This window comes from Meleagris gallopavo, chromosome 1 (genome assembly GCF_905368555.1).
Source record: "Meleagris gallopavo chromosome 1, MGAL_WU_HG_1.1, whole genome shotgun sequence".
Lineage (NCBI taxonomy): Eukaryota > Metazoa > Chordata > Aves > Galliformes > Phasianidae > Meleagris > Meleagris gallopavo.
Window position 1 is genome coordinate 66,645,840 of NC_139404.1, and position 72,089 is coordinate 66,717,928.

The following is a 72,089-nucleotide window of genomic DNA, read 5'->3' on the forward strand; positions in this document are numbered from 1 at the left end:
GTCCTCTTGTCCTCTTCCAGCGTGACACCTGCTGCTGCAGCGCCAGTGCTGGGGAGCGCGTTGCCATCTCCCGCTCCCCCCAGCCCACCGCACCTGGTGGAAGCATGGAGGCAGCATTAGACACCCGCTGCCCCGTGTGCCTGGACAACTGGGACAGCGCGGCGTACGCCATGCCGTGCTGCCACCAGTTCTGCTTTCCCTGCATCCAGCGGTGGACGAGCACCAGGCCCCAGTGTCCGCTTTGCAAACAGGGTGTGCGGTCCATCATCCACACCACGCGAGCGGACGGCAAGTACGAGGAGCTGGTCCTCAGACCGGCTGCAGTGGCATCCATTGCCACTCGGCGCCCCGCAGGCCCCCGGGCAGCCCAACCATGGCCTGCAGTGCCCAGGCGTCCTGCGGGCGGCCTCTCCCGTGACTCCTGGGCTTCCATCTTCCGGGAGAACCCGGCCCTGCTGCGGCCCCTGCGCTCCTGGCTGCAACGGAAGCTGCGCCGCATCCTGGGCACCGAGGAGCCACAGGCAGATACGCTGGCCAACAGCGTCATCTCGGCCCTGCTCCTCGTCGGCTTGGAGCAGGAGATCCTGGTAGAGAGGCTGGATCTCCACCTGCACGGCCAAACTGGGAACTTTGTAAGGCAGTTCATCGCCTTCACCGTGCAGAAGTACGGCAGGGAGGCTCAGCGCTTGCTGGGCCTCAACGTCACCCCTGCTGCTGGGGCACGGGAGGCCAACCCGGTACCAGAGCCCACAGCTGCCCCACAGCAGGAGGCTCCTGTCTCTGGCTCAGCACTCTCCAGCAGCCGTGCCAGCTCTACCAGGGACAAAATCCTGGGCAGGACAGCAGGAGACCGCGCTGGGCATCCCAGCTGCCCACATGACAACCCTGTGGAGGTCAGCATGGAGCAGACAGTGCTCTGTGAGCAGCCAGGGCAGCCTGTGGCAGGGCCCTCTGGCCACAGCCTTCCTCAGCAGTCCCGGCGAGCCCCGAAGAGGAAGGCCAGCAACTGCCAGGCCTCAGCATCGCCAAAGAAGAGGCCACCCAGCCGGCAGCAATAGAACAGCGGCTGAGCAGATGAGACTGGGGCCGGGCAGCAGCTGGGACACACGCCAGCCCCAATGGACCCTTGCCTTCAGTGTCCAATTCCACCATGCCAATAAACTAGAAAGAAAAACTGCAAAAATATGTGTTGGCATTGCTAACGGCATAGTCGTTGTTGCTTCCCCATCCTTGATGCTTTCTCCTTTTTCCTTCTGCCAAGCCATTGCTGGCTCCGTTGCAACCCAGACAGGGACCCCACAGGCTTCAGAGAGGAGAAGGGCAAATTTCTGCTGGGTGCTTCACCCGAGGCCGGGTGCTGCCAGTGAGGTTATCCCGCCCCTCTGCTCAGCTCTGAGGAAGCCACAGCTGGAGCGCTGGGCCCAGAGCTGGGTTCCCCAGCACAAGAGAGACCGGGTGTTGCTCATTTTGCATATCCATAGCCCTGGCAAACTGTCCCTGTCCCACCTGCCTGGGGCTTGCTGGGCTTGGTGGGATATGGTGTGTTTGGAGGACTGGAGGGCTCAGTATGAGGAGCTGGGCTTGTCCGCAGCCTTGGAGAGGAACCCGTCCTCCACCCATATGTGATGTGCCCTCCAGCATCTGCATGACAAACTGTATACGGCTTCTACATTATTGTGGGGGGTGTTTTTAAATTAAAATTGTACACTTCCCCTGTGACATGCGTTGTACAGGCCTTCCTGGCTGCGTGGGGTTTCAGGACTGTGCTGCGGTCGGGGCATTCCCAGATCCTGGGCAGGGTGAGGATTTGTGGGTCAGTTTCTGGGAGTCGTGCAGGGCTGGAGGTGTTTCCTCAGCCCCTCCTGCTGCCAAATCCCCTGAATTTCATGGCATTGTGGCTCTCGCCATTGTACCTTATCACCCTGCACCATGCCCTGTTCTGGCTTTGCATAGGTTGTGCTCCATCCCTGCTGGGTGCTAAGAACCATCTCCAAGGGCTGACTTCACCAGGGAGCAGTGCAGAGTCCCTCCCCTTCTCCTCCATTTCGGAGGAGGAACTCTAGCACCAGTACAGCCTGGGGGTATCCAGCCAGGTAACCACTATGCAGAAATGGAACTGTGGTTCTGTTGGACATAGGTATGCTAGGGCCATGCTTAAGGCCATCTCCTGGTTGCCAGCTCAGTGTGGGTTTTGCACAGTTTCCACTGGTGCAAAGGCCACATCTGGCCCAGCATGCCTCTGCTTTGCAGCACGCCCATGGCTGCAGGTGACAGATTTTGAATTTCTGCCTCCCTTATGTTTTTCACCTGTGCCGGGGGGTGCCATTTCTTGCCCCAGCTCCTCCTTACCCCAACATCCTGTTCAGACCTTTTGGCCTGAACCTTGGTCATCCCCAGAAACTGGACTTAGGAAACCCTTGGCAGAGCCTCATGAGAGCAGTTGGCAGGACATACCATTGAGAAGCAGGCTTTGTCTTCACTCGGCTGGTCCAAGCCTTGATGCCGCCAGCAGTGCTTCTCCATAAGCAAAAGGATCCACTTCTGTCCTGTTTCTGCTCCCCTCCCATCACTGCAGCGTACTGCTGCTTTTTAGGGATTCAGGAAATGTGATGAGCATTTGCCTAATATTTAATGTTCTTGATTCCTTTTACAGTCATTGACAAACAGGGCTGAAATGCTGGGATCAGCAAAAAATCTAAGGGCAAAGCAAGTAATGCCTCCTGGCCAGAGGAGACCAAAGTCTTGTGAACCTCCATCATCTAAGGGAAGTATAAGGGCTCAACTCTTTGGAGAAAGAATATGGAACACCATGACTACAAGTAATTGCAGAGGGAATTTTAATTTAAGTGATGATTTAAAATGTTAATATCATTTAAATTTTAAACTTTCCGTAAAATGAAAGCAATTTTCTGTTTCAGTATGAAATGGGACAGATCCTCTGCAGCTGTAAGTCATTGGCTCTCTGCACTGGAATTGCGGTATCTTAATTGATTTGTACCAGCTGATGATCTGCCAGTTCCAGCTCTCTCCTGGAAATACACTCCTCCAATCTGACTAGTAGTGCAGATTTGATGTTTCATTAGTTTGCAAGAAGGCTGCTGCCGGGATAGGTACACGCTGCGGTAATGTGGCTGAACAAAAAAGAAAATTTCTCTAAAACTCGTCATGTTATTGATGCTAATTTAAAACATTTCCCTGGCTCCCAATCTAGAAGGATTACTTAGGGATGTTGATTTACTTTCTGTGTGTGCATTAGGAACTACTAGCATTGTGTATTTCAGGCTCTGTTTCTTTTAGAAGAGTGAAGGCGAGGAATCAGCATGGAGGAATGGGAAAGACCCTTCATGCCCTGCCAACACATGACTATTCCCTACACTCACAGCTTTGTCCTTCACAGTTGGAAATGACTCATTGATAAAGGTTCCCACTACTTCCTTTGGGAGATCATTAAACAGCCTTTCAGACTTCAGCATTAGGATGTTTTTCTTGATAGTCAGCCTAGACATTTCTCTGCTCTGTTTCCTCCCATTGCCCCTAGCTACACTTTGTCCCGCCCTAAACAATTCCTTTTCCCTCCTTGCACTGATATGCATACCCTAGAAAAGGGGAGGGGGTGACACAAAAAGAACATGTAAACATGTTTTTAGTCAAGTCTGCGGGAAAAAAAATTGCACTAGAGGTCCTGCCTGTGAGAGGAGAAAGAGGGGAATATTTGCTGCTGTGTTGGCTCTGCCTAACCCACTGTGATGCCTACTCAATCAGTTCAGGGGACCTCAGGAACTTCACAAAGCTCTCTGATAGATGACTGGTCCTTACAAAAAGGTGCACTTGTATCCTGTTCCCCTTCACCAAACACTGATGACAAGCTAACACGATATCCACGATCCTTTGGATAAGGAATGAGCACAGGGCTGTAAAATGGCATCAAGGATTGTTTTGAGGGAGGCAAATGGATCATCTCCCACTACTGCTATTTCCCGCTGGCCACTGGAGCCTCATGGTTCTTGCTCCTCTTAGTAAGCACGTTGCTGCAAAATATCCCTCTAGATGAACTGCTACTGTGAAAAAAATAAATAATGGCAATGTCATGTTCACAAAAACAAAAACAAAAACAAACAAACTTGAAAATCGTGTTTATTGACTTCTATGCAGCAGTAACAGTGTGGAAAAACAAAAGGGAAGAAAAACTAAGAAATGTGAGGCTACAAATGCAGTGTAAAGCAAAGCACAGCACAGAGCAAAGGGGCAGGGCACGGCTTTAGTGGTGAGAGACTTTGTCTCCCTGGCTTACATGGAATTGCACAGCTCCCTCTGCACTATTAAAGTGCAACAGTTTTTTGTTGGCTTAAAGCTGCTTCCAAAACAGTGCCTTATATGTCTATGGAGATTTGGGGGAAAACTTCACTGCTGCCAGGTCTTTTCCCAGCTGCACATATATACTACACCCATGATTTAAAGGCCCTTCTTGATGTCCATATAAAAACTTTTACTTTTGTTTTTGCAAATAAACAGCACAGAGAAGTTGAGCTCATTGGCTCAGAACTGCTGCACTATAATGTTAACTGTAGGAAATACTGCTTCCGCAGAGCAGGAATGAATAGGCTGTCAGGTAATGAGGAGAGTGCTTAAGTGGTGCCTTGGTGCAATCCACACAAGCAGATTCTGGAGGAAAAACTCCAAAATTGTCTATTCCCACTTGTTTCTCCACATTATGCCTTAAAAGATCAGAGCAGGTTACCTGAACAGCACTGCAAGGGTTAATGTTGGGGAAAGATTCAAATGTAAGTGGCCAAAAAAGCCTCTTGACTTCAGGGACGGGAAATGGGAATTGTTTTGCCTCCTCCTCTATGACTTCAGTTGACTTCTTCCTCAACTTTTTGGGATCATCAGTTGAAAGCTTTGAGCTTCTCTGGCTTTACTGCTGTTATATGGGTCATTCACTCGAATGTAAAAATCAGTAAGGTCAAAAAAGTGCCTCTGGGGATGCAGACTGCAAGTACATGAAAACTGTCCTCGTCCCTCCCCAGAAGCACATGCATTTCTGCTGCGGGCAGCAAACACGCACCTCTGAAATCTCCTGTGGTGAGATCTGTTGCTGATCTCTGTCATTCATATAAAGCCATGATTTCAAAATGCAGAGAAGATGCTCAAAGCTCATAGGTTCCTTTATTAAAGCCCACAAAAAAAGGCTTCCGTAAAAGTCTGCAGAAAGAACTGGAGGGCAATGAAAGGCATGTTTTTCTTGCTGACAGCTGGATTGAACTGCAGTTGTCCATGTCTGGATGACAATTAGGCATTTAGTTGGGACTGAGATTTCATAACCTTCTCATAATGAAAAAAATCAGAAGGACCTTTGTGATATCAGCGCTCCCAAGTTGACAGAAAGCTGGGACATAGGGAAACAGCTCCAGACAAGACAGATGCATTCCCCGGGACCAGCCTCATTAGGAGAGTTCCTCTGCAGGGCAGCTGTGATAGATAGTTGTGCTTCGCTGTTATGACTCAGCTAATCTGATCATCATCTCCTACTTGCCTCTGGGATGCTCCATCTGACCAGCTCTCTGCCCACTCATTCCAACATGAGCAGTTTCCACTGCATGTGAAGGATTGTCAGTAACTTCTTGTAAGGCTTACAGGGCAGAAAACAAACAATGACTGCATGAGAATTGCACAAACTCTTAAACATCCCTTTCTTCTACAGGCAAAATAGATGCTGCTTCTACACTGATTGTTTATATCACAAAATCTTCTTTTAAACACTACATACATGCATGTACATGTATAAAGTTTGTAAACTGTACGCATCTCACTGTGCATCAGTACCAATATGGAATTACTGCAAAATGCTAACAACCATTGAAGTGAACTTCTGTACTGATAAAATTAATGTTATCTAGTGTCACCACAGAGCCAGATCTCCTCATTTCTTATAGTTAAATAAAAATCCTGAACAACTATTTTGCAAACCATTAAAAAATAAAGAAGGAAAGCTCTTCCTTTTGATGGAATTGGTGCTGGAAACTACAGCAGGTGATGTGTTTTTAGCATGAAGCTGTAGGATGGAATGATGAAGTACTTCTAGAGAGTAGAGCCAGCCGTGGAGAGAGACCCTATGTGCAACACTACAACAAAATTAGGCTGCAAAACAAACAAGAGCTCTCACAAGTACTGGCAGTGCAAGTAGCGTTCAATCAGTGCTTTTAATGATATTGCTAGTTTAGTTTAGGTTTTCTTGATTTAGATTTCTAGGCTTAGGTTTAGGATTAGGTTTAGATTTAGATTCACCACCAAGAGAGTGGTGAAGTTCTGGAACAGGCTGCCCAGGGAGGTTATGGATGCCCTGTCCTTGGAGGTCTTCAAGGCCAGGTTGGATGGGACCCTGGGCAGCCTGGTCTAATATTAAATGTGGAGTTTGGCAGTCCTGCCTGTGACAGGGAGGTTGGAGATTCATGATTCTTGAGGTCCCTTCCAACCCAAGCCATTCTGTGATTTTATGATTCTATCATTCCTTCCTCTTAGTAATCTAAAAACTCATAAGTGCTTATGACTATTTATTCAGTATTTAGCAGGTCGAGTGACAACAGAAACATCTCCTGTGACACACCCCTGATGCCTCAGCCCTGATACCAGGTGTCCTACAAATGCCCTCCCTGTGCTGGGGTCCTCTTCCTGAGTCTCCTATGAGGAGACTAATTGGTGTTAGTGAAAATCATGGTGTTACTTCCATTTTCATTCCTTCACTATGAATTGGACAGAACGTTTTGATATTTAACCCTCCCCTCCCCCAGCTGTAAACTGACTATCACAATTAAAAATTGACTGTCAAAATAAAAGTCAAGCTAACAACCTGATAGTATAAAATCCCAGTCTTTTCCAGCTTTCCATCCCTTTCTTTTGGAGGGGCAGAATCCAGAAGAAAACCGGAATTTTAGCAAAGAATATCAAGCAAAAAGATAAATAAAATTTTTCCAAAAATAACTACTGACTGATACAGGTGGTATTATTTTAACAAGGACCATTTTGCAGTGAATGATGAGCTTTCACTTTTGGAAAAATCAATGGTTACGCAAGATGGTCACCTAACTATTCAAGTATTGCAGGTCATTAATCCATTTCCAAACAAAAAGGATCTGAACTGTTGGAAATGATGACATTTGGGCAAGGTTATAAACCTCATTAGTCTACACTTTCACTCTGCAGCAGGAAAAAGTGTGTCCAAAATAAAGCCCCTGCACCCCAAACTCGTGTCAGCAAGTCGATAATTTCATAGCTTTATGTTCCTGAGTTCTGGTCAGTCTAGAAACTGCTGAGGAGAACAACTGACATTTTTAGATGGTTTGCATTAAGAAGTACCATGAAAATGAAAAACATAATTCTTGAGCCACTGAAATGGGTATGAAGTCATTTCAGTGATGCTATTACTCTTAGAGCACCCACAAAGTGAAGAACCAAAATATGGTGTTCATCAAGGTCAGTAGGAATCTTCCACTGTCTTCTATAGGCTTTGGTAACTCAGAAATAGCTTGCTGAACTATAGAATGCTTCTGGCAACTGAAAATGCTGTATTCTCTTCCTAAGTCAGGGGGGTTTCAGAGTGACAGAGCACTGGAGCAGGCTGCCCAAGAGATGGTGGAGTCTCCTCCTCTGGTGATACTCAAGACCAATCTGGATGCTTTCCTGTGTAGGAAACCTGCTTTAGTGGGGTTGTTGGCCTCTATCTCTAGAGGTCCCTTCCAAACACAAAGATTCTTTGATCTGTAAGGTTCTAGGATGCAAAGTCAGTACCACTCTCAGATCTTTCTTACATGCTACGTTTAGACAAATGGAATGTTCCATTCACTTAGAAGCTGAAGTGTAAGACATAGGTGAGTTGACACACTTACCAAAAAACTCTGGTCAGAAGTTGGTGGCATGCAGAGCCTGCGCGATGATTTTTGATGATTGTAATGACTGCAGTGCCATGATTGGAAGTTCAAAGAGGAGTAAGCAAGATTATTGTGGAAGGATGGGGGCTAGTGGCTAAAGAAGCAGTGTAGTTCTCAAGAGAAACCTGGAGATTTGTCACTGGCAAAACTACCTACACGGTGACCTTGGAAAAGTTATTCTAGGTATCATTCTAATAGCACGTAAGATGTAAGGATTGTTCAGAGGCTTAATTAATCACAGTCTTCAAGCTTCAAATTCACTTAAGGGTGAAAAACTGCACCATAATAATTTGAGCCCTGTAGCTGGTTATGTTCAGGATCAGCTACCTGGAGTGATTTAGGAATAATATGTTGGCAGGTGCCACCCCTGCAGTTAGTCTGCTGCAATTCCCTGCAGAGTACCAGTATTTCTAGCTGTAAATGAACCTGCAGTATAAAAAAACACATTGCAAGTCCTTACATTCCACCAGTGTAAGGAATAGGGAGTTCATGCTGAACGCAAGAATACTGCAGCAGTGACTTGCTTACTTCCATGGCAGCCTCCGAGAGTGGGCCCTGCCAAAAGTTTACAAAGAAGGGGAAACAAAGACAGAAGTGGGAATTTAGAGAGGAGCCTTCCCACAGGATGAGTCCGGGGCTCACTTACCCCTTGTAGGCAGAAGACCTTGTCATTAACCATATGCCATGGAGGATAGTTCTCTTTGATCTGCTTTAAATGCTCAATTTAATTAAATTTCTTTTAATCTTTTCAAAAAGGAAAAATAAGCTGAAGCAAAGCAATTACCCTCACTCTACTGTTTTTCCTTTTATTCATCTCTAAGCAATAGTTCCCAGCTTTACAGTTTTTCTTCCTGAGAGCACTTTTATTCAGTCATTTCAGTGTCCCAGTTCTGGACCTTCCTATTTCTAAAAAATACTTTTGAGAAAAACATAGCCAAGAATGAATACAGTATTTCAGCCACGCCAATTGGCTTGGTTTATAAAGGAGCGTTACATTTTGCAGGGTCTGTTTTCCATCCTGAGCTGTACAGTACTCACACAAAATTGTGTTTATGATACCTCTGCATTTTAAGAGGAGATTTTCACTGTACCAATGATGATTCCTTTTTTAACTCAGTAAGGTTAACTTTTCGGAATAGCTGACAGTGATGTTTGTTGTTTTCTTTTTTTCCAAAATCTGATTATTTTCTATTTATCCAAACCAGAAGCTTTTGCTTCCTCTCCTATTTCTGTTTCACCCTGCATTCCTAGACTCTTCTGAAGGTTTTTACACTTTTCCCTCATGCTCAGTGTCCTTCCACCATTTTGCGTCATCTGCAAAATTTCTCACCTCTCACACAGTTTTCCTGATCGCTAACAAAAATAGTAGAAAAACCACCCAACTGTATGGATCACAACACCTGCTGCTAATCTTTTGTCAATGTGAAAATGTGTAATCTCTTTCATATTTTACCTTCTCTGAGCTAACCAATTTCTAATGCTGAGCAGTAACTCATCCAGTGTTTAAGATGTTTACAACAAACCTAATAACTAATGCTCAGATATTGGCAGTGGGTGATTAACTAAAAAGCTGTTCTGAATAAGAACTGGTACACAAAAAGTTGTCTCCATTTGATGATTCTTACGTTAATGTTGTCTATTCCACTTATGCTCCGAATGTCAAGGTGCACTACTCCTTTAAACAATAATATCAAGAGGGAATACAGAGTCAGCCTACTGATAATTTAGGACTGCTATACTGCAATGTAATGTGGCTAGTAAAACTGTTCGGATCTTTTGTCTTTGTTAGATCAGCAGTTGTAAATTCTTATCTAGGAAGAAAAAGTGTTGTCTGATGGAAAGCAAACTCCATTATGTACAACGGGGTAAAACAACGTCATATTTACCAGATAAGTCAGCAGACCTGCTCCAGGAATGGCAATGCTTGGACAAATATTCTCAACAGATCATTTCAATATTTACATGAAAACATAATTAAAAATTGTGTGAAGAATAAATAAATCAGCTATAGACAGAGATTTAGCGAGGCTACAGATTCAAGATGTTTAGATAACTCTGAATCTCTCCCAAATAATCTGAGCATAAATATATTAACACATTTCAAGGTTTCACAGAACTCCCTACCTCCAGACACCTTTGCTACTCTGCTAGCGAATAAATAAAGTCAAATAACTCTTGCTAAGGAAATGCCAACTGTTGCAAGCCCTTGTATGAATGGAGGGCCAAGGCTTGCAGCTGGAGGCAGCCCTATGGTGTGATTGCTCTGAAAGGGGGAGAAAATCCACCGGACAGTGCTCTGGGTTTTGACATCCCTCAGGAGGAACCTGGAGGTCCCAGAGAGCTGGCCAGCAGAGCTGGAGTGTGGGGAGAGCCTGCAGGACTTCCTCCTGCAGCCTAAGAACGATGGCGTCATGGAATCATTAAGGTTGGAAAAGACCTCTGAGATCATCAAGACCAACTGTCAGAGAGAAACATGAACTTTTATTGAATGAACCTTCCAGTACCTTGCCCAGGGCTGTGTGACATGGCCAGAGCGACCTGATGGAGCCCATGGGAAAGATGTGGCCAAGGCCCCGCTGATTGCTGTGAAACACTGATGCCAAGCACACGAGGTGTGGGGAATGGAGTGGGCAGTAGCACTGGGAAAAGCCCAGAAACTTGTGAAACTTGTGCTGGTGCTGGAGCACGTGCTGCAGGGGAGGACGGCTCATTGTGATGACCCAGCAATGCACTGTGGCATCACTGTGCGATGGGCAATGATGTCCCCAAGTGAAGGTGGAGCGAAGGAGACACCCAGAAGCTTGGCCAAGCCATGCTTTGAGACATCTCCAGGCAATGGATTGTGACTCCATAGTCCACAGATCTTTGAACGTAGGCGCAGCGGCTCAGCCCAGCAGTTCGTGCCTGGCCTCCGACCGAGCGTGTGTGCGAGGACTGGAGTGTGGACAGGGCGAGTTTTGGTGCTGGAACGTGCTCTGGGTGCTGCTAGCGCAGCTCTCAGCGGCCGTCTCAGAGCCACTTTTCTTTACCCCGATCCTGCTGGGAGCAGGCAGACGGGACATCCCAGAGAGGCGCGTGCAGCAGCATAGGTAGGCGGCACGGGGGCTGGCGGCGCAGGGCAGGGGGGCACCTTGAGGGAGCCTTCCCAGGCCAGTGTGTGATTAACGTCTCTTGTCCTCTTGTCCTCTTCCAGCGTGACACCTGCTGCTGCAGCGCCAGTGCTGGGGAGCGCGTTGCCATCTCCCGCTCCCCCCAGCCCACCGCACCTGGTGGAAGCATGGAGGCAGCATTAGACACCCGCTGCCCCGTGTGCCTGGACAACTGGGACAGCGCGGCGTACGCCATGCCGTGCTGCCACCAGTTCTGCTTTCCCTGCATCCAGCGGTGGACGAGCACCAGGCCCCAGTGTCCGCTTTGCAAACAGGGTGTGCGGTCCATCATCCACACCACGCGAGCGGACAGCAAGTACAAGGAGCTGGTCCTCAGACCAGCTGCAGTGGCATCCGTTGCCACTCGGCGCCCCGCAGGCCCCCGGGCAGCCCAGCCATGGCCTGCAGTGCCCAGGCGTCCTGCGGGCGGCCTCTCCCGTGACTCCTGGGCTTCCATCTTCCGGGAGAACCCGGCCCTGCTGCGGCCCCTGCGCTCCTGGCTGCAACGGAAGCTGCGCCGCATCCTGGGCACCGAGGAGCCACAGGCAGATACACTGGCCAACAGCGTCATCTCGGCCCTGCTCCTCGTTGGCTTGGAGCAGGAGATCCTGGTAGAGAGGCTGGATCTCCACCTGCACGGCCAAACTGGGAACTTTGTAAGGCAGTTCATCGCCTTCACTGTGCAGAAGTATGGCAGGGAGGCTCAGCGCTTGCTGGGCCTCAACGTCACCCCTGCTGCTGGGGCACAGGAGGCCAACCTGGTACCAGAGCCCACAGCTGCCCCACAGCAGGAGGCTCCTGTCTCTGGCCCAGCACTCTCCAGCAGCCCTGCCAGCTCTACCAGGGATGAAATCCTGGGCAGGACAGCAGGAGAACGCGCTGGGCATCCCAGCTGCCCACATGACAACCCTGTGGAGGTCAGCATGGAGCAGACAGTGCTCTGTGAGCAGCCAGGGCAGCCTGTGGCAGGGCCCTCTGGCCACAGCCTTCCTCAGCAGTCCCGGCGAGCCCCGAAGAGGAAGGCCAGCAACTGCCAGGCCTCAGCATCGCCAAAGAAGAGGCCACCCAGCCGGCAGCAATAGAACAGCGGCTGAGTAGATGAGACTGGGGCTGGGCAGCAGCTGGGACACACGTCAGCCCCAATGGACCCTTGCCATTGGTGTCCAATTCCACCATGCAAATAAACTAGAAAGAAAAACTGCAAAAATATGTGTTGGCATTGCTAACGGCATAGTCGTTGTTGCTTCCCCATCCTTGATGCTTTCTCCTTTTTCCTTCTGCCAAGCCATTGCTGGCTGCGTTGCAACCCAGACAGGGACCCCACAGGCTTCAGAGAGGAGAAGGGCAAATTTCTGCTGGGTGCTTCACCCGAGGCCGGGTGCTGCCAATGAGGTTATCCTGCCCCTCTGCTCAGCTCTGAGGAAGCCACAGCTGGAGTGCTGGGCCCAGAGCTGGGTTCCCCAGCACAAGAGAGATCGGGTGTTGCTCATTTTGTATATCCATAGCCCTGGCAAACTGTCCCTGTCCCACCTGCCTGGGGCTTGCTGGGCTTGGTGGGATATGGTGTGTTTGGAGGGCTGGAGGGCTCAGTATGAGGAGCAGGGCTTGTCCGCAGCCTTGGAGAGGAACCCGTCCTCCACCCACATGTGATGTGCCCTCCAGCATCTGCATGACAAACTGTATACGGCTTCTACATTATTGTGGGGGGTGTTTTTAAATTAAAATGGTACACTTCCCCTGTGACATGCATTGTACAGGCCTTCCTGGCTGCGTGGGGTTTCAGGACTGTGCTGCGGTCGGGGCATTCCCAGATCCTGGGCAGGGTGAGGATTTGTGGGTCAGTTTCTGGGAGTCGTGCAGGGCTGGAGGTGTTTCCTCAGCCCCTCCTGCTGCCAAATCCCCTGAATTTCATGGCACTGTGGCTCTCGCCATTGTACCTTATCACCCTGCACCATGCCCTGTTCCAGCTTTGCATAGGTTGTGCGCCATCCCTGCTGGGTGCTAAGAACCATCTCCAAGGGCTGACTTCACCAGGGAGCAGTGCAGAGTCCCTCCCCTTCTCCTCCATTTCGGAGGAGGAACTCTAGCACCAGTATAGCCTGGGGGTATCCAGCCAGGTAACCACTATGCAGAAATGGAACTGTGGTTCTGTTGGACATAGGTATGCTAGGGCCATGCTTAAGGCCATCTCCTGGTTGCCAGCTCAGTGTGGGTTTTGCACAGTTTCCACTGGTGCAAAGGCCACATCTGGCCCAGCATGCCTCTGCTTTGCAGCACGCCCATGGCTGCAGGTGACAGATTTTGAATTTCTGCCTCCCTTATGTTTCTCACCTGTGCCGGGGGGTGCCATTTCTTGCCCCAGCTCCTCCTTACCCCATTACATTTGCCTAATATTTAATGTTCTTGATTCCTTTTACAGTCAATGACAAACAGGGCTGAAATGCTGGGATCAACAAAAAATCTGAGGGTAAAGCAAGTAATGCCTCCTGGCCAAAGAAGACCAAAGTCTTGTGAACCTCCATGATCTGAGGGAAGTATATGGCCTCAACTCTTTGGAGAAAGAATATGGAACACCATGACTACAAGCAACTGCCGAGGAAATTTTAAATTAAATAATGATTTAAAATGTTAATATCATTTAAATTTTAAACATTTTAAAATATTTGAATAGACTGGGATCTAGTAAGAGGAGAGATTCAAGATGTTTTGATTACTCTGATTCTTTCCCAAATAATCTGAGTATAAACTTGCCACCTCATTTCCAAGCATCAACTTCTGTTGGTCAAAGAGGAAGTCACTAAACTACTGCATGCAGGCGATATGCTTGCAAGTTGAAGAAAGAGGGCAGCAAAAGGATAGCTCATTTCCATCCACAGGATTGAGGGAGTTTCAGCTCAGGGCTTTCTGTAATCAGTATAGACCTACATAGTGCAAAGCTTTTCTGTATGGGTTGCTGACCAAAATAAATCTGTGCCGACACAGTATTCTGGACAAGAGACTGCTTTTACTTTGGAATAAATGGTGCATACCTTAAGCCAGAGGGCTTTTTTCTGGGATGAAGTTACCATTCTCCTAAAACTGAATTTTCTTGGGGTGGAAGTCTGACATGGTTAATGATGGAAAGTGTAGAAGTTCTGACACCACCTTGCACACCAACTCTGGAAAACACAGCAAACAGTCTATGTGCTGAGTTCTGCCAGTGTGACCTCTGACTGTGGGGCTGAGTATCTCCTGAGTACTGCTTTACTCCAGCAAAAGCCACTGTTGTCTCACAGAGCTTTTGAAAACATACTTTATAAAAATTTTGTTTTTCTTTCACATGTTCATTCAGGAAGGACAATGAACATTACATTTTAAGGGATTCCGACATGCATGCTTTATTTCCTTACTGTCCATTTCTCTGTTACGTACTCCGTTCTTGGGCCTGGTATAATCAGAGGGATTGCGTGGAGGCCCACATATTATCTGAACACGGAAGAGAGGGTTAGGGCACACAGATGGATGCCACACTGTAGATAGAAGTGAATGGGCACAGATTCCTTACATAAACTGCATCTATTTGTACCGACTGGGGAACAGGGATGTGAATGGTGCACAACTAGGTTTTATCCTTATCTTTTTTTGCTTATTTTGACAGCTTACAATGCAGCTGTCTCCACATAGTCTCAGTTCTGTAACTTATAATGTTTTTTTGAAGTTTTTCAGAAGTCATATAGTTCAGTTTTGTTTTTGTCTAACACACTCACATTTGTCAATAGAAACTATGCTGTAGTGCATACAGATACCACATTCTTTTGTATTTCTTTTTCCCCTCGAGAAATAAATTATCTCATCTATTGTTGTCATTTATACTACAATCTTATTGTAGGTTTAGGTTGGTCCAAAGCATTGAAGAAGCTACAAGGATGTAACCAAATGTTCAAAATGTTTCTCAAAGATATGTAGGCACCTAAAGACAGGTATCCTGTCCAAATTATTTATATAGGTTCCCCCTCTAGTCCGTGGATACAGAAAAATACCTCTGGTGGGAAAACAATCCAGTCAGTCTCAGACATCTAATTTTGGACAGGATTAATCATTTTCTAGAAGCACGTTTCCCTTTGCTGACTATAGATAGAGCCCAGACCAAGACTAGACATCCAGTTTTTGGATGTCTGAGGTTACGTTAAGGAATCGTAGAATCATTAAGGTTGGAAAAGATCATCTGGTCCAACCAACAAGGAAGTCCTACTCAAAATTGCACTATCATTATGTTTCAATCCAAACAATTTGTTGCTGTATCTTCATGATATAAAACTGACACTTTGTCATATAAAAGTAATCAGAGATAATGATAATGATTCTAGGAAGCACTATTTATTCTAGAAATGCCAGTTTTAAAATAGGACTTATCAAGCCTAGAGCAATCTCATGAAAACTAGGTGGCAATCTTAAGCTTGGCAATGCAAGTCATGCTGTGCTTTCAATTTCCCCTTGGAAATATGACAAAAGCTCTCGGTATACTCCATACATTTCTTTGCCATGCCTCCTCCTTAGTGCCAAGTGTAGTCAACAAAAATTATCTTTAAATATAAGATTTAAAGCTCTTCACATGCTACATTTATACAATTTCTTGGTGCTTCTTTGGTATGTAAAGTAAAACCAATCAGTCTTGTAAACAGAGTCCCTTCTGAATTGCCTTCTTATGCAAAAAAACAGAAACAATGTTGAATTTGAGTGCATCCCAAATAGGTGTACACAGTGTGATTGATGCATACTGCTTTTGTAACAGCCCATGCCACTGGGCAGGAGGCTCTGCTCCATGGATATGATGGCCAGGACAAATACAATCTATGTCTATGGACACAAAAGGGTAGAAAAAAGAAACAGCAAATCACGGCTTAGCAAAGGGACTGTGCAAAGCCAAATGTTAGAAGCACCCAAAGCTGCTGCATGCCGCGTGACAGGAGCCTGACTATGTGCAGCAGCTCTGCACCGCCCGCTCTGTGGCTGGACCCTGGCTTTCTGTCTGTGGCTTCTGCAGGCTCCCTCCAGCTCCGTGGCAAAGGGGCTGCTTCAGCTGCCTTACTGAGACTCTGTATCACTAACAATAGTGGTGCCAACGATTAAAAAAACCCACAAAAATGAAACAAAACACCTTGGCTCCAGTCACTCACTTGACAGACTCCTTCCATTCTTTCTGCCAGCTGAAGGCAACCTCAGAGCTGAAGCGTTTTCCTTTCCTCTCAGTACTGTCTTTTCTTGCCAGCTCTGCTGATTTTTTTCCTGTCTACCTGATCTCAAACTAAATGAAAAAACAGTCTTTGCAAATGCTCTCTGGAGGAACACTGAACTTGATGTGAGTTTTCAGGAGAAGGAATACAGTCCCCAAATGTTTGACTTATATTCCAGTAGCAAATTCCCATTACTTTAGGTCAGGTCCTTTGATGGAGTAGTCTGGCAAGGTTCATTTCTGACAGCAGAGGTGCACTGGTTTATAGCAGCTCAAGGTTTCCTCCTGCCTTTGTTTACCAAATGACTGCTGAACTTCCAAAAAGATGGTTAAGAGGCCATGCAGCTGCAGCCTGCTTTTGCTGACAGAGAGGCAGAAGGGATGTCAACCTCACCTTCTTCCTTTCCCAACAGAGTCCTGTCCCACTGATGGTGCAGAGATGGCGTTCATTAGTTTTTCTACAGCTGGGGAATCATTAAATTTAAAACAAAAAATGGGTAGATCTTGGTTTTTTGGTAATAATTACACAAAAACGGGTACTGGTAAATTCCTGGAAGGTAAGTGCTGACGGTAAGAATTCAGTGTTCAGTAATGCCTTTCATGAGAATCAACAGGGCTGAAGAGAGATGATTTTTCTTTGAAATTAGAAAGTCCACATATTTCTTCTTGAGTAGTCTGCTAAATTCTGGGGAAAAAATGGAGAAGAAGACTACACAGTGATTTTTCTGCTTCTTTTAAATAAAACTTGCAAACAGAGGAAGGTCAAATAAGCATCTGGCCTGTGCATTATTTATCTACTTGAAACACAAAGTCTGTTGCCTAGAAAACCACTCTATACAAGTTTGTTTCTAGGTAAGAATTTCTTTATATTAGGACATTCTTGGAATAAGAAGATCTATGTGCCTCACATCTCTTTGTACAGCCTCACAGAGAAGGAGCAAATCAAGAGTGTGCGCATGTGCATCTGTGCATATGCAATATCTCAGAGGATGCCCATTCAGAACAGCCAAATATATGACCCAGCATTAGCATACAGCATATCTTGTTATGTTGGTCACAAATTATAATGGAGGCACAGAGCTACTGCAGCTGAGTGCAGATATTCATAGCCTTTGTTTACTGCCTCCTTGGCAGGAGATATATGTGGAACTATCTGTACGGCATGAGTGGACTATGCACCACAGTGCTCAACTCGGCCATGAAAGTGCTTTAATGTATTGAAATAGAGCAGTTGGATAACATGAAAACTAATGAAGCGAGTGATCCCACTGCTGCCTGGAACAAATCACCCCCCTGATTCACCATATCTCCACTTAGCCCATTCCTCCACCATTTAGAAACCATCTCAGTGCGATCTAAATGTAATAGATAAATGGCACTTGAAACTGAAGTTTGCTGTTCTTCCATGGAACAGATCTGACTAAAAAGCGTCAATGTATTTTCAACCCTGCAATGAGATTTTTTGTTATTCCTGCCAACAGAAGCAACATTCAAATTTCCCTTTCCTCCAGACAGGCTGTGCCATGAAGGGAATCCAGGCAAGTTTCAGCTTCACTGCAGAGCACAGCCCTCATGAACGAATCACACTGAACCGAGGCTGTTCTGCTTCCTCTAGCAGAAGCAGCTCTGCCAAGAGCTGATCTGCTAAATCCCCACAAACCTAAGCTGGTTTCAGTCAGTGCCAATGTTAGTGGCTGTGCACCATGTGCCTAATGAAGGGGACGGGCAGCAGGTATTGGGATGGCTCAGGGAAAAGCACTCCTGAGACCAGCAGAGCTCATGTGTCAATGCCCAGCATTGCTCTAAGACAACTCAGGCTGGTTCCCTGCTCACAACTTGGCCGTCTGCCCAACATCATTCACATCAGGACCTGGCATCCAATGGGGCAGGATGAAGCTGCTTAAGCTGCATTCACCACGAGAAGGAGGTTTAAACTAAACAGAAGTGCTATAGGCCTGTGCATTTAAAGGAGCTGGAAAAAAAGAGTTTGTAGAAGTGCTCCATGATGTTCCAGCTTAGCATTTCCAATGGTGAAAGTGGCAGAAGTGCCAAAGGATATGGTTAAGACAAAACCAGTGAAATCATGGAATCAATGTCAGTTCACTGCGGTTTGTGGTTATAGTGAGTGATGCCATCATACAATCACAGCAAACCACAGAGCATGTAATTTGGTGGAATGTGGCATAGTTATAAGATGAACATATTTGTCATGCAGTAGCAATGGTTGAAATAATATGATATTTTTCTGTGTGCTGAGGTTTCTCTGCAGCCCAGCACCCTGCTCATTGGATCAATGAACTCTGCACCCACAGGTTCCTAGCACAACATCCTTACAGGGTGAATAGGACTAGGTGCACCCCAGCTACCCAGTGGTTTTCCATCTGCAGTATTTTTTATGGGCCCAGACTTCGCTGAGGACACAGTGCTTTCGCCCCTAAGGATGTTTCCTCACAATACATTTCAAGTGAAATTGCATCTGCTCTTTGGGAGAGACACAAGTCTAATTTATGTACATGAGGCATGATTAGAGTATGGATAAGATTCTCATTCATTACCTACTTCTTTGAAATGATGATCCTGGTATGTTTGTTATGAAATCCCAAACCAAGAGTAAAAGCACATTTTCAAGTTTTGCTTTAAGCCTGTATTTAGCAAATCCTTTTTTGTTTTTGTTCACCAGGCCTATGAGAATGCTGTAGAATTTTTCTTTTCTTCCTCAACAACTCGTGTTTTTTTCCCCCCACATTACATAATCTCTTTTGTTTCAAGCATTCCAAAAACATGCATCATTTAAACTTCACAAAGACACTATGTCCTGGATTCAAATGGGTAAACTGAGGTAAATGGCAATCTGAGCAATTTCCTTGAGATGCTGAGCTGAACACAGAAATCCAGAGCTTCAGAACTTCCATTCTGTTAACAAGCGCACTGCAGATCCTTAAGCATCCTCCATTTTTCTGGAGTATAAAACATCATCATAATGCCATCATCGTAATATGCTCTAAGAAAATACAGTCTGCTGTTGACACAGGCACGTTGTCCAGAGATTTCAGTTTTATGAAGGTGCTCTGAAGAAAGGAAAACCAATACTTGAAGAACACGAAGGCTCTCTGATCAGGGAGAACCTTTATGCAAGGGATGTTTAGGAGCTGTTCTAAACTCTACCAAAATTTCCCATTGGATTAAATAAAGCTTGGCTCAGGACCTAATCTGCTATATTGTGCAGATATTTCTCGAGTTTAGGAAGTGACAAATCATCTGTGCATAGCTTACATGAAAGAATAAGGGCAGCAAAGGGAAATAGTAGCTGCAAAAACACAGCAAGGAAATGATGGAAGATCATTAATTGCCACTTTCTCTTTTAAAAGAAGACAGAGAGGAATGGGAAAAAAGTAACTGGGAAATGAGGTGTGCTCCAGATCTGAAAAGGCAGTGTCCATAAAAGACAAGAAATTTAACAATATTCATGGAGAATTAATCTTTCTCTCCCTGCCAACTTCTCTGTAAGTGTATGTAAAACTTTATCTACCTAACATAAAATATACATATTTTTATGCCATTAGGAGTTATAAAGAGGAGTTTCACAATTTGCCTATTCATCCATTGAGGCAAAACAGCATCTGTCCCCTGAAACCAGACAAACATCACAGGCTTACATGAGAACAAGATCCCATGATGTTGGATGCGCAATGACTGCCACTTTGCAGAATTCAGGGGTGCTGCAGAGCACAGCATTAGCACATTGCTGGATGAAGTGGGGAAAGACTGCAGCAGTTGGGAAGGGAAGATAGTGTGCCATAGATCTATGCCGCCATTGTGGCAATTGCTTTGAGATTAGAGAGGAGATAGATAGCAGAAGACTTTTTTAGCTGATTTAAAACTTTTGATCCTCCACTGCTAAGACATACCCAAACTTTTCCCAAAGTTTCAGTGATATAGTCTGAGATCTTTTTCTTTAAGGAAAGATATTTTCCTTAGAGGGAGAGGGTCAAAAGAAATGTGCCTTGATAAATGATACTGCATACCATGGGGAGTTCGTAGCTTCTCCTTTAGCTGATGCTATGGTCAAGGTCACTGGCTACTTTATGGTTGTTTTTACATACACTGAATATAATGCAGAATTCATACAGCTTTTTTCAGAGAAAGAGCTGGAACTGTCAAATTCAGAGCCAGGCTCCCAGCTGGCACACAGCATACATTGAAGGCAGCTCATTTTCAGCCAAGAATCACAGCCTTGGGTTTTTGCTTCCATCAGGAAAGAAGAGGGGAGATGATCTGTGTCTTGTTTCTACTACTATGAGGGACGTGTTAGCTTTGCTTTGGGTTTCTCTTTATCCTGTTTAGGCAACTCCACACAACAGTTATAGAGCAAGACTCACCATGCATGAACAGGACAAGATGGGGTCAGGGAGCTTGCTGAAATCACCTCGACTTTGAGTGGCTACCCTGTGGACAGCGTTATTGCCAGGACTCCCCAAAGCATGGCGAGTAACACTGTGGCCCATCACTTTTAATTAAAAGTTTGATCACAGTTTGAAACTCTCATGAACAGTCAGACTCCCTGGAGCATAAGAATAAAAGGCACAAGCTTACAGACCATCTATAAATTGTAGGTGGCAATGTACCAGTGCATTTTTACCACACACATTTGTAATATCCTCTTGATAGTGTACATTGCAAATTCACCTATGTGAGCGAGATACCTGTGGAAATTAGGACCCATTCTGAAATTAGTCAAGGCTGTAATTCACTGGATAATTCACTCAGAGCAAATAACTCAGGATTATGAACACATGATGCAACAGGCTCATTTGGTGACCTCTGTGGATGATCAGCGGCCCTTAACCCCACTCTTACTGAAACGTTGGTTATCCTCAATAAAATTACTGTGCAGCTGGCATTAACTTTTCTCTCGTGACACTCTCAGTGGAAGCACTTACAAAAGAAGTGGTGTAGAGACTGCAGTATCATGATAGGCTTTCAGAACATTGACAAGATAATAAGAGGGAACACCTAAGCTGAGGTAGCATAGGACAGCCCAATTCTGGCATTTCCAACTTTCTGTGCACATCGTTTGCTATTTCCCCCATTGGTTACATCCCACTTTGCACTGCCACAGATACTTCTAAACGTGCCCCGAGCAGAGCAGATGAAATTGTCACTGTCAAGGGAGTGAGTCACAAAATATACATACAGACTACTACACAGTCATCCTTTTGGTGACAATGGCTTGAGATTTGAAACTGAAAAGATATAACCAATGATAAATTTATTTTGGCTAAGGTTAAAAAGGTTAAGAAGTGGGCATTTACAGTGCCCCAAGATTCACCAGAACTCTCCCTGTCTTCATAATCTCTATTTACATCTACTGCCTCCCCATTAACTCTGACACAGATAGCATGACATTTTGCTTTGCTTTTAGAGCTCTATCTGAAGAAAACATGTAGCAACACATGGGCTTGTACTGTCTGGATCTATGCACAGTAATATCAACCTAAAGGTTGGACAATGCATTTTTAAAATGCTATCAAGTCCACGGGGGAGTTCACTGTGTATCTGTGTCTCCTGCATGGAGCACACAGCAAAACTGAAATTCAGTATGTATTTTGTTTATCATAAAAAGAGCAGACTAAAAGAAAACAGGGTACCCTCCATCCACAGTGTGTTGCCTGTGTCAACTTGTGATGTTGTAGTTCATGCAGAAGGGATTTACAGCTGTGCTTCTAGTGTTTGGCACTGGCACCTGATGCAAGTCACCTCTGCAAAATGAATCCTCAATTTGTGGGTGAACACTGCTGGTGCACATGATGGGCAAGTAGACATAAGAACTGGTAGCTCTTCAGTCTTCCTCATGCCATCAGCTTATTTTTCAGACTATTGTTCTACACATCTTATTAAGCTTCTTCTGAAACAACTTCCTTCAATAAAAGATACAACAAAACGTGGAGTAGCCTTGCCCTGTGACTTAAATGGGATAAATGTGGACAGGGGACTTCCCTGTGTGAAAATTGTAAATTGTAGCAAACGTGGATGGATGATCTTATCTCCACAAGGTGCAGATTTAATTTCCCTCTTTAAAAACACTCAGATTTTTCCTAGAGTGTCCAAATAAGCCTGAGAATGGGTGTAAAGGAACAACTTTACACCAAGCCTACCCTCACAGTGCCTGGATCCATTTCAGGATGGTGGACACCCAGTCAGCCTGTAAAGGAATCAATATTGCTAGTCTTGGAGACGAAACTTCATAAATTCATGAATCCACAACAAAGAATATGTGATTGAAAAGAGTGCTTTCATGCTGCACTTCCGATTTGTCCTAAAACTGCCCCCAAGATCTTCATGCAGTCTCTGCTGTGGTGCTGGGACTGCTACCAGCAAAACTTCAGGAAATCTAACTGTCAGCATTACATGAAATGGTGGCTTCTCTGCTGTGGACTAGACTGAGGCCTAGGAACATGTTCCACGCAGGATGCAATTCGCTTGCAACAGCAGCTGGATCACAGCCATCCACTCTGCTGACATACAAGTGCAAGCCTTTGCAATCAAATCCCAGTCATTGGCATCCTCAGTGCTGGAGCCATTTAATCTCAGCACCAGGCATGACCGAACAGGTATCTGCAATGCAGTGGAAGTAAATGAGGAAAAAAAAAGGTTTCAGTAGAGAGTGTCTGCTCCATCATCTCTCTAACAGTAATCCAGACCGTAATTTGCTCCTGAGTTCTTCTGGACAACCTGAACACAATGAAGAGAATATCAACATTAATTCTGCGCAAGCATGCTGGCAATTGTCTGTGTGCCAGTGCCCAGCCTGTTTGCGTTGTTCCTATTGCATTGCTTATTTAAAAAAAAAAAAAAAAAAGCAAAGCAAAATGCAGCAGCCTCAGAACATAACAATAGCTAATGCAGAAGAACCAAACAGAAAGGCGAAAGGATTGCCTGTCAGCCACAGAACCTTGCTACTTGAAATCTACATATAAAAATGTACTTGCACCAGTTTGCCAGAATTCCTCATAAGAAAGAATGGTGGTGACTGCAACGGTGGAGAAAGGGCCAGGTCAGATGGCATCTCCTTCTTCTCCGTTCCCACAATTCACACGCTGCTTTCTTCTCACACTTGAAGCAGAGAGCTGCACTTCTGATCTGGCCCTATCAAGTTCACTTCTCAAAAACTCTATGCTTTGCCCATGCTTATTTGAAATAGAAATGATCACCCTTCCATTCAGAATAAAAAAATATGTTTTGATGATTTAGCTTCAAATGCAAACCCTCTTGATTTCTGAAATCAGGATTTCTTTACATGCATTATTGTGAAAAAATCCAATTCAAGGGCAGCAGAAATTGCTCAGGAGGTGCTCAGCAGCAAAGATGAAGAAAGAAATAACTGGTTTTCCAGACTGTAAAGAGTACCAAGCAGCATGCTGTTCCTTACTTGTCTTTTTTTTTCTTTTTCTTTGTGCTTAGGAATCAGACTGATGCCTCTTCTCCTGTTTTGAGAAGCTGGAAATCCAACAAATTATTGTATCCTGAGACAAGAAGATGCCCTGTTGCTGTGTCTCCTCCTCTCTAACAGCTGGTGACCAGATACCACACCCCAGGAAATCCTCCTGTTCTTTAGATATGCACTTCTTCCTCCTACAGAAAAGTAAAATCATAGCTCATATTAAGATGTGAACATCTCTCTGAGATGGGCTGAACTGGGGAGGCACCTTACAGGTGACATTTTTTAGATGAATTTTTCAAGTGGAGGGTCACTGCAAGCTTCCTCACTCCATCCCGATAGGGTACTGCCATGTCACCTGAAAAGGGCCTCCTGCAGCCAGAAGGGGCTGATATTTGCCCTTTACCACTTTGTTTTGGATGTTGGGTTTTTTTTTCTTTTTTGATGAGGCAGCGACTGCTGGAGCAACAGGAGAAAGCAATGGGGAAATTAAAGGGAAGGAACTAAGGAGTTACCCTTTAAGGGAGTGACAAGACCAGCTGCTCAGCTGAACCAATGCATGCAGGTTGGGAAATAAACAGGGGGAGCTGGAAGCTACTGTGCTGCTTGAAAACCATGATACAGTTGTCATCATGTTGTGGGATGATTCCCATGAATGGACTGTGGCTATCAATGGCTACAAGCTGTGCAGAAAGGACAGGCAAGAAAGGAGAGGTGGGGTGCTGCTAACTACAACAGGAAAGGAATAGAATGTGAAGAGCTGTCTCTAAGGAACAGTCATGAGCAAGTCAAAAGCCTATGGGTGGCAGATTCCAAGGCAGCAAAGGGAGCCTTGTGACAGGTGTCTACTACAGGCCTCCAGATCAGTGACAGCCTGTTGATGAGGGCCTTCTATCTCCAGCTACAGGAGGCACTGTGATTGCAAGTGCTCATCCTGCTGGGGGGCTTTAACCATCCAGACATCTGCTGGAAAAGTAGCAGGAGGCTCCTGGAATACACTGAAGATGACTTCTTGAGTCAAGTAATTGAAAGCCCACAAGGGGGGATGCAATACTGGACCTGTTGCTCACCAGTATAAATGAACTGATTGGTAACATCCGGATTGGAGGCTGCCTGGACTGTAGTGACTATGCTGTAATTGACTTCATGCTCCAGAGGGACATGAGACAGGTGAAGAGTAAAACTAGGAAGAAAAACTTCAGGAAATCTAACTGCCAGCTCTTCAGGGAGTTAGTCAACAAAAGACTCTGCGAAACTGTCCTCATGGGCAAGGCTATGGAGCAGAGCTGGCAGAGCTTTAAGGAGGCTTTCTTCAGGACACAAGACCTCTCCATCCCCAGGTGTAGCAAATCAGGAAAGGAAGGCAAGAGACCAGTATAGCTGAACCAGGACCTGCCGGTCAAACTGAAGAGTAAGAAGAAAATACAGAGGCAATGGAAACAGAGACAGGTACCATGAGAAGAGTGTAAGGAAGCTGCTAGGCTCTGTAGGGATGGGGTCAGGAAAGCCACTGAACTATGCTAGGGATGCAAAAAAAAAAACAAGGAAGGCATCTACAGGTACCTCAACCAGAAAAGGAAAGTCAGGCAGGCTGGTAACAACAGACAAGGAGAAGGCTGAGGCACTTAACTTTTTTGCCTCTTGTCAGGTCCTCCCTGACAACTGCTCACCACACAGCCCTCAAACATTTGGTTCGGCAGGAGGGGACCAAGGAAGCAACATCCCTCCTCCTATAAATGAAGATCAGGTTTGGGAACACCTGAGGAACCTGAACATCCACAAGTCTATGAGTCCCGATGAGGACTTGGCCTACTTAACTCTATCAAGTAACAATATTTTGTTTGTAAGTGGAAAGTTTTGATAGGTATCTGCATGAAAGCTTGACTCAGCCAAGAAGCAAGGATGTATCTTGAGAGCTCTGCAGCATAGCTGTAATAGCAGGCTTTGATGAGTAGCTACAAGTCAGCTAAGATAGCATCAAGCCAAAATTTCTACATGCTGTAATGTGAAGTATTCTCTTAAATTCTTTTCAGTTTCTTCTGCTGAAACAAAAGCAATCATGCCCTTCTTCTCATTTGCTCCGACAGAACTGTGTGTACAGAGTTAGTCACCACAGATAGTTGAGAGCATTGTGTGTCCCAGGATGAGCTGTTTTCTGAGCTGTGTTCACACTGTGAACCAGCATAAAACCCAAACTAAGGGCTTCCTCCCCATAAAGATCTCAATTATTATAGTTGTCTTTGGCTATTGCAGTCATTTCATTAAACTCTGATCACCATGTAGCAAATCTAGAGATTAGAAAGCAAGTCACTTGGTGGAATACTGATAACAAGCCACAAAACCCTGACTTTGTAGAACTCAATCAAAAAGCATTTGAGAAAAACATTAATTCACTGCACTTCTAAAGTGTCTCTCACATCAAGATAGAAAAGCCTTCTCACAAACATTGCTGGCTTATAGAACCCCTATGAGATATGTTATTACTGTCATTTTACATAAAGGATAACTGAAGCAGTGATGTGTTTATACCTGGGAAATGAGCCCCTCTTCATGTCCACCATGAGCAGGTAGGTACAAGAAATAATCATGCAGCTTCTTTACATCTCTATTTCTTTCTGATATATATAGTCTAACTATTCTTACTACTCATACATCATTCTAAATGCATACAGCACTTTGGAGAACATTAACCATTGTAAGTAATATCAATACATACAGCATAATTCAATAATGATGGCTATACTAATAAGCTGAATATAGCACGATAGACAAAATCTATCAATTCTTATAGCTTTTTTTAAAATATTGTAAGATGTAGAGATGGGAAATTTAATAGTATTTAACATTTCCCAAGGTATTTCCAACATCTGCATATTTATTGATATTTTGTAGCGCTGATGTAAGTTGGCTTAGCAACAGGGATCAATACATTAACTTAAGGGCCAATATATTAATTTAGCAAAAAGGAATTAATGTGTGATAGTTCTAAAGTTTTCCATTTAGCTTTGGTTGGTATGTGCACAGTCTTGTTTTTCCAAATGATCCCTTCTTCACTGAAGCACTCAAATCACAATAAGCTACGTTTATCTTTGCATCCACCATGTGCAAGGACTTTTTCTTAGGTTTCATGTAAATTGTTTTGAGTTATAGTGCACCAAGATAGAAAGTTGCACATTATGGCATAACATGCCATGGAAATTTGCCAAACTGGGGAAAAACAGCTAAAAGGTCAGCCAAAGGACACCATGATGAAGCTGAAGGAGAGATAAAGAGGAGGACAGAGGTGGTAGTATGACCAACATAGACATGACCACACACGCTCAGAGGGATGTTAGCATATATTAATGAGTTCTTGGAAAAGAATACGTATGCCAGTATATGGCATCTGTATGTCTTATCTGTTTAAATGCAGAACCTGAACTGTGTGCGCATGCGCTTGATTTCTTAAGTCACCCAGTACATACCAAAAGAATAAGGAAATGCTGCTTTCTAGCATCACATTAGAGTTAGCGAGTTTTCTTCCCATATTTTGCAATGACAGCAAAAATAAAGAGAAAATATTCTGCATCACAATGAATCAAGCAACTGACATTAAATATCATGAAGTTTGAGAAAGTAACTCACAACTCAAACCTGAGAGGCTACACATCTACAGAAGAGAGCTTCATTTCAGACTCGGGATCCTGAGTCTTCAGGTGCGATACTGAAAGCAATAGGGTCTGCAAACAGATAAAAAGATAAGTATTAACATGCACTTAATCCTTCCTTTTTTTCTTACATGTGACTGTAAATAGTGTAAGCAATTAAATAGATTCCAACTTTAAGCAGATGTAAGATGCAGACAAACTTCTCCAGATTTAGACGTATATAGCTGTGACCAAGTCGCAATACCTCAACCCAGTTACTTTGTGTTTGTCACTGGTCTTACTCACAGAAAGAAAACTAAAAGTATTTCCAACAAAATAGATAAATCCTTCTATTCATTGTGGTTTATTTATTTGTGTTTGTTTTGTTTTTTTTTTTTCTTTTTTTAACTATAGATCTTTCCTTTGTTTTTTGTTATTAATTTGTATTTAAAATGGAATTGTGGCAACTCTACTCACCCCTGTTGACCAAGTACGCCTTCTGCCTTCCCCACTCACGGAGCTGAGAATTGAAGGGTTTTTCCTCTGCCAAGTTCCTCCATACAGAGTGCCTGTTCATGACAACAGTCATTATTTCCACAAATCTACTTTAAAAAGAAAGTCAATTTAGGAATCAAACATCTAACAACAAAAACCCTTTGCTTCCTCTGACTTTATGGAGGAACCTTTTTATATAAAAGTCACACTGTGAAAAACCTACAGTCCCATGCAAGGTCACTAGCTGTCTCTAAGATACCTTTGCTTTAAAGGATCGGTCCTTCTCTTGCAAGTCTTTTGGTTGAATTGCATTTCAGCAAGCACTGGTGAGCCAAAATTGGTGAGTTGTATTGGCTACCCGTAACGTGTACTTTTCAAAAGCTTTAGCAGCCTCTGAACATGGATCACATCATTTTCCTCCTCCCTGTCCCTCTTCCTTCCAGTCGATTCTCTCAGACTATCTGTTTAATAGCATTTCCACAAGTCTCACTGGAAAAATCATCAAGTCTTTGTCACTCTGCAGCTTGCCATAAATTCCTGGCAGGCAGGGAAGAAGCCTTTTAGTCTTTGGCCCTGAATTTCTGTCCATTCCTTGAGCTGTGTTCAAACCCCATCTCAGCCCCAGACATACTTTTACCGTAGAATCAGCTTTTAAATGACTCTACACTTCTACTCTCATGAACACCACCTTTGAGCTAGTTCACCTGGAGATTTCATAAGTGCTGGCACTGCTATTATATGACAGCAGTTTTCAGAAGTGAATCTCTGGACTCCATTACTTCATCATACAACTCAGCCACAGATTGCATACTGTGAGGGTGACAAGAAAATAAAGGGCCACTCTTAGTCATAGTTTCTTGAAGGTCAGGTTGTTCTGTCAAAATTATCCAGAAGAGAATTGCTTCTTCACAGGTCAGCCTGACACTTGCAAAAACAGATTTCCCATAACAATCAGCTTGCAAGAGAAGCAAAGGACAATAAACATCCCTTTCATTCAGACTGCTCTGTTGATATTTCCAGGGGACTTGTGTGCTTAGAAGTGTTCACATCTCAAAAGCTCTCCAGATTTTTCTTAGTGGCGGCCCAGGGTTTGCAAGTGCCCAATGTAATGGCACTTCTCAGGATGGTGATGATGTTTCGTCTGGTGAGTGATGCTAATTAACACCAAACAGGTTTGTTCTACTGCCTTCCTGAGGCTGCTGACAAGACAACCCTACCACCACCTGCAGTCATCCACTTCAAAAGTGACAGAAGCATTTTGGGTTCTCACAGTCTTAAGAAAGTCCCTCTCCAAACCCAAGTTCTTATCTCTCTCAACAAAACTAAGTATAAATCCTTGATTTGTTCCAGCATCACTGAGGTATTATAATGTAGTGTTGAGCTGAAAGATATAAGAACTGCTTGCTTGTATTATTTGAAGACCTTGCCAATAATCTGTAATACCTTTCATGTTCTCCATATTTGATTACAGAGAATTATTTTTTATGTCTTTGATTTGTCCAAGCTTCTCCCTCCTCCAGAATTTTAGGTCAGAACAATTTTATTTTTTGCCCTGGATCAAAGCTGCACAAATGCATTTCACATCAGTGTTTTTTATGTAGTAAACAAATAGAAAAGGAAACAATTCTGACAGACTGGCATCCTGTCTGGCAGGTAGGGAGACATACTGTCAATCATAAGATATCATGGCTGAGAAAGCAGTAAAGAGGAAACCAGAATTCCCGTTTTTCCAGTAAAATGACAGTAGAACATTTGGTACCTAATAAATGATACTTGCAGGATACAGTCATAGCTTCCTATTAACAGAATAGTGATGGACCATTCGCTTCCACAGCACCACTGAACCTTTAAATTCCAGATAAAATTAATCTGTACCCAGGGAGAAACCAAAAAGTTGTTTTGAAGTCTTGAAGGCTACAGAAGAATTTAAGCTAGCAGAGGGCACACAAACAAGGTTCTGGTGGAGAACCTGGCTATCAGCCAGAGTGAATGACATTGCAGTGAACAAGCTGAGACATTTTCCTTTGAGTCTTAGTAACGTTAGGGACAATTCATGGATCCACACTGGTCAATTCATCTAGTGGAGAAAGGAGTTGACTTAGTTTTGCACCATGGGATATCATTGTAATATCTTGTTTGACCTCCTGCTTCTCAAAAAGTGTGTCCATGTGTTTGTACATTATTTATAAAGACCAATGTCGTCTGGTACTGGCCATAATATGTCAGAGTCCCAGGAGAAAAAGAGATGAATCTGCAAACATTTCTCATTGTTTACTGAAAATTACACAGGCATTCCTGCAAACTACAGAAGACCTTGGGAAAGTCAAGAGAATGAATGCATCATGATACAAGTGTATCTCATTTCATTTGATTCTCTATTTCTGGGGCAAATAAACATGAGAACCAGTGGGAAAAGTAGAATACTAACAGGCTCCCTCTGCTTGCTTAGGGAAGAAGGTCAGAGAAATCAGCTCCTTTTCACTGAAAATGTGTGCTAAATACGTTTCCTGTCTGCACTGAAAGCTTAATTAGCATTCCTCAGCAACAGGGAAACATTCAGATTCACAAGAACGGTTGGTTTTGGCTGAGGCTTCCAAGCCCTCTCTTAACAATACACTCCATGGTTATTTTTAAACTGCTTACAACATTCACAGCTGAGCATTTTGATTCAAAGTGAAAGTCTTCAACAACAAAAATTGCATCAACAAGAGCAATGTGTTTCTGAGCAAAGTGTATGACAAACCTGAAACACACAGAGCTTGGCTCATACGGAACCTACAGCAGAAACAGCCTTTCCCCTCCTATCTGTCAGTCTGAGAAGAAAATGGGAGTACTCAGAAGCCAAACGGATCGTTCAGCAATTAATAGATACTAAAGTATAATGAGAAATTAATAACTTAAGAGCTGTTTTGTTGGAGGAGGGATTCAGAAGCCAAAGTGAAGGAACCTATTGATGTGTATATCCTGAGAGGAACATCCAACCATAGTCTTACCAGCTCCAAGAGAAGCTTTCAGAGGAATGCTACAGAAGTCACTGGGTCAGGAAAATGAAATTCTTCTATAGGAGACAGAAAGAACACATTCAGAAGTAAAGGCAAGGCAGACTTCTCAAAACATCATGCCGCCAAATGCACTTTGTTCAGTACTAGTATGTTGCAGGCTGCTGCTATTATCAGCCCCAAAAATACCAAAACAAGAACATTTGGTTATTACAAAGTAATATGAGCTAGAAATAACACAACAAGCATATTAAAAAAAAATACCATCAAACTGTCTCCTCTGTGAGGTACATCTCTGCAGTTTTGATGGTGTCTATGCACTTCCAAAATATGATCATGTAATACACTGATTTTGAAAAGCAAAATTAGGTATCTGAGAGAAAATGCAAAAATACTTTGAATCACTAATTTGATTAACAGCACTGACTATTTCAAATGTTTATTTAAAATCAGACATTCATTTAAAATCAGTTCAGAGCTATATATTTTGACAAATGAAATAATATAAAGCAGAGACTTTTACCTGCCAAATGGATTAAGTCAAACACATTATTTGTAGCACAGAAACTTAGAATCTGGCTCTACAAACAGTTGAGTGAGGTCTCATGGTCTCTACCTCGTTCTCATGGGGGACTTCAACTCCCCAGACATCTCCTGGAATTATAATGCAGCAGAAAGGGAATAGTCCCGGAGGTTCCTAGAGCGTGTGGGAGATAACACCTGCTTGCAAAGCAAGTCCTTGCAAAAACAAGATAAACTACCAAGGTCAACTTTCTCTACAAAATAAGATATTTGTGGCTGTAGCCACTTCCTTTAACTGTTGGAATACTTTGTTCCATCCCGGGATCATTCTTCAGTCAGGGGCCTTTTGGATCCCCAACACATGCCACCTCATGATCCTGGGTTGGAACACACTGGTCCCTTAAAGCAGTCAGAATATTTTGCTGTATTATGGCATTAGGAAAATAACTATTCATACTTAAAGATAATAGTGACTAAACGTGTATTTGCAGAGAAAAATAAGTGCAAAGTTCACAATACTGATTTCCTTAAGTTTTCAATATTAGAAAGCATTTGTGAAGAAGCTGAAGAGTCCTTACTGAATAGGGAAACATTCTTGAGTCAGGATCTACACAAGACTGCAGTTACATGAGCTACTCTGGACCCCAATTGTTTGTGTTATTTACAAGCTTAGCTGTTAAAAGCAAGGAAAGGAAAACTAAAAAGAAAGAAAAGAAATATTGACATATTTCAAAAATCACCATTCCATTGTATTTGAAAATCATAACTGCACCATCATCAGAAATAATGTCTACGTGCACACATAAATCTTGCCTAAAGCTCTTGTAATTTTTACTTTGTAATAAATTAAGAATGATGCCTACATATTTTCCTTTATTTCTTTCTGGAAAAATGCTGCACTAGTATGTACTGTACATGAATATTTATCAGAGGAAAATAATGTTACACTCATATTTAATTTTTAATCTGAGATGTTGGATATTATTAACTTTCCTAACTGCATTAAGAGGAATAATTTCATAATTCAGAACTGAAAACAACTGCAAATGAACCACAAGTAAATGGAACTGAATTATGTTTTGCAAAGATCTGAGAAAGAATTGAAGGCATGCAGGCTGCATGTGAAAGCCTACAGAAAATCAGATATATTTAACATGTGGCAGACCTCCTTGCCTTGAGTTCTACCCCCTGAGTTCCCACACTCTGAGGATGTCTGCCTCTGTGCCTGCAGCCCTGGGACATGACTGAGCTATAGTTTCAGAGGTGTTTTTGTTTTGTTTCACATTGCTTGCTCTACTGAAAGAGGTTTCAGCCTTAATGGTTGGAAAATGGAAAAAAAAAATTTGAAATTTGAAAAATTTGAAAATTGAAACCAAATGTAGCCTGTGGCAAGAGCGCTGGTCTCCATCTGCAGGGATGTGACAAGAGACAGGAGCGCAGCAGAGAGGACTGCAGGCAGTGCCCCCCCATCTGTCAGCAAATTCCCTTTGGTTTGCCTGAGAAGCACTGAGAGACATTCTGTGTATGTCTACAATACTCTGTGGCTGACAGGCGTCCCTATGCAATGTCCAAGCCCACTGCATTCACAGCTTCAAGCAACGTTAAGGACACAAGCTGGATTTTTCTTGAATGAAAAAGTGTTCTTTAGAGTCACACCTCAAGCATTCTGGCTGCAAATTGGTGTTCAGAACCACAGAATGGTTTGGTGAGGGTGAAACCAGGGTCATTAGAAAGGAGCCTAAATGTAACATGCCAGTGCTCATGGGAGAAGAATGTCCTAGCAAGATCTCTTGCGTCTTGGTGGAGGAGAATGACAAACCATTTTGCAAGAAGAACAGGAGGATTGGTGTGAAGTCGTTTCCATAAACATAAACCTGAGCACGGTCAAAAGAGGGTATGAGGGTTTCTTGCACCCAAAATGCAGCCCAGCTGAGGTGCATTTACACTAATGCATACAGCATGGGTAACAAACAGGAGGAGATTGAGGCCACTGTGTGGTCAGAAAATGGTGATATAGTCACCACCATGGAAACATGCTGGGATGACTCAAACAGCTGGAGTGCTGTGATGGATGGCTACCAACTTTTCAAAAGAGATCGGCAAGGCAGGAAAGGCAGTGATGTAGCCCTCTATGTTGAGAAAAAAAAACATGAATGCCTATGTAATGCTATAATGGGATGGAAAGTACCACAATAAGAGCAGGGTGGCAAAGTCTTTGGTTGCGGCAAATGAGAATAAGCTCAAGTTCAACAGCTACAGATGCAGAAACAAAGGAAAAGAGCTGCTTATCTTTAGAAGACCCAAGGTAAACAGAAATCTCCAGCAGAAGATACCCTCACCTTCACTGCCAAACCTTAAATTAGGTTTGGGAAGGGGTGGATCCTGACTCCAAACCTTCCAGTCACTCAGGTACACTGCGTGCACCTGAGCTCCCCTGGGTTGGCCCTGCCTTCCCACCAAATGCTTGATCACTGGGTCAGGCTGTGACTTAGCATATCCACTACAATTTGGAAATTAATGATGGTGATGATAGGGTTGAGAGCTTATGGGTTACAATCAAGGGGAAGGCCAATAAGACTGACAGTATTGTGGGAGTCTGCTACAGGCCACCCAACGAGGATAAAGAAGTGGATAAGATACTTTATAGACAGTCGGATGAGGTCTCACAGTTTGAGCATTTGAGGACACACATCCCACATGTCCAGTTCTCTATTTCAGTTTGGTCACTATGTGCTGAGTTGCCCAGATCCACAGGAAGCATCAAGAGTCCAGTGCTGACTGTTCTGAGGGGGTCCAGTTATTTACTCAAGATAATTAGAAGACCCCAGGATCCATATAGTTCTTTGTCTATGAACATCAAAAGCTTCTGATGAATCTCTGCAGAATCTCTTGCAGCTTTGTGATGCTTACAGCATTAGAATTACTCTTTGAGTAAAACCTTATATTGGAAAGCACCATAGCATACGGCAGAAGCGTAGGGCATGAGTGAAGAGCTAATAGAAAATTTACCATCATCCCTTCTCTGGGATGAGGATTTTGAAGGAAGTCCCAACTACTTATCCAATTTTTTTTTTCCATTTTTAATTCCAAGTAAACTCAAGGTCTCTCTTTCCCCTTCAAGTAGATGTAACCAATGCGCTTCCTTCCCACCTTCCTCCCCTGTAAGCCATATCAGAGTATGATTTTCACCACTGGGTGAGTAACAGAGGCCACGCATTGGGCCAATACAGGCCCTTCATTTCCATAGCTTCTGCCTTTATTTTTGCTCACTGTCTGAGGAAACATAAACACAGGGAAGAGGCATCTAGAGGATTTGGTTCTCTGACAGGCAGCTACCCTGAGCTCTCCTGTCTTAGAGTAATGGTGCCTAGCATAGAACAATAGTGACACCACAGCCACATGGCTGCTGCCACTGCATCTCTTCCCACCATGACACAGCAGCAACATGGTGGCTGCTGCTGCACCCCTTGCCATTGTGACACAGCTTGCAAAGATGCACTGGCTACTTTTTATAATTAATAAGTAATTAATAAAAGTCTATGACTCATCGCTGTTCTGGATGGGGGTAAATTTGGGTAGGTTAGGTTGTGTTAGGTTGTGAAGAAACGCGCACCGTTTATTGCTGTGTGTTGCTGGGAAGTGTTGAGTAATTGCACTGTGGCTTTATGTAGTGTTATTATTGTGTTTTGGTTTCCTTTTTTGTCTTCAGTTTTTGCAGATATTTTTTATTTCTTCCCACCTGTTCAATTTCATTTCCAGTTCTCTCCCTCATCCCTCTTTGGTAGTCTGATCAAAGGACGGTGTGGGCCTGAGTGGCTGCTGTGTTACACCACACCATAGGGCCCACTGGAACCCAACCTCTGCTCCTCTGAGCATCCTGGTGTGTAGGGAAATGATCTGAACGCTTATAGATGTGAAGAAAGGCTGAGAGCAGCCACACTGCTGACCACTGGCACAGAGCAAACGCTCAGCAGAGCAGTAGTGAGGGACAGAGCTCCTCAGGCTGAGAGGCGCTGCATTCTTTACCCCCCACATCGCTTAGGCACGCCTGATGGCCTCACAAACAAGGCTGAATTACTGCCTTAACACCCAGCAGAGGCACAGTTCCGCAGGTGAAGACAAAACAGCAGCAGACAGGTGTGTCGTGGTTTTGTCATATCTTTGTTGTCAGTATTCCACAGCATAACATCATGTAAAGCAATGGGAGTTAAAGAGTCCACGTTCTGGTTCTGTGGACTGCCTTTTTTGGGTGTTTGGTTCTTGGAGGGGAGGGGAGAAGTGGCATTCACCACAGGAAGAAAGGTGGAGCTCCTGGCAGGTCAAAAGTCTGTCTGTTTGCTGCGGAGGAGCACATGATCTCTGGCTGCTTTCACATGCAGTGGTAGAGTAAGGCCTCAGTTTTGGACACTCTTGCTCTCATTTTGTTTGATTTGTTGGCTTCTATTCCAATTGTATTGTGTTGTGTTGTATTGTATTATCTTGCGTTCTGAGATTGTATTTAGTAAATTAATTTTCCTACTCAGATCACTGCTGTTGCTCTGTTTTTAGACCCATCTACTATCTCCCTACTCTTCCTCCTTTTCCCTTCTCCCAGGGCACAGACCCGCAAGCCCCCTGCCTAATTAGTCAAGGGGTCAGGCTGGGCCAGACTGGCCTGTAAACCATTAACACTTTTTTTCCCCCCTTTTTTTTTTTTTTTTCTGGGCCTGTACCTCCTGTCCCGGACACTGATCTACAGATAATTCCATGACAGGGTGCTAAAAGAATGTTTTTTATACTACCAACCCAATCTTCAGCCCACGTCTAAGGAGCACTGCTGAGGCAAGCTGTGCTAAAGCCCCTGAGACAGGCTGAGAGGCAGGGAGACTCCTGAATTCAGCTGAAGAGGTGCTAACACCACACAACTGGGGGGGGGGGGTGGAGCCACTGACAAGGAGGGGGCAAGGCCGGGGCAGCACGCAGATGCCATAATGGGCAGCAGGCAGTTGATTGGCAGTCAACACTGCTGGTCTGCAGTCAGAGCTGCTGGTTAGCAGCAGGAGCTGCTGGATAGCAGCTGGAACTGCTGGATAGCTGTTGGGGCAGCTGGATAGCTGTTGTAAATCCTGGATAGCAATTTGGGCTGCCTGATAGCAGTTGGAGCTGCTGGATAGCAGTTGGTGCAGCTGGATAGCAGTTAGCGCTGCTGGATTGCACTTGGGGCTGCTGGTTAGCATTTGTAACAGCTGGTTAGCAGTTGAGGCTGCTGGATAGCAGTTGGAGCTGCTGGTTAGCATTTGGAAAGCTGGTTAGCATTTGGAACTGCTGGTTAGCAGTTGTAAATGCTGGATAGCAGTTGGGGCTGCTAGATAGCAGTTGTAGCTGCTGGATTGCACTTGGGGCTGCTGGATTTTACTTGGAACTGCTGGATTGCAGTTGGAGCAGCTGGTTAGCATTTAGAACAGCTGGTTAACAGTTGAGGCTGCTGGATAGCAGTTAGTGCTGCTGGATAGCAGTTGGTACTGCTGATTAGTATTTTTGCTGTTCTGGGCCTTGATCAGCAATACATCGGTTAGTAACTGGTGAGTAGTTGTGTTTTTGAGGTTTTCTCTTCGTTTGTGGTAAATAGTTCATATATCAGTCCATGGTTTCTATTTCATTTACAGTTCTCACCCTCATCTTACCTGATGAGAAACAGCAAAGGGCAATGTAGCACTGAGCAGCCTAGAGCCACTTGGGTGCAGCCTCTGCTCCTCTGAGCACCCTTGTTTGTGGGAAAGTGATTTCAATGCAAAGTAAATTTCTTCTTGGGCCTTGTCATTTGAGGCCAAGGTGGTACACATCTTTGCAATGTCAGGTAGTTTCTTAAAATACAAAATAACCCCTCCAGTAAAACCTCAAATTGGAAGGCACAATTATGTACTGCATAAGTGTAGGACACAGTTGAAGAGCTAGTACAAAACTTACCATCATCCCTTCTCTGGGTTGATGATTTTGAAGGAAGTCCCAAATGCTTGTCCAAAGTTTTGTTCGATTTTAAGTCCAAGAGAACTCAAGGTCTCTTTCTTTCTCCTTCATGTAGGAGTAACCAATGTACTTCCACCCAGCTCACTCTCCTGTAAGACTTGTATCAGAGTATCATTTTCACCAGTGGATAACTACACTGTAATAACTACAGCATTTGGGCCTTAAAAGGACCTTCATGGCCTCTGCTTCTCATTTTCTTTCTGTGTGTTTATGGAAACAAACACCAGAAAGGGGCATCCATATAGTTTGGTTCTCTGATGGGCAGCTGCCCTGAGCACTGCTCTATTAAATACTGCTTATTATGTGAATATAGAGACACAGCAATGATGTGGTAAATGCTCAAGCAACACCTGCTATTGTGACAGGGCTGCTGCCTGCCATCTGGCTCATCTGGAAGTCTACTACACTGCCTGCCTCTTCTTGGAATCTACAACACTGCCTGCATCTTCTTTGAAATACGCTAGCCACCTGCATCTTCTTTGAAATAACTACTATAACACCTACCTCTTATTTGGAATATACTACACTGCCTGTGTCTTTTTTGGAATATACTGCGTCACCCGCCTCCTCCTGGAATATACCGTGCATCCTGCCTTTTTTATGGAATATACCATACCATCTGCCTCTTTTATCCTATTTTATGAAATGTAGTACGCCGCCTCCTCGTCTATGGAATATACTATGCTACCTGCCTCATTTATGGAATATACTGCACCACCTGCCTCTTTTATGAAATAAATATACCATACTGCCTGCCTCCTTTTGGAAAACGCCACGTCACCTGACTCTTTGGAACATACCACACTGCCTGGCTCTCTTTGGAATATACCACGCAGGCTGGCTCTCTTTGGAATATACCATGCCATTGTTTCAGGGTACATCTGAATCTGAGAGACAGGATGTCTCAGGAACAGAGAGGCAAGCAAACTATGCACTCAGAACAGTACAGGGTTATGGGTTTTATTCAACATACACACACAAGCATCCATTTTAGCTAGTCCCCATAAGTGGGAAGCAGAAACTCGCTAAGCAAGTGCACTATTACTTACCAACCCTTGAGAGATGGCAAACCTCCAGAAGGAGAGAGAAGGAACATGTCAGTGGTGAATTAGATTGGTAGTGCCAGCAGGGCATCCCCTGCTTCAAGGTGCACTTCTCCTCTCTTCCCCCACCACAGCCTCTCTACTGCTTTTATTCTCTCCAGTGTCTGTAAGGTTTTTTCCACTTGCATGCTGTACCTGTGTGGCCAACATGTGATACAGAGCCCAAGTGGAATACCTGCTTTGCAAAAACAAGATAAACTACAAGGACAGCTGTCTCTACAGAACAAGATATTTGTGGCTACAGCCACAGAATACTTTGTTCCATCCCAGAATCAGTCTTCTGTCAGGGGCCTTTAGGTCCCCAACACAGCCACCTGGCTCTCTTTGGAGTATACCACACCAAATGGATCTCTTTGGAATACATGGCACTGCCTGGCTCTCCTTGCAACAGAGTACACCACCTGGCTCTTTCCATTACATTTGCAATGTCCTTTTGTTTATATAACTGTACTGCATTTTCCTTGTTGTATCATAGAATGGCTTGGTTTGGAATGGACCTCAAGGATCATCAAGTTCCAACTCCCCTGCCATAGACAGGGTTGCCCTGTGCTGTATCAGTTACTATATCTGTTTGCTCAGAGCCCTCATCACCTTGAACATCTCCAGGAATAAGGCATCTACAACTTTTCTAGGCAACCTGTTCCAGCACCTCATCACTCTCTCAGTAAAAAAAACTATCCTCCAGTTTAAAACCAATGCCCTTGTCCTATCTCTCTCTATGCTTCTAAAATGTTGATTTCTCTCATGTTTCTAAAACCTCCACAAAATACTGGAAAGACATAATGAGGTCTGCATTTTCCACACTGAACAAGCCCAACTTCCTCAACCTTTTTCATAAGTGATGTATTCCAGCCCTGTGATCATCTTCAAACCCTTCTTTGCACTCTCTCCAAAAGCTCCACATCTTCCCTGTGTCGCAGGGACTGGACACAGTACTCCAGCTAAGGCTTCACAAGAGCAGTGTAGGGGGGGACAATTCCCTGATACCATGGGCTGCAAGCACATGCTGCTGGCTCATGTCAGTTTTTCATCAAACAGGAACCCTTCAGTCCTTCTCAACAGGGCTATTCTATAGGAATTCTTCTCTCAGTTTGTATACATATCTGAGATTACCTCTACCCAAGTGCAAAACCTTACACTTCGCTTTGTTGAACCTCATTAGGTTTACAAGGGGGGGGTCCACTTTTCAAGTTTATCAAGGTCCCTCTGGATGGTGAATGCATTCATAGCAGGAGTTTGGGACTGGGTTCCTGCTTGAAGGTTCTTATTTACAAAATTCTAAACCTTTTAAAATATTGCTTACCAAGATACTAACTTGAAAGCATTCATTTACAAAGTCAGTCTGCCACAATGCACTAATTACAAAGTACACTCAATGAATATAAGGCACCTCTTAATGAAGGTTTGTCAGCTCTCTTCTTCTCTGTATCAGTTCTTGCAAATTTATCTTCCTCTTCACATTCCTCTTTTTGTTTTGATATTGAGAAAGCTGGTATACCAGTGTTCTCATTTCCCCTTCCTTCCATTCCAGTAGAGAGCAGCATACCAAGCCACAGCCTGAAAAAATAGTGTACCACTTCTGTTCTGCTCAAAAAAAGCAAAGAGACTACACTCCATAGATCAGTCCACATGTCTTGGCTTGGGCATGGATGTCTGGTCGTGAGTGGCCCTCTGTACAATCCAAAGTGTGAGCCCTTGGCAGACTGTCCAGCTGTCTGTGCAAATGTACAGTGCACAATTACCTACCTCTTGGGTTATAGCCATCTACGCTGCACATAATTCAGCTCACTGGCTATTTTGTCCAACCCCTTCTTCAAACCAGATCATCTCAGTTGAGGGATGGTATGCAGCCACATGCCGTTTACTTGGATTTCCTCTACTGGACCTATCTGTGTACTAGGCATCCTCTGGAATATTTTCTCTCTGGAGTATTTTCTCTCTCGTACAGTACTCTTCTGTGGTGGAGTGATGGAAACCTCCAGGGGTGCATCACTGTGGTATGTCACTGGGCCAGGTATTTCCTGCAATTGTTCTTTCAGTGGTGAAGAAGACAAACAGCTGTGTTGTCCCAGACGGGTGACTCAGCGTGCCACCATTTGAGTCTGGGCCTCTGGGCCACCTCTGGTTTAGGAATATGAGCCAGCTATTTCTCCCACCCATGAACAGGCAGAATTGTTTTACTGTTACCTCTGCTGTTTGTGTTAGCAGTTCTACCACCTGCAATGCAGAACAGGTAGCCAATAGCTGCTTCTCAGTCATACAGTATCTCTCTTCTGCTCTGTGCCCCAGTTAATTTTGCCAAAATCAATTACGTCACCCAGACGCTAATACTTCTAATCCATAACCTGAACTCTCCAGTATTAGTTTGGAGAATTAGTTCCCATACTATATCTATACCCAATATGTATTCCTGAACTGGGACTATAGAAATTCTACATTCCTGGGGAAGTAGGGGGGGTGGGCATAGGCACCCAACACCTAACTTCAACCAAGTCTGGGTTACTGGAATCATTTTCCCTCCAAACCCTCCTGTGACAGTATACGTGCCTGGAAATCGTGATAGACTGTCACAAATTATAGATGTTTGGCTCCAATATCTATTAGAGCAATTACTTGTGGAATATTCTTTTCGGACCAACAGACTATTAGTTCAGTGTATGGCCTCCTACTTCTTGTTGGGCATACTGCCCCACCAACAAGTTAAGTTTATGTTCTAATTGCTTTACGCAGGCAAATAGCATCTGATTTTCCTCCCTGAATTTGTCCTCAGCAGATTTAGTGGAATTCAATTCTACTAATAGTGGCCATGCCACAGTTGATACAGCAAGCTTTCTTTCCTTAGGAGTCAAAATATGATTTCCCAAGTTTTCAAGAAATTCAGCCATACAAGCTGGCAACTTAGGGTATATACACCCTAAAAGGTCCTCTAGATGGTTTCACTCTCTAAAGATGTGAAGGCACTTCTCTGGGAGAAAAAAAAGGGGGGAGGAGCAGTGGCAGCTGCATGACTACCCATTGGTTAACTTAGCAGAAAAAGAAACAGAACAATATGCTGATGAGAAAAGGGAAAGCTTTATGATCTACATGGCAAACTGATATATGGGACTATTTAAATCAACTGAGAGATATGTATACATCCCCACAGCAGTGCATTAGTCCCTTAAGGAAGCCAAAAAAACTGAGTATCATTCATTGGACAAAATACAGTGCAAGGTCTATTGTTTTGGTTCTCAAATCTGACTACTCCCTGATGCTACCTACAGTGACGATAGCTAGGATTATGATATTGGGGTGCAAAAAACTGCACTGATGCAGGCGTGCTCTACCCATAATCTGATGCTAGTTAGTAAGATTATGGAGATAGAGTATGGATGTCTCAAAAGGGGATTTAAAACTCAAATTTCCCTCCCCCCCAACCCCAAGGGGGGGAAACTGAAGCCCCAAAAGCTAATTATTTAATGATATTTTTTTTTTTTTTTTTGGCTGAGGTATTATACTTGATGTTGAAGCTCTGCTTTAACTTTTGGATGTCCTGCTTATCTGGGAAAAACAGCCTTCCTGAGATGGAATGTTTTTCTTCAAAGATCCAAGATGGCCATAAATAAGAAACAAGGACAGTCAGACTGAATTTCATCCAGCTTCTTGCTGCTGCCAGGAAGGTGTCATAAGCTGGACTCTAACAAGCACTGGTGAATTTTTCTAGGGACTTCCCTTCTGATCCCTCAGCAAGTATGAAAGAGCTGAGTGATATTCATTAGAGAGACATTCTAATTTTATGTATTATAATCAGTGGTGGCCAGTGTATACTCTGGATGATCAAGGAAATTTGCTAGTAGATGGTACTCTAAGTCATAATACAATTTTGCAATTAATGTTATTCTGTAGAAGGGCAGGCAATGAACTTTCCAGGTCCCTCCACAGGAGTATCTGCATAGTCTTACTTATTGCCACAATTTAGGACCTGGCTAACTGGAACAAATCACCTGATGTGAAGTTATGTCATTACACTGATGATCTAATGCTAACCTCTGCATCTCCATTTGCAGTAGAGAACATGGCAGGCTCTCTGTCTTCTTATTCACAGAAGAAAGGATGGACCATCAGTCTTCAAAAGGTATAAGGACCTGGATTATCTGTCAAATTTCGGGGTATTGTCTAGAAGGGTAACACAAAAGTCTAAAGCAGTTATGTGCCAAATACAGTAAAACAGCTACAAGAGTTTTGGGATATATTGGTGATCATTTATAGCACATTTGATGCAGGTCTTGAGGCTCTTATATCAATTGATTAAAAAAGGCCAAGTGTGGGATTAGGGCTAACATCAGAACACCTTTCAGCACATGAAGCTAGCAGTAAAATAGGTACACCTATTAGGCATTTGTGACCCCAGTCTCCCCACCAAATTAGATGTGCCTGTGACTCGAGAGGCATTTGGGTGAGGATTGTGGCAGTGACAAGGCTCTATTCGGGTTCCAGTAAGGTTCTGGTCCCAGATCAGGCACAGAGAAGAACAATACAGAATGGTAGAGAGAAAATTACTAGCCACATGTTCAGTATTAGAATCATAGAATCACCAAGTTTGCAAAAGACCTCCAAAATCATCCAGTTCAACCATCCACCTGTGACCAGTATTTCCCACAAAACCATGTCCCTCAGTTTCTTGAACACCTCCAGGGACAGAGACATACAGGCAACTTGCTACTGAGGATGCATTCTATCCCCTTGTCCAGGTCATTGATAAAGATGCTGAACAAGGCCAGCCCCAATACCAACCCCTGGGGAACACCACTCGTGACCAGTCACCAGCTGCATTTAACTCTATTCACCACCACTCTCTGGGCCCGGCCCTCCAGCCAGTTCTTTACCCAGCAGAGAGTGTACCTGTCCAAGCCATGAGGGCCAGCTCCTCTAGGAGAATTCTGTGGGAGACAGTGTCACAGGCTGCTGAAGTCTAGGAAGGCTATGTCAACAGCCTTTCCCTCATCCACCAGTCGAGTCACTCGATCGTGGAAAGAGATCAGGTTGGTCAATCTGGACCTGCCTTTCTTGAACCCCTGCTGGCTGGGCCTAATCCCCTAGTTGTCTCACATACGCTGTGTGATCTCCCTCAAGATGACCTGCTCTGTAACCTATCCTGGCACTGAGGTCAGGCTGATGGGCCTGTAGTTCCCCGGAGTGTCCTAGTGACTCTTAAAAGCAATGGAGCCAATAACACAGACTACTGAAGTTATAGTAAAAACAACATTACTACCCAGGAATGGATGAAGACCTGATGCATATTCCTAAGATAAGTAACCAAATCTCAAACAGTAACATGCTGAGTCACTTATGTGAATTGATGTTGTTGCCTGTCCTCTTGGAAAAGACCCCCAAGAACATCCAGTCCAACCAAGAAGCTTCACAGCTGCAACTGCTTATGAAAATCACGGGTCTCTTTCCTTCTGGTCACTAGGCTCGTCTAGATAGAAATGACAACCATAGGTGCCACTGGGTAAACAGGAGGAAAGAAGTAGTCTTGGAAACCTTCTCACTCACAAATAAACAGGATTTTACCTAAAAGTATTCAACCCAATAGCCAAGCCAATGGCAGTTACTGATGGGCAGCCATGGGTTGAATAGCCCTGGGCACAGCTGGTTCTTTCACGAGTGTAGCACGGTAGAAGAGGACAGGCTGGCAATTTGCACTTGTGGAGCCTTGGCTTTAACTGCTGTGAGGATTCGTGGTCCTTTATTCAGCAAGTGTATCATCACTCCACTCCTTTTCTTCAGTCCTTCAGATCCTAATTAGCATCCATGCTAAACTAAGGTCAGCAGAAGCCACAGCTTGATGCAACAAGGAGTTGAACAGTGTGATCTCAAACTTTTGAAGGAAGTCTTGCAAGAGGGCTGTCTGAGTAAGGGAACGTGGTAATTTTTCTCAGGGCACTCGACCACTGAACCCACAGAGAATGGGAGCACAGTTGAGGCTTGTCCTAAACCTCTCCACGCCCTTCCAAAGAAAAAGTGAGGGATGTCCGTGAAGCACTACAGCATCTACTACCCAAACCCACGAAGATCAAGCAGTCATTACATGAAAGTCAAAATGGCTCCTAGATATTTATGTAATACATGGACTTAGTAAAAACAGCAGGTTTTCCTTCTCTTTTTTGATTTCTGTAACACTGGTCACCAATTGAACTGTGAAATCAAAGCTGAAAGAACTGTTATTTCAAGACTTGCAGCTTAGTTATAGTGATTATTTTCAAGTACCTCTCCTGTGGATTAACAGAGATTAGCAAAAGCACATTTTTCAAGGTGTGATAATAAATCTGGGACTTCTTAGACTGGCTTGCTGAGAGTTAGATTAAAAATAGGCAGTTTCTTTTATTTTGTATATTACAAGGGGCATGTGAAGACATCTCTGATACCTGCTTTAAAATTCCAGTCTCTGCTTGATTCTGGATTCCCTCTCTTCAGGGAGAAGCAGTCCCAGCTGGAAACCAGAAGTTTTTTGTACTTTTATCCTTGTACAAAAGGTTTAACAATGCTGCACTTTATAGCAAACACAACTATCTGTGATCTTTATCACAAGCACAGCAGCAACAGGACTCGTTATGAATACATTTCTCTTACATAAGACAATCACAACATGCTTTTACAAGTGTTGCTCCTAAAAGATTTGCCACTTGCCATCTGTGAGAAAATGGCCTCAATTGTTTCCTGGAAGCCAAACAAATTCTCATTCCATTTTAAAGGAAAAATTCCTTGCCAGAAAAAAAAAAAAAAAAAAAAAAAAAAGATTTTTTAGATTTAGATCATCTTCCAGCCATCTACTCTGGCATCTAACTTGTGCATTTTGTCTTGGTTCATCTGCTGCTCTCACAGGGAGCTGGGGCCTGGAAGTCCTGCATAGCTGGCTCTCCAACACAGACACTCAGACACTACTGTACAGGAATTTTAGATGCAAGAGTTGGCAATTTGAATAGAACCCATTGAAATTAATAAACCAGCAGAAAAATTTCTGCTTGCATTTGCTGAAACAGCAGCTGTGTGGTCCTTCTACATCAGTCAGTTGTTCACCAAAAAGCTCCTTAGTGGTAAAGAGAACAGCAAGCTTGAAAATTACTTTAGCACTGATCAGAGTGTTTCAGAAAGGACCACTTTGTTTGTTGGTTTGCTCTGATGGTTGGCGCATCAAATTCAATTCAGAGAAAACCATTGCTGGGGAACCCTTGCAGCCATCTTGCAGCCAGGCAGCATCATTACCCAGTGCTGGAAAGGCTGTGTAGCTGCAGCTACAACTGAGTTTTGGTCACATTAATTCTTGTATCTAAGTCTTCTTCAACACCATTGATCAAAGAATCAGACAATCACCTGAATATTTAAATGAATTTTTAACATACAGTTCTGGCATGACATCAAAGGAAGTCACATCATTGTTATCCTTCTACAGAATAGGAAACTAAGGCATTATTTTGCCTGAATAACCCAAGACAAAGCCAGGAAAAGAGCCTGTTCGTTTATCACTTTGTCTGCTGGAGAACAGCTGTTCTCAGGTGGTTGTTACAGGCTAGAAGGCAACTTCACTTCTTCTAAAATTCTCAGAGAATATGTCAGATAGTGACATCTCAGAGTATACACAAACCCTTATCAGTGGCATGAGGGACACATGGCATCAGCAGCAGTGTGTAAGACTCATTTCCTTTCCAGATCCATTGTTGGTGTGTTTCCGATCCAAACTTTCAGTTCACATCTTCTGTTATCAAACACTGGCAATAATCTGACAGTACAGCGTGCTTTTATCAGAACAATGGTTGGAAACAGGAATGTAAAAAGCAAGGAGTTTCAGGATAGCTTCCCACTGCTGGGCGACTAGCAGCTCCTTCTGAATTTATCATTAGTTATGAGTGTTAGCCCTTCTGAAAACACAAATCTGAAAGTTAGACTACACCATCAGGCTAAGAGTAAGCCCCAGCTTGCCGGGCCGAGGCTGAAGAAAGGCAGAAGACCCCACTCATCATCATAGCAGAGCCAGCCCCATCCCGATCTTAGGGGGAAAGCGAAATTCAGCCACTGGCTGCACACAGACATCCTGCTTCAGGAGATAACTCCCAGCACTTGCCTTTTTTTTAGGGGCACAGTTCAGGATCATCACAGAATCACCAACATTGGAAAAGACCTCCAAGATCATCCAGTCCAACCGTCCATCTGTCACCACTATTGCCCACTACACCATGTTCCTCGGTACAATGCCTAAACATTTCTTGAACACCTCCACGGAAGGTGACTCATTACCTCCACGGGCAGCCCAATCCAGTGTCTGACCACTCTTTCAGAGAATAAATTTTTCCTAACATATTTCCAACAACTTAGCCTAGATGTCAGTAATTAAAGGTAAATAAACATATTAGAGGCAGAAAAATTACAGCATTGACATTTTACCTCTTATGCCCTGCTTTTCATATGAAAAAATCCATTTGCATTCAGACTATTTACCTTTCACGCTTAGATAACATGCATTAGCATTAAATATTAAAATATTCTTTGTGAAGCAAAAGAGTTATCAGTATGCCTCTTGCATTTCTTTTTGTCTAGATCTGCATAGGTTACGAGCTCTGAGGCTGCCTTGTGAACTTAGCCTGGTGCGATTGCTGGGAGCTGTGCAACTGACACACTTTGTCAGTTGAGAAAATTCCTCCTGTTATAGGAGGAAAGGTATACTTTTCTCCTCCTGCTTCTCACTGTTTTTGCCTTTCTGGAAAAAGACAGACCTCCATCATTAACTCATTACTATCAACTCAGAGAGGTTCCGTGCTTTTAGTAGCCTGGTCTGTAATGCTTAACGCAGGCCTCACTAGACAGGCTGTGAACGAAGCCTGAATATGGTTCAGCTTTCCATGCAGCACCCACCGCAGTTACGCTGAGCCCATCTTTGCCTTCTGTGTGTGACCTGCTCTTTCCTTGCTGTGTTCGCCTCATTCCAGCAAGTTTAAGTCACAGATGTCTATGTGTATAGTAAAAGTTTGGCCCAATACCGCAGACAGCCTCCGCGTTCCCTTAACGCAGCAAAATCCTCAGCGACAGCTCGACAAAAGCTGCCCACCCACCCCAAATGACTCAGCAGCTCGCTGTAGCACTGAGTCACGCATGCTCACCACAGCCAGGCAGCCTGCAGCCTGCTGCCGGCGCCGGGAGGTGAGAGAGGGGTGGGCGGAGCGGCCCCCGCTGTTGCCACAGAAAGCACGTCGTGAGGCTGACACTTGGCTGATCTCCTTTCTCTTCCTGCAGAGTCCGGGGACTCCTGAGTGTTCCTCCTCGTGCTCAGTTCCGGACTATTTGAGCACTATGTCGGAGAGGAGAGACTTGGAGACAGCTTCCCAGAGACACAAAGGGGCTTTGGGAACAAAACTGAGCAGAGGAACTGGATGTATTCGAGCTCTCCCCCATTTTCTGTCTGCTTGTTTTCATCTGGCCACCACACTTGGGCATATTTCTCCCTTCTCCCTCCTCTTGGGACTACATGCTAAGCTGGATCACTGTAATAATCCAGTGTAAAAAGTTTGGAGAGGCATCACTGAGACTTTTTGGCAGTCTCTGCAAGCCACTGCAGTAGTGCAGCTGAAGGGACGGCCAGCTGTGCCCCAGAACATCACTGACTGCTAGAGCAGAGAACGATCCTTCATGATTCTTCAGGCTGTAAGTCACCATCTGCACATACACAAAGCAGATACAGAATGCTGTGACTCAAATCCACTGCTGCTCTCTACGTCACTACAGTCCTAGAGCTCCAGCAGTGGCTCCCAAAACAAGAAGCAAAGAGAAATCCCTCTCATTTTTACCCTGTGGCAGGGTGTAGAGCCAGTTAAAGTCAATGGGAGAAGCCTTTTGAACCACTCAGGAGGCAAAGACCTTCCTGACTTCCCATTCTCTCCATCTGAGAGAGGAAAGTGAGGGTCTGACATGTTTTGGGTGACGAATCTAGGAGGACAGGAGAAAAAAAAAGCAGATGGGGAAAGAATTCCTAAAGATGTTTTTTTATAACATCACAAGCAGCTGAATCCTGGCTGCTGACAGAGTGCATAGTAAAGATCTAGTGTAGTGGCACTTGCCTAAACAAGACTTCAGTTTGACCCTAACAAAAGCAGGGAGACTTGGGAACATCCAGTATGGCTGACGTTTTTGAAACAGCACACAGGTCAAGGAGCAGAAACAGGCAGTAGGGATTTGGTATTGGAAGCTCCTGATGAGTAATATGTAGCTGCCAGCATGCACCAGGCCACTTGCTCATTTGCAGTAATGCCAGCTTATGCAGAAGGTCAGATTTGAGAATGCAAGGATTAGACAGCAAGGTTGGCCCAGCCATGCCTCAGAGTGAGCCTGCAAAAGCTGTTAGCAATTGTTAGCAATGGCTAGCAATAAGGTAAATGGGCTTTATCAGTATTCAGTCTCAAGTGCTTCTGAACCAACTGGACCCTCTCCTGTGTTAGCTCAGGAATGACAAAACCTATAGTAGACAAAAGATGAGAATACATCCTCATGCAGTTCCCCTTTACAGACACAGTAACGTAGTTTTCTTCTGCAGACAACTCCCATGGCCTGCACAAGCCTAGAAAGGGCTGTTAGCTCTTCCTGATCCTGATCTAGGATTCTAAGGCAAGGGCTCTCTGGCATCTCCCTTTTGTTCCCACGAGAAGCGACCCATTGTTCCCAGGCTCAGCCCAAGATTAATAGCACCTTTTATTTTCTGCCCAAAATGCCCAAACAGCTACTAAGAGCATCCTTTTTGTTAACACATGTAAATCTAAAAAAAAAAAAATCCATAGGAATTGTTAGCTTTTCATATATGCACAAGGTCTGCACAAAGTAAAAGAGAGAGAAGCGGAAGAAAAGAGTCATAGAATCATAGAATGGCTTGGGTTGGAAGGGACCTCAAGGATCATCAAGCTCCAATCTGCCAAAAAAGGGAAGAAAGGTGGGAAAGCAGGCAGATCCCCATCTGACACAAGGGACCTTCACCCCACTCACCACAAAACTTAAGGACAACAATAGTTCTCCCCACTTACTGATAAGAGAAATTAAAGTGCTCTCTCTCTGACTCTCATAATCTTTCTCTTTTCCACAGTGTCTTCTAATATCAGTCATTCATTGTTGCTGCACGTTTCTTTAAACTGTAACTGGATAATCTTTCAGACTTTGGGAGATCTGCAGATATAGCCCCTATTTTTTGAAACTGAGTTACTAAATTAAAGAAGGACAGACTAAGGATACTTTGCCTGCACTGGTAGTCCTGTTTTACCAGTAACTATTCTTAAGGAATCCTGTAAAGTTCTAGTGTTGTATTTTCTGCCAAACAGTACCCTAAATTTTTAATATCTTGATCTATGCATACATCTCACCAAGAACTTAGACCTTAGCCTACATGATTCCTACCCTCAACCTTTGAAATCCCAAATGTATAGACACCTTTGAACTAACTTCTCCAAACTCATTTAATTTTTTCACTCCCTGTGTGTACAACCGTGGCTCCTGATCTCCTGCAAAAGCCATGCTTGTAACAGGAGGGAGCCAGTGGGGAAACTGAGACACCCAAGACTTCTTTAAGGGCTTGTACAGCCAGCTAGTCACTAGATAGCAACAGATTTTTATTAGTTTTAATGAAGGAATATGAGATACTCACTGAAGACTTTAAAGCCTTTTTTAGTGAGCTAGTTTACCTTTCAAAACATTGAACCAACTCCTGGGAGACAGGAGCTAAAGTGCTCAAGTGCACGGAGGAGATGATGCTGTACTTACCTCTGCAGAGTGCTAATAAGGTCTGTTGGAACAGAATCCGCATTTTCTATAATGTACACCATGCTGCACACTGCTGAGGGGAGAAGAAAAGTCAGTGCTGTTGGTAGCACCGGGCCCATCAGCACATACAGCTGTGATCTGCCATTGGGACACCAAACCTATCCGGTCCTTTCTTATGTATTAGAGATAGCAAAAGGGTATTTAAAACTCTTAGATATTATTTAAAATAATAAATATAGTATGATATTATAATAAGGAATTAATGTCTTCCTAAGCTCCTAAGTCTTCAAGAAAGTTACAGATTGATACAGTTAGTATGGTGGGAAAGGCTCATCTCTGGAAGTGCAAATCTATTTCATATGTATGCCAACAGATTTTATACGAGAGGGATAGAACTAGAGAAGTCCTCAAAGAAAGCTCAGCTCTTTCCTTACTGAAGGTTGTGAAATGTTGAGCACGTGTAGCTGTGGGGCTCAGCTGAGATCCAGAGTGCTTTACAGATCACTGAGCTCATCCTTAGTACGTAGCACATGCGCTTTCTGCAAAATACATATTGATCATTTCCAACAAGTGCACAACATGTCAAGTATCAGCATCCACTTCAATTACGTTGCATAAAACAGCCCCAGAAAACACCAGATTTAACATTGCTTAAGGACAAGGAAAGGTTAGGGCAACAATGAACTCATGATGGCCGTCTCCAACCATCAGTGCCAGGATGTGTATGCCAGTACTGTCACTCTCCTTGCACACAGCTGACAGCTTAAAACTCTGATGTGGTAAAACCTGATGCAACTTCTTGAAAATCTTTTTCTCAAGAACTATACATTTCTCAATAAGATATTAGTTAGCAATCCAGTTAAATGTGATCTTCGAGGTGTTATAAGCATTATAATGCTTAAAAATAAATAAATAATCTCAAAAGAAAAAGAATGCAAATTAAAGAACAACACCGAAGCATCCCAGTTGGCCAAAACCACATATTTCCAAGTTCGCATATGCTCATACTGTGGCTTCATTACAAATCAGATCCAGGCAAGCTATTCATCAGCTCTCTATTGAATTATTAAATTATGTGTTCATACTGTGTGTTCATGCTAACTCAAAGAATGTTGTATAGTGCAATGCCAAATGAAATGACTGGGTATTGTATACTACAGTGTGATTGTATTTATTTAATGTGTATTCCAAGAAAAGGTACACTTCACATTCAAAGTATGTGGAGGAAAAAACAAACAAGTACTAGTGTGCTGGCATGGTGTAATACCATGATAGTAATGAATCAAAGGAGAATTGAAAGAATTGCTTCATTTGTGCATTTAACAAATTTAACCACACACAAAGCAAACTGTCATCACCTTTTACTCTTTATCTTGAACAATTAGCAGAGCTAACGACTTATCCTGCTTTCTGCATGAGACAAGATGTGATTCAATCCCCACTGGATAACAGTTCTTGCAATACAAGAAAATGCATACAGGGGAATGTAATCTCTTTTATCTGTTAGTGTTTATCCAGAGTTATTCTCTCCACGCTCAATCAGTGTAGTGTATTCCAGCATTTGGAAACAGCTTTAGAGCTCTGAACTTGACTGCAGCTTTCTTTCTGGCTTTCAAAGCTATCTTTCCCTGAATCTCTCTGTAAAGTCCTAAGAATTAAACAGCTCTCTTAATGGAAACACACACATGGAGCATCATGGGTTTACAAAGACTAAGTGCACAAAAAAAAAAAAAAATAAAATAAAAATAAAAATAAAATCCACAGAATTACAAAATGAATGAGAGTGGGGAGAGCAGCAGGCATCAAAGAGCTGGGACTCAGGAAAGCGCTTGATGAAGTGCCTCTCAAAATGTTATCTCCCATTGGCTTAGATACAAATACTGTCACAGGAAGCATCTGAAGAATTGCAAACAAGGAATATTAATAGACAAGGGGGCTATGTCTCATGTGGTCCCCACTGGGATTACGGGTAGCTCTCATTTCACAGAGCACCTTCACTTGTTATGTGGAAGGGGGAATAAAATGACTGGTTACTAAAACATGTAGATAGCATTAAGTCCAGAGGAAGGGGTGGGGGAACACAAACAAGGACAAGAAAAATAATACAAAGAGCCCTTGGGAGCTTAGAAATATGGCCAGAATTTAAGTGAGATGCAGCTCTTGGGAAACAGTAAACTAATTTATCAGAGAGCAAATAACATTCACTGGGAGAGAGAAGTTTGGAGAGCAATAATGCTGAAAGAAAGCTAGGAGGAAGTCAGTGATGCATTTGCATTCTGACAGAAGAGAAAAGGCTGGTGCAATTTTATGGCACTGTCCATGCAGAGCAGGGAGCACGAAGTGGAAGATTGCCTTTGTACAGCTAAGGAGAAGGGAAAATGGAAATACTAATCGTGATGTCCACATGCAGCAGTGCTGCTGCAGTGACTGCAAGGAAAATCCTCCTAATTGCTCGTACTTCATGAAGGTTCAAGATGCATGTACGTAGAGCTCTCCCACTTCTAATACAGCAGTGCAAGTTCATCCTCTTGTGTCTTGGCCCGAGGCAGCAAATATTCAACCTCATCCATGATGTTGTGTTTTGTTTCGTTTTTAAGTATTGCTGTGCTAGAAACCTTGAATTTAGACTGTCACAAGACCAAAATAAAATGTCTTGGGTTCATTTTAGGATGTCTCATGGCCAAAAAATACTGACAATTAAGAAGGAATCATGGAATGGTGTAAAAATGATGAGGGATGCAGGGAATAATGTGGGGAAAGAACAAAAGTTAAAGATGAGAAAGTCTCAGGACAACTGGCTTCTCCAGGAGACAATTCTTTGTTTTCAACTGGATTTCTGGGTCACTGTAAACAACACAGAGCCCAGTTCACTGCATTGGGTGCCTCATACAGAGTCATGCAGCTCATGTGGTGGGACCTTCTGAAGACGCCTGCAGTGTCAGTTCTCTGGGACCAGTTGAAGACAAGGCCAAAACACCCCTGAGACATGACATTTCTGCCCCTTTCTTGCACTGCCTTCACAAGCATGATATGTTTGAAGACCTTGGCTGAATATATGAACAAACATTGAAAGGGACACAATTAATGACGGGTAATTTAAACTTTCTGAGGGGAGGCAGCTGTGCTTAAAGCAGTGACGTCCTTACAATTCAAATTCAAAGCCTCCAATATCCCCCTGGATAATAACTTAACCTCTTGTCAAGGGTTTGCTTTCGTTTCACAGATCCTCTGAAAGAGATACTGCATAGAAACATTCTCTTTCCTACAAAAATAAACTGAGGGAAAGGCTTTGCCTGGACCTGGATGAAGAGTTCTGGTAGTCTTTTTCAGTGGAACATGTCCTTCTACGATTCTCCAAGCATGTGAAGCTCTAGGCAAACTTCTCTGACTCAGTATGCAAAGGTTGAACTGATTTTGGCATTGTCCTGATACTGTCACTGCAAGGGTAAGGTTTCCTGGTGGAACATGCTTCCAGACTGATACTCCAGCACAATCTTTGGGTTGAACTGATGAAGAAGCAAAAGGCAAAGATGCTGTTATGCAATACGAACAAAAAGACAAATTATGAGGCACAGTTCTTTTCTTTTGTAACAAAAACGGAACGTTTAATTTCCTCTTTGACTCTAATTGCAAAGTGGTGCTTAGCATACACTCCTTTCAAATCCTTAAACCTATGGTTATAAAGTAGAGCACAGCTGGTAAACTGAATATTTTGTTACTGACACGTAAATTTATTACCTCATTGGAACTACCTTGAGTAACAAAAAACTGATAAATTATGTCATCAGTGATATAATTGTCATCCTGTAATTTCAGTGCTGTAGGACAGTATGGCATCAACTATGAGCAGATAATGAATATATTACAGCTCCCTTCCAATTATAAGAGGAAGGTAATAACATCCCTTAATCCCCTTTGTGTTTCTTGTTTCAAATATAAGTGTCCAGAGAGACTATGACAGAGTCTCTGTGCCGGCAAAGGCAGGAAGAATCAGAGCTTGGCCAGAAAATCTGTTCTTCACTAGGAGAAATCCTCTCACCTCCCACATCAAAATCTTCCCAACAAACTAAGTGCTTCTCAGTGCCAGCTTCTCAGACTGTCTTCAAGGCTTCCTTCAAGATTTTATCTTATTGTATGAGACTCGCTCCACCAGGCAACCTAGCAAACAAAACGTGGTGGGGCAATAAGCAGCCTTAATTGTTGGGGGAAGAGTAGTCCCTGAGCTCATCTAACTCTGAAATGACTGAAGCACAAACCAGCTCCACTTCGCTGAGCGTCTGGGTCAGGGAGCGTCCCTGCAATGCAGATAAGTCTCTCTAACTATACATAACAGTGTTGGTTTTTTTTCCAGATGATTTTTTTTCTTTACACCTTACATAAAACAAGGTGTTTGAAATGCTGCAGTCCCTTCTTCCATGGCATGGCAATGGCATGGCATTGGATGTTCTTTCACTGCCATTTGAGATCCTTTCCCTTGGGACACCTGGAGAAGCTCAGCTCCAGCTCAGGGACAGTGATGCTGCTTCACCTGCCTGTGGCAGTAGTCAGTGGCAGCTGAGCACAGCAGCACAGGAGTAATAAGGTGGTGAAATGCTACAGTACAAGCACTCCAAAGAGGAAGCAGCAGCTGGTTTACAGCTTAATGGAGCATGGCTGTGATTGAAGATGTACTGAGCTAGGAAATATTACAGAATGCCATTTGGGCATTTTGTAGCAGAGAAATAGAGCAAGGGGCGGTGAACTCTTGAAGATGGGAACTGGAAATGTTGGGCTTTATTTTCTCTGGGCTAAAGCCTCTGCTCCATCAAACAGAGCATCAGCTGTGAGTGGAATGGGCTGTGTTGAAGCTGCTTTGTGCTGATATCTGCTCCCCAGATCAGACTGATGGCTTTTACTGCTGCTAGGATGAGGCGTCCTTACAAAGGGGTTTTGGGGGGAGCAGGAGGCAGAGCTGACACCATAAAATTCAGTGGGATCAAATGATTCATTCCCTTATGCTCTGTTGGAAACTGCTGGCTGAACTGTGGTTGTGCTCCACGAGCACTCAGCAGAGAAAAATGCTGTAGGGGAAACCTCTAGGAGAGCATCTCTTGGGCAGACAAAGTCTGCTCTCCTTTGGCACCCCAACCTGCAGGAAACTCCATCTCTGTCCAGTAGTGAGCTGCCCTGAGCAATTTACCCTGAGGCAGCAGCTCAGTCCTGTAGGCTGGTGAAGTCCTTGCCTCTTCTCCCCCTTTTCTGTGCCTTTTTGCTTTGTCATGCCTGCATTGCTAAGCAGGGGACATCCATGTCCCAGAGCTGTAGTGGAATGGTTATAAAGCTCTCCTGAGTGAGAGAAGGCCCTGAATTCGGACTCACTCTGTACAAATTGGGGCAAGGATTTTAATCACAGTTTTCCACCTAAGGGCTTGTATTGGCTTTAAGGCAAGGTGTGGAGGGCAGAAGGAGTCTGCCAAGAAAACCTGCTGTCTTAACATCCATCACTGCTCACTGATATACATGGGAATAGGAGAAAAAGACCTGGACCTGGTGGCCAGCAGGTGCTGCAACAGCAAGAACAGCAGAGGCTACTGCTTTCCACAAAATGCATCCCATATCATCTATACCAGAGCTTTCAGCAGGAGGGACTGAGGGTATAATGTGCTCACTGAGTCAGTCACTAAGTTAAGACATATCTGGGAGGACAGACAGACAAAAACCCACTTGTGCACATACACACATGGATGAAGGCCATGTCAAATTTTGTACCCTGGAAAATAAATCTATATGCCTACACCAGACAAATAAAACATTTTCATATCTTTTTTCCTTCAAACAACTGCTTATGGCAGGTGACATATGCTCCCTTGAGACAGCAGCCAGGCTGCTGTTCCCCAAGCTCTTCATCACAGTGCTTCACCAAAGCAGAGTGTTTTGATTTGGTTCAGTAGTCAAGAATGAAGCTTTCTAACTGAAGAATGTCCAAGCATTTTGTTTAGGTCAAATGAAACATCTCAACCCTTCCGAACACAGTGTTCTCCAGCAGCTGAATTAATGAAGCCTGGTTTCTAATGACTTTTTCTCTTCGCTTGCTTTCCCTATCCCCCTGCCCTGGCATCAGTGAGTTCTCTGATGGCTAATGAATAGGAAGTCAGAAAGGAGCACTAACAGTACCTCTCAGGCCTGATGGTCAGTTTTCAGAAAGTCCATAGGGCATCATCCTTGTGGAAGCTCTCCCTTTGCTGACTTGGGTGGGAGAAACTGGTGTGTGTATTCCAAAGTTGTTAATATTATTTGAAAAATGAGTGCATTTGCACACAGATTGGTAACCAGGTACCACAGTAATAAAAATTCCAGGCCTCTTGGTTTCCCCAAAAATGTTTGTGTTTCCTTTTTTTTGTTTCTGTTTCCACCATGTAGGCTTAAAACAAATGCCAAATTATCAGAATTGACACTGACTAGAAGCTCCAGTCATAAATGTGTTTCAAGAGCAATGCTAAATCCCCCATTCTGCAGGATATTGAGCAAACTCCTAACACGTCTGGAGTTACTGATCCAGTCAAAGTAACAGAGGAATGCAACAGAGGTTTGTCCTCTCATGAACACCCCTTACATGGAGCAGGACTCACACAAATTCTCATCCAGCAGCAGCTTTTTCTCTGACTTTCCACGTCTTCCTATGAAAGCCAAGAAGATACTGTAGCCTTTGCCCCATCAGCAGCACCTTGCTGCTGTCACTTACCTTCCCTCTGTCCCACAGTGCAATGCTAGGGAAAAATGACATGGAGAAGGAGGCAGAGGGCACAGAACTGGCTGCTCTCAGCCCTGCCTGTTATTTGAAATAATCTCAAGCCTTCTACCAGGGAAAAGCTTGATGCTCACTGTTTAGTAGCTCATTCTGGGCTGGTCACTGGTTCAAAAATGTATACATCTTTCTGCAAACCTCCTCCAGACTTCACATTAGGTTCTTTGTATATATGTGATCCTTATTGTGGCTGTAGTCATTATGAAACAAGGAAATGACAGCAAAGCCCAGAGAAAAGAGGGATAATCTCTTCCGCCTGAGTACCACCTGCCACTTGCATGTTTGGAGGTATGATCAGTCACAGCCAGAGAGTGGGATATGAAGTGGGATGTTGGCTGCTCTGTTCCATTGGTTGAAATATAGATAGATAGGGATCACTTATGCAAAGCCTGGCTTAGGCTAGAAGACTGTGCTGAACTGGATGACTCTGTGGCCTCCGTAACAGAGGCAAAATGAAATGAGTCCACAGAACACATCTGAAGGAGAAGTTAAACCATCTACTGTGGAGCAGTGACAGAGCCTGGGAGCGATAAGTCAGAAGACAGCTGGAAGGATGCTGTCTCCATTCTGTAAGAGAAGCTAACCATTTAGCAATTTGTTGAGACTTCTTTTTTGTCTACTAAATAAATACTAAAGGAGAGCATGATCTTCTGTGGGGAAAAATCATACTAATGCTAACCAGAGCAATGACCTCTCAATCAATTCCTCACTTTAGAGTACATGCAGCTCTGACTGAGCAGTACTACATCACAATACAGCCAACAGTCTATCTTCAGCTCCGAGCAATATGCTTATGCTATCTAATGTGTTTGCATGCTGAGTTGTCTATTTCTCGCATTCTGCCACCTGGGTAAGTCCATATCTGTGATGAGATCTCTGCATACCATTAGGCTACCAAAGCTGTTAGGCTGTGGCAGCTTCTGGCTGAAATCAATAACTAATCTCTCCTGCATGTCTCCATGGGCAGGAGCAGACAGGAGCTGAGCATGTATTGCCTGATCCCTGGGACAGATAAACCCAAGCCCATTCCCACCTGGAAGCCATCTTGCCATGTCAGCACAGCATGACATCACAGCTAGTATATTGCTTATCATTACACAGCTATGAAGGTTTTGGATCAGAGCTGGCTTACGTTCATCCTGCTGGGAGCACAGACAGAAGGATTTGGATTTTTCAGCTCTTTTTTCTCTGTGTGTGTGTGCTGCTAGTTCAGAAGGAAGACTAAATTGTGTTTTGAGAGGATCCTGATAATTTTCCAGTACAGCTGGGCCACAGGACCACACTGTCTCCAAACATCTTCCACCGAGTTCCCTGCACTAAGTCCTTCAGCTGAAAGTCTGTGTCCTCCTCTTGAAGTTAACCCTGAGCTTCATTTTGTGACATTCGGGGGATCTTGCAGAATTCTTCACTGTGACAGTGAGAGTCACTGCTGCAGTCAGAACAGCAAGAGGGCTCAGGAAAGGAGGATTTCAGGCATGATGCGGTGCCTGCTCCAGTCTTGGCGGGTGGGACAGGATGTGGAGACTCCTCCAACAGCCTAAAAAGGGTTTGAGCTGCATGTCTGTGTGCTGCTCAAGCATAGTGTTCTCTGAAGCATAATTTCTCCTTTCCACCATCAGTCCTTTGCATCACCCACCTGACAGGCTATGGCAACTTCGTGAGCCCTAAGCAGCCACTGAAAACATGAAGGCATGCAACCATCAGATACAAGTAAGTCAACCTAGGCACCTTCTTAAGGAATCTATGTGATTCAAAACATGCCTGTCAGTGCAGAGGTATCCTCTGCATACACACAGCGGCCAACACTGTCAGTGCTTCTCCAGAAGCTTCATCTGAGAAACAAGGAACCAGAAAAAAAAATGTTACAGTCTGTATGACGTTGATACTTGGTAGGACTTCTTTTAATCAGAAAAGTCAGAGCTTAGCAGCATCTGTTGAAAACTTCCAAGGAAGAAAAAGTGTGTGTGCATTCATGCCTGTAAATACTGCCCAGAACGCTGTTTTTGGCCACAGCAACAGAGCTGAGGCTGACCGTACACAAGGCAATCCCTGAGTCTAATTCTGAACAAAACCCCTTCCTGTGCAGTGGATGCCATGGACAAGCACTATTCATAGAAATTCACTATGAAACCCAAAATGCAAGTAAATTTGTTGTGGTCTTCATGCTGGATAGAACAAGAGGACATTAAAATGCCCACTCCTTGCAGTTGCTGAGAGCACAGAGCTCAGTGCCTGCACTGTGTGCTGCGACTGATCAGAGGAAGGGACCACAGGCTCCCTGCATTCAGAGGAGGCAGGTAACAGCAGCAGTAGCAGTGTGGATGCCACATCACAGTCAAAACTACTTGAATTTATTTTGCACACAAACCTCTGCAGTTTCCAGACAGAAATGGAAAGGATGAGCCTATGTTGATTAAAATATCTGAAGAGCTCTTATATTTAACAGCTATTTTCTGGCTCTATCAGACAGAAAAGAATAAATTTGATATACTATAAAAATTATACCTTTATGTTACGTTACATTTATGTTGCGTTATGCTATGGTACATTAGGTACATTATGAAATGATATGTGTGCCCATACTGACACCTACATATACACGTTTGTGACGAGTTCCCAGCAAGATTCAGCAGACCACTGCTGCCTGAAATCAACAAGTTACATCACGCCATTTGTGAGAAAACTTGCTTCTTGCTCCTGTAGACTTTCTAAAAAAAAGAGAACAAGTGGGCTATATTTACTGAATGTATGCAGTCCCAGCATTTTCCTTCATGTTATCCATTTCCTTTGACTACGACTTAAACAAGGCCTTTAATTGTGTGGGGTTTGGTACCACAGCTGAGTAGTGAACCCTATCCTGTTCACTTCAGTTTGCAGACCTCAAGCGCTTGCAATTTCAAGCTCTGGAGAGCATCAAGAAGAGCTGCACCGGTGAAACTCATGCCTAGACCAGTCCAGCCACTGACTGTTACTGGAACCAGAGTGCAAACCATTCCAGTTAAGTGGACACAGAAAGCAGAACGGCCATGTTTTTTCCAGGTAGGTCCTTCCAGCAGCTGCTTGTGCCCTGTCTTGCTTTGCTGTAGTAAGAGGATGAAGTTCTCTTTCGTGTTAAATGTGCAAGGAGGAAAATAAAGTGATGAGGACGCAGGTCAGGAGGCTTTGAATCAACTTCAACAGTGCCAGGGGAAGGTTACCATTCTCCTGAGCCTACTTCAGCCAGGAACATGTCAGAAAAAGATGAGGCATTAGCAACTCTGTATAGGCTACTTTGCCTCAAGTAAGTCTCTGCCTGTGCTCACCAAACAAAGGATTTCTGGTAATTCAGCATGCAAGGGACTGCAGGTTGGCTTGGAAAAATACAACAAAGAAGCTAGAAAGGGCTGGTTTGGGCCTTTCTGTACCTTACAAAGATACTTGCTGCATAAGGAGCTGGTATTAATACAGGTCTCACAAAGTGGAGCTCACCCAACTAAGCAGGAAGGGGAAACTCAGACTATAGCAAAGAGTGAGGCAGTTCTGGAATTAATTGATTGCTAGACTCAGGGAAGTCAGAAGCCTGAGAAAAGCAGGGATCCGATGCAAGTTCTACCACACAGGCTCATGGGTACTTGTGAAATAAGCATGGACAAAAGCATATGAACACCCAGCTCTGCTCTGTGAGGTACAATGGGATGATAGCAGGGCTGTCCAGAGCAAGAGAACTGGTGGAAAGGTAAAGCTGTGCCTAACACTTGTGATTTTCAGTGGCCTTTTGAAAACATGACAATGCAGTGCTGTGTCATTTTCTTTAAATGACGGCTTTAGAAATCTGATGTTCTTTTTCCTGAGGCAAAGGACTCATTATTTGTGAATTGTGGTGACAGAGAACTCTCTTTGTCTAAAACTCAGCCTGGGCCTGACATCTGCATATATAGTTTTAAGACAGATGTACAGCAAATCAAGGAGCAAGGTAAACAGTCGTCGGTTTTTTTTCAGTTAACTCTCATCTGCTTTGTCCTCTGGGCACGTATCTGCGTGACTCAATTTCACTTTCCAGGAAGATGTAACCCTCCTGAGACTCCTCCTGGGCTTCCTTCTTGGCAAGAAGATCTCGTGCCTCCTAGGAAAGCACGCACAGGAAATCAGGGTAATGTGGATTTGAAGCCTGTGGTTGAATCACATCAGTTATCCTGACGTGGACTTCGGATCTGAAAAAATGAAAACGCCATTCATATTTTGATCGTTGTGCCAAAGATTACATTGGATAATTGGACAAAATGTGTTGTAGAAACCTCTATAAGTGAATTGCTCTGCTCCTCACCTCAAGCAGGACTGGTTAGTGCCCCGGTGCTCAGCATTGCTATTCCACTGTCATAACTTTTCTTTTTCACAAGAAACACATTCAGAGTTTTATCACAGTGTCATCCCAAATGATTCGTGCAATCAGTAACATAAACTCCGGTTTCAAAGATTCAGAGACTCTGTATTAATTATGTACACACAGTACATGGCCGCTTAAACATTTCTGGAAAACAGATCTTAAATCAGACTTGTTTGTATAGCCTCTGGAGATCTCAGCCTCCTCCACAGTAAATGAGTAGGGCTAGTGACATCTACGGGGTTTGGCTGTTGCCAAACCAATGCATGGGAGAAGTGAGCTTGTGACTGCTGCACTGCACTAAATTTGGTAGCATGAGCTTTGTGATATAAATATTTTGAAAAAAGAACAACTAACCCAACGTAAAATAACATAACTTTGGTCAAGGTCAGGGAACAAATAAAGGAAAATTTGCAATATAAAATCCAGTGGTGCCATGATATGCTTATAAACAGAACTAGTCTGTAATAAAATACACGACCCAAACACCAAACACATACTTCTTAACATATAAACAGGGACAGGAAACAAAATTAGGAGTCATGATTTCCAATTAGAGAGAAGATGATTTATCTAGCTAATGTAAAGAAAGCCTTGCCTTTACTCTGCTTGGAACAGCGCCATTTATGACTTCATTTAAAAATAAATCTAGACTATTGTTCATACGTTTCTGAATCACTGCCTTGCTTGATGAACAATAGACATTTCTGTTTGGGTTTAAAAGTGCTGTGGGGAGGAAATGTAGGGATTCATTTTAAAGAGCATGCCTTGTTCCAGCTGTGCAGATGCTGTGCATTTGGAAAAAGTGATGGCAGAGCTGGAAATGTGAGTGCCCAGCTCCTGCCACTGAGCCTTGAGCGGTCAGAGAAAATTGTGTGGGATGGGTTGTCACAATGCAGATCACACTCGTTTTTGCACTCTTAGTTCAAAGCTTTGAAGTACCCAGAAAGAACCCTCCTTACCATTCTCAGGAAGTGCAAGTTATTTTTGTGCGTGCTTCTTTTCACAGCATTTATTCCAGAAATGTAAGAGTTAACCATTTCCATCTGAATTATGGGGAATGTAGGAAATCTGCCATACCCACCCTGTGTCTGCAGCTGAATACCAGAACAGAGATTACAGGAGACATCTAGCTCAAGCTGATCTAGCCCCTCTGTGGCTTAGCCAAAGGGTGGGCAGCCCCTCTGAGCCATGCCATTTCCACAAGGCAGCCGAAAAAGTGTGAAGACTCCAAGTCATCCACTTGGGGAAAGGGTCTCTTGGCTGTTCCATCACCCCAGCACTACAGCCTGTGGTGCAATGGCTGGGATGGGGGAGTAGAAAAATCCCAAAGCCCACCCATTTTTCCTTTCCTCCTCCACACCTGTACTGGGGAGTCCACAGAGTGATTTCCCCATTAATAAAAGGCAGAGTCAAAATCAAACTCCCAGCTTCTGATTTCTTGGTTCTATACTGCACACTAACAAAGGGGACAATAATAATTAACCCTGCCTTCTAAATGTAAATTACAAAGGCACAGGCATAATATCAGAAAGTTCATTTCCAGTGAACTCTAATTAACCTGAAAGCCTAGTCTTGTTCTACTTTAAGGCTTATTATTAGGTAGAAGATTTTGATATTTAGATTTGAAACACATGTAATCCATACTTGTGAGATGATTTGTAAGGTAGAGAAGTCATCTGATTGATACACAAATATTTTTCTTGAATACATAAATATAAAATTTTTGTTTTATACTTTTAAGTTATTGTCATCATTATTTACTAATTTTGCCAATACTTTGTTGTATACAGCATAGCTCTTGGAAGATTTGTGTGGTAAGACTATCGCATATATATTTAAATCCTGTGTATATGTCATCACCTAGGGGCAGCTCAGGTTAATGAAATGCTGATTGAGCACTCAGTCCAGCTGAGCACTTCAGACAGGTCACATTCATCACTTCCAGAGTAAAAATTCATCTTGCTCTCATGAGCTGTTTCCTAATCAGCTGACTGTTCAATTCAGTTGATTGCTCCCTCTGACCATCCCATGGCTGACTGCTTCCGTTGCCTCCCAATCACACTAATTGACCTCTTAGTCAAAAACATTCCAGGTTTTGGTGCCCTGCTCACAGCTAACTGCACTCTAATGGATAATTTTGGCTGAGCATTTTCCAATGCGGGCACTGAGGACAGTGTGTTAGGAGACACTTTGATTAGAGTATTAGTGGAAATAATCTGTATGAAGGCACCACATGCGGTCACACAATCAGACACTCACTATCTAGGCAGGCAATGCCACTTACTGATGGGTTTATACAAGATTTTGAGTAGGGGGTGCAATCTGGTTCATATAAATAAACACAATAGTTAAAATACCATCTTACCAACCCATTTCCATGCTGCCCAGTGCCAAACTAGTATCTATCCATAAGAAATTACTGACATCCCCAGCCACCTCTGCCACTTACCATCACAAGTTCTGTTAGAAAAAGTCTCCATGTTCCCCACGGCTGATGGAGACATGTTTGCTCCAGCACCTCCGCTGACCATTGCTGCACGGCGTGCACACAGAGGTGCCAGCCAGAATGAGAATTATCGGGAGCCAGTGAGAGCTGGATTAGCCTATAGTTTCAAAGCAATGTCAAGAAATTGCTTGGCTGCCATTAAACATTAAAATAATACTGCGTGTCTAATTTGCACAAACAGCGGGAAGCAATTGGAATAGCGCTTGGAAACTTATCTTTGTCAAGAAAAGTGTATGTTGTCAGAAGAGAGGAATTAATTTGGAAATGTGCATTCTAGTCAAGACTCTGTTTCCATTATGTGTTGCTCAAGTAAATTAAACACTATATAAAGTTCATCCAGGATTCTTAAAGGCTTGCCTGCTATCAGTAAATGGTTTCTTAAGAGTAGCCCTCTCTGAAAAATAGAAATTCAGCATGTAAAAAAATGTGAACAGTTTGCTTTCTGAAAAAATATATGATCCTCTCTATTTAGGGATTTATTTAGTTGTTTTTTATAGACCTATTTGTAAAAGCACAGAGTTTTACATACAAGATCTTATTCCAGATGACTCTCTCTAGAAATGTGAAGCACATAGTAATGTGCTTAGGAAGCAGAAAAACTCAAAATCTGAAAAGCATTATTTCTGCAGATCTTTCCCAAGAAATTTACTATGAATTCCCTAAGAAACACGACTTCACACCCTCAGCAAGGCTCCTTTCTTTCTACAGTTCTTTCATGAAATGCAATGGTAGTTCTTCATGGGCTCAAATTACATTTTAAAAACGATGCTGTTGTTGATTCATGTATTAGGACAGAGGTAGAGCTTGGTGGGGATGACAGTATGAAGAGATGTGAGAGCAATCCTGCACTAGTATGCATCAGCCTGAGTGTGGCCTGTTGGGAAACACGTGCAAAGAAAAGCAGCACCTAATACTTTCACTCTCATTCGGATATTAGGCATCACTGTTTAGCAATGAGCGTTCATTGACCGGAAATCAAGGTTTGGATACAAGGCTGTGCTTTGGGTCAGGCTGACTTCTAAAGAAAAGAATACTACTTTGGTTCAGAATATTTCTTCTCTTCTTAACTTATGTATAATTATTAAATTAAAATTAGTAATAATAATGCCAACAATATTCTGATAATACGTCTTCACTTCATTGAGTTTGAAGGGACAGCAGAGGGCATATGTGGTCTTACAACGAAGAAAAACCTATCTGAAAGGGCAAGTTTTTAGAAATACAAACTTTGGTATCTTCTGTGATACTATTCACTGGAGAAAAAGGGTTATTCTTCTCCAGTTAATTAAGACTTGGCCAGTTAATTAAGACTCGGCAACAGCAGCAGGGCTGCCTTTAAAGGTGCCATTAGAGACTGAAGGGACCAAACAGCTTTATAAAACCATATATCGGCAAGAGAACAAAAGAAACACGTTACCTTGAAGTCTTATTATGAGACAGTTGAAAACCCAGCCAACAACCTGTGGTGGCACTTTGCCTCACCTGGCACCAGGCGCTGTGCTCAGGGGAGCTATGGGAGATGGGTGAGCCCCCAGCATGCACTGTTCTACTGATGGACGGTGAGGCCTCAGGCTCCTGGAGCAGAATTTGGTTCACAAAACACAAATGTGTGAAGTTTGGTACAGCTGCTGGGATCTCAGAGAGGCCGTAGCATCCTGACGTTCCAAGGCATGCCTTATCCCAGTTCCAGGCTGCCTTCATGTAGCCCTGTGATGTGCTGTAGGCTCAGATGTGTGCTAAACTGAGGATGTAAGCACAAAGAATAGGGACCAGCCAGACCTCTGTGAGAAAAATCATTCAGGGCTGAAATAAATGCTAACATTATACTGCTGTGTTGGTTTTTTTTTCTAATTCCAATGGATTTTCTCAACAGGTAGGTACTGTAGGAATATTTCTAGGATCCAGAACACAAGTGGAGGCAGTGGCAGCTCAGGGAGCATGTTTATCATGCACGTTTATCATCCAGCTTTTCTGATGGATGTGCAGGCCCTGTGGAACTCCTGGTTGCTATAGCTACTCCCTTATCAGAACCTGAGCCCTCTGTTCACAAAAGGCAGCCTGGGAGATGTTCGTGCCAACCGCAGCCAACATTGCTCTGAGCCATGGTCCAATGGTGACTTGCAAACATACCACGGGACTGGGGCCATTCTCTGCTTAGGAGAAGAAAGTTGCAAGATTTGAATGGTTTTCCTGCCAGTTCTATTTCTGGTAGCACAGTGAGCCAGCTCCTGGCTTCTTGCAGAGGGATGTAATCTTGCTGGGGGAGATGGTAATTAATGCACCAGGAGCATCATTAACAACATGCTCGGGGCACGCCTGGATCCAGGCACACTTTCTGTTACTTGCACTCCTTTTTTAATTTCTGTTTTACATAGGTGGTTTATTACCACCATACAGTGCCTGACTTGTTTGATTTCAATTATTCACAGGCATTTGAAAATTCAGACAAGAAACCTATAAGTCAGACTGCATACACTGTTTTCAGGTTGTGAAAACAATGGTTTCAAGACTCATGTTGGCAGGAAAGGTTTGATCACAAGTATATATCTGAGTAGAAGCAGGAGTGAAACTCCAAAATACTTTGGCTTTCTGCTTTCAAATATTCCACAGCACAAAGGCAATACTTAAAACTCAAAGAGCATAACAGTAGCAAAATGTCCTATTTGTCCAAACGTCAGATCTCTTCTGTGCATCCTTTCTGCCTCCCTCCAGCAGACTCCCTCACTGCAGCACTAAATTATCACAAGCAAGTGGTAACCATGGGCCAGGCATCTTGGAGCAATGCTTACTTTGCTATCCAAATCATTTTGATGTACAAGAACTTCATGGCACTCCATAGCTATGAGCATGTAATGGAGAGACTCGAATGGCCTCAGGACCCACACCTTGTGAGCTGGCAGGGAGCTGGGCCTGGAGACTGATTGCTGATATATATGAATATATGAACAAGTTGCCTGGCATTGCCGAAGTACATCCTGACTTCCCACCCCTCCCTGACTCCTCCAGCAGTTTCCCTGGATGTGTAATTGTTTATATGGGCCTCCCTCTCCTAAAGTTTAATTTTCTATATGATGTTGCTTTTTTAAATTTTATTAGCTATCTCTCCGATGGAATTAACACTACAGAGTCATAGAAAGCTATTAAATTGTTAACATCTTGGTTCTGTGTTTCGTTACTCTTCAGCAAGTGTGTTTTAAAAGATGAGAAACCTCTACTGCACTATTCCTCTGAAGATAACCGTTATTATCATTTGTGTTGCAGTTATTCCTAGAAGTCCTGCTGTGATCATACTGGGCAGTTCTGAAATCCACTGTGAAATGTAGTGGTGCTCAGATGTTTTTCTCATCCTGACAGACAAAGCTAGCGAAGGCAAAGAGGCAATTTGGGCACAGAAACTCATGTAGTTTCCCTATGGGGTGGTAACTGTAGGGATAAAATCACATGTCCTGACTCAGATACAGTCCTCATTCAATAAACTGACTCATCTCTGCTTCTACTCCATAGTTTGAATTACTTCTGATATTTTGTACTGAGAAAACATTCATCAGTCCTTTCAAGTTCAATCAAATAACATGCAGGGTACAGATCTGTATCACCGAAATATCACACATATGTAGTCATCAAAGGTTGCAGAAACTTTCAAAGAGGCTTAATTTCAGTTACTAGAGGGGAGACGAAGAGAAATACGTGTGTGTGAAATAAATCTGCATGAGGAGAAGTCTTCTGGGTATTTGCAGTTCCATGTGTTTCAGCACTACTTGTTTCATTCCTTTTTCCAGGTGCAAAAGAAGTTCTCAGTATAACCCAAAATGAGGTAGGCAAATTTTAATGTTCCCATGACTGCCAACAGGCTTGCTTCATGGTCTGAACAAAGCTACGTTGGTAACATTCACAATGCAAAATTCACTGAAGCAAGAATCCTATTTCAGGAATGATTTAGGTTGACAGGAACCTAAACCCTACTGGAAGACAATGTTCCTGATTCAGAAGAACATCAATCATTTCCTGAGGGATTCTCACGTCTCTGTGTCCACACAGCCTCACCTGTAAAAGGACAGCAGTGTCTGTGTGCATCACTACAAAGCACCTAACAGTCTATGAAAGTATAATCTAAACGCAAGCTCCAAGCAGAAAAGCATGGGAAGCTTTCAGAAGGATGCTTCTATGTCTCTTGTGAGCATGCCTGTACGTGCACATGGGCATGCATGTTTCAGTGTCAGTCCTGGTGCATTTTAATGGGTGGCAAAGAGTAATTTCAGCCAGCCTTTTACTGAACAGCAGAAATGACATTTACAAGGCATTTTTACTTGGCTTAGGGAGATATCCTTCACTTGGAGCATGTGTAAGATTCATTATTAACCCTATGGAAACTGCTGAACTGAATGGAAAGATAGGTTAGATAGCGAAGTTGATAGAACTGGAAAATATTTTTCTTCCAAGATTAATCAGACTTGAAATTAGGTGATGAAAGTAAAAAGAGCATGTGGAAAGGATCAGAATAAGTACATTCTTTATCTTCAAAGAACCTCCCAAAAGTAGTAAGTGAAGTTCCTGCTCTCCTGGAACTGGAACACGCTCAAATCTGTTCCAGAAAAATGGGATTGCAGAAATTTTCATGGGTGGCCCAATGCCTCCTCCACCAAGCACTGACCTGAGAGAGAGCAGATGGGGTCCCACGTGAACTCTGGAAAATCCCACAGCAAGCTCTTAGTGAGAAGCAGCTGCTACAGAGGAAGATGTGAGGGAAGTGCAGAAGATTTCCAGCCTAGAAGATCAGGCTGCAAACATTTACTGCTCTCCAGCTCTTTGCCCTTATGGACCCACTTCCTTTCACCAGCTGCTTTTGCATCTAGAAGGGATGGGACAGGTGTGCTGCATGGAACCAGCATCCTCTGCTTTGCCACCACCACTCCCACCCTGCATGGGAAAAATTATTCCTGCCATTACAGCCATGCCATCCCTTTCTGTTTAATACTTATAGCAATCTCTTTCCACTTAATTCAAAGTACAGATCCTCTTCCAGATACCAGCCACAGACGGAATCCTTGGACAGGGATTTTCTCTGGGAGATGACCTCAATAAGAAACACATAAAAAGACACAATTTCTTGCTGCCAGAGGTTGTTATTAGCCTCCCCCAGAAACCAGCACAGGCACTGTTTTTCAAGCTTTGTTCTTTAGCCAACATTAGTGTCTTTCTCCCTCTGAAGACACAGTGCATCACTATGACGTGTATTAAGACTGAATGTACATTTTCATATGTTCATCATTCAGCATCCAGAAAAAAAAAAAGAGTTCAGAAGCATTTATTAAAATAACTAACACATTTGATGAAATATCTGTATCAATTAATTGCTATTAAATAGTTGAAAGCTGACTCAGAAATGAATTCATAATTTAACACTAATAATTTATTCAACTAATTTTGCCCCTTTGTCTCTTTCTGAAACGACTTCCCAAGACTTATCATCATTTTGTGTCCAGGCAAGAATCTTCAAATCCCTCTTTGAAATTACTTCAAATCTTTCCCTCCCTTGAAGTGTTATTACAAGACTGATCTTATATAATTTATTACAAGTACTTCACAGTGAAAATTCAAGCGCTGTTGAGAATTATGATGGGTGAAATGTATTGCTTTCCCCATTCACTCACTGGCTGTCATTCTTTTCATTTTAAAGAAAGTTTTAAAAAAGCTCTCAAACTGCACTTTTCAGGGACAGACAGCAGGGAGGGCAGAGGGAGCAGGTAACTGATGATTGGAACTTGGGAATGTGTCACAGCTTTTCCTTTCTGGCTGCAAAGGATTGGCTGAGATGGCATTACATAGTAAAAAACAGACTGCTGTGAGATTACTGCATTTACAAATAGATACACAGCATTTTAGAGAGCACAGTTTTTGGGTTTTTTTTTTTTTCCCTTCTCACTGCAGGAAAATAATGGCACAATCAAAAATGTGCTGAAATCACTGGAAGCTTTTGAGTATTTCAGTTCACCTCGGAGGGCTATTTATGACATCTGAGATGCTAGAATTTCTTGGCCAGTGCTGGCATTTTAAGGGCAGATGCTACATAAATGTTGAGTATTGTATGTCTATCCAGCTTCACATCAATGTCACAGGGTCACAGAACTAAAAATGTCCTTCTTTCTTTAACCATCCTTGAGAACAGGTAGAGCTTGAACAAGTTGAAGCATGGAGGGAGTAAAAGGGGAACAACCTGAACAGTGACCTTTACGTACTGCGCCCAGAGGACACTGTGACAAGGATCCATATGCTTTCCGAAGAGGAGTCTGTGATCCATCCAGGCGGAAGTCCCATTGCTAGCAACAGAGCCGTAGGCTACAGACACAGTTGCTTCCAGATGAGAAGAAAATAAAATTAAACAGCAGCCATCACTCCTGGTTCTCAATGCCTGCCTTGTATTAATTTCTCCCTACTGAAAACAGTTGATCAGCATAATATTTTCTCTGGTTTGTAAGAGTTTTAAGTTTCATATAACACTGCTAGCTTGGGAAGATACTGTGCTTTGATGGTCTCTTTGTTAATTATTTTAATGCAACTTGAATTAAAATTTTGCTCATTAAATATTTCTAGAGCTGGGCTTGAGGCATGGCATATGGAGGTGGTTTTCTCTGAAGTTCAGGAAGACACTGCATCCAAGGTTTTAATGCCACTAGCTAGGATACAGGACTGAAGATCAACTGCTAGTACTGCCACTGAACTGCAGTGCCTTAAGAAAACCATTTCATCTTTCTGCACCTCTGTCCACTTGAAGCTAAAACTAATGATCATAGTATCTTGACCTTTCTCTGTAATGCAAATTGGGTACCCTGAGTTTGGCAAATGAGACTGGTAAATGTTCTCTGGATTTGGCCAATTTTAATTTGCTCAGTTTAGAAAAATTTACTCACAGTAAATATTCAGCTTGTCAGATATGTCAGATGCCATCCAATCAGACCTACAGATACATGGAACAAAAATGATAAGCCTCACATCATATTTGTAACTTGTAACTTTGCAAATTAGTAAATAATTCACAAGCGACAGAACAAAGCAGAAAAGGATGTTATGCCTAAATAACAAGAAATCCAAGAAAAAGAAATGATTTTTTCAAAAATTTAGTAGGCTGGCCAATCTAGCTGCTTACTAGAGTAAGAAAGAATTTGCTAAATTGTTGCAGAGCTGGAGCTATCCATTAGATGCACTGCAGCTCTAGATTTCAAGACTGCACAGTCCCTGAGTGTCAGCACAGAAAATACAGGTCAGGGAAAAGATTGGACTCACAGCCTGTCAGATTAACCGGGCTGCAAGGAAATATATCAGTTCTTCCAAGCTGCAACAACTAACTTCCATTCATCCTTGTATCCAAGGAGAAACGGTAGCAGAGCAGCACTTAGGAAGATGTGAGCACAGCTCTGAACATGGCTGCTCCCCCTGAGAGGCTCAGTGGAGCCCAGTACAACTAACCATATGATTAGATTATCCTCTGGAGTGATTTACGTTTCTATGCATATTGTGGGTGGGTGTATTCCTATAAGGGTCAGTTTGATGCCCATTAATCAAACATGCCTGTGATGGATTATAAAATGTACCAGCAATTACAGCAACTCTGAAATGAAACTTTTCAGCTCTTCAAAGTTAGCTCCCACTACAGCAAAGTGGCTGTCTAATTATCTATATGCCATTAAGCAGTGGTTTTGTCAGCACATAAGGCTCCAAACCCCCAGTAACCACAGACTGACTTCAGTGCAAGCTGGGCACCAGAATTTCTCTGAGGTATGAGGGAACCTGAAGGTGTTTACAATCAAAATAGACAGCAAACTGAGAAACAGAGGAGACAGAAAGCCTTATTATATTTTAATTACTTAATTAAGACCTTGAACGACTCCCTGAAAGAGGTGGAGTTTGGACTTGTGTCTGGCTTGAACTCTGTGCTGTACCCACAAGGCAGAAAAGGGGTCTTTCTTAGTAGGTTGAGAAGCACAAAGTGGCTCAGGGATGAGGCAAATATGTGCTCTGCACTTCTGCTTCTTCACCAAGGAATCTCTTCCAGTGCAGTGTTTGAAGTGACTGAGAGGGTATGGAATGGGACGCAACAGGCAGGAGCCAGTCCTGAAGAAAAGCTTGGTCAAAGGACAGTCCTGAGGGCAACAGTTGTGGAAATGCTGCTGTGGTGGAGAGGGCTGGTCATT

The 72,089-nt window shown here is 43.5% G+C and overlaps 2 protein-coding genes and 1 long non-coding RNA gene across 3 annotated transcripts; 2 read left to right on the forward strand and 1 right to left on the reverse strand.

The window, feature by feature from the left end:
* Positions 1-47: 47 nt before the first annotated feature.
* LOC146545389 (E3 ubiquitin-protein ligase Topors-like) lies at positions 48-1,058 on the forward strand. The gene has a single exon (XM_085216836.1). The coding sequence runs from the start codon at positions 105-107 to the stop codon at positions 1,056-1,058; it is 954 nt and encodes a 317-aa protein (XP_085072962.1). The 5' UTR covers positions 48-104.
* A 10,144-nt stretch (positions 1,059-11,202) lies between these two features.
* Positions 11,203-12,156, forward strand: LOC146545390 (E3 ubiquitin-protein ligase Topors-like). Its single transcript, XM_085216838.1, has one exon. The coding sequence runs from the start codon at positions 11,203-11,205 to the stop codon at positions 12,154-12,156; it is 954 nt and encodes a 317-aa protein (XP_085072964.1).
* A 2,145-nt stretch (positions 12,157-14,301) lies between these two features.
* On the reverse strand, positions 14,302-28,282 carry LOC109368384 (uncharacterized). The gene is made up of 4 exons (XR_014885300.1): positions 28,105-28,282; positions 27,828-27,919; positions 27,349-27,443; positions 14,302-23,918 (listed from the first exon to the last, which is right to left on the reverse strand). It is a non-coding gene; the product is annotated as an uncharacterized LOC109368384 (long non-coding RNA).
* Positions 28,283-72,089: the final 43,807 nt, after the last annotated feature.

Bases quoted from the DNA above. Each gene is read 5' to 3' on its own strand.
- LOC146545389 (XM_085216836.1), top strand. From the start codon at position 105: ATGGAGGCAGCATTAGACACCCGCTGCCCCGTGTGCCTGGACAACTGG.
- LOC146545390 (XM_085216838.1), top strand. From the start codon at position 11,203: ATGGAGGCAGCATTAGACACCCGCTGCCCCGTGTGCCTGGACAACTGG.